Source organism: Pinus tabuliformis, chromosome 2_2 (assembly GCF_031772625.1).
Source record: "Pinus tabuliformis cultivar Carrire ecotype Pingquan chromosome 2_2, CPIR1, whole genome shotgun sequence".
Taxonomy (NCBI): domain Eukaryota; kingdom Viridiplantae; phylum Streptophyta; class Pinopsida; order Pinales; family Pinaceae; genus Pinus; species Pinus tabuliformis.
In genome coordinates this window covers 477555933-477628021 of record NC_142300.1, presented here as the reverse complement: position 1 = coordinate 477628021, position 72089 = coordinate 477555933, and positions in this window count along the sequence as shown.

The following is a 72089-nucleotide window of genomic DNA, read 5'->3' as shown; positions in this document are numbered from 1 at the left end:
TAGGGCTTATCGATGTACTTCTTTATTAGTCTTTCAGAACCTCCGTGAAGGTCTGTGATCGTCCTTCGTGTAACCCTAACAAGCAATCTCGACACTTACACGCCTCTGTAACTAGTTTTTTGTATAGTTTCCCGAATTATCTTACATGTTTGCCAATTCCATTATGAAATTAAGATTGTCTTCGTGTAAACATATATCTCTACTTGTGTTCATATAACAGAGGAAAACATATATATTCACGCATCAAATTAGAAATAAAACATAAACCCAGTGCTTAACATAACATAATCACATGCAATTGATAGAAGTAAAATGCACAATAATTTCATAATACTTCTCTTTATTGATGGTTCATATTTTCCAGTACAGACTCTAACTGCGCTGCGCACACAGCTATAGGAGTCCACACACTCAGCTGTGAACTTCTACCCTAGGCCTCTGTGCACTTAGTCGTAGAGCCTCTTCCCTATGCTAAGACTCTCATTCTTGGCTTTTCACAGACTCATTAATGACTCTATCTCTGAACTAAACTATCTTAGACTCCTCTAAGACCTCCTTTTTATACAATACCATGGATTGCAGACCAAGGGCAGATCTCATCAAGTTGACACAACCTATCTAAACTAAGGGCAGAAACCCTTTTTGACTCTTGATATCTTTGTGCTCCACGATCACAAAATGCGGAGACTTTACATTTATTTATACAAAATTTGGGCCTTCTACCCCAAAAATTAGGCTTTTAACCCCAAAATTGACCCCCAGCAGACCCATTCCCAACAAGCCCCCAACACAAACATGGTGACTTGCCCTCAAGTCACTCGGTTGGCATGGAGATCTGGTCATGAAGACCTCCCAGCTCCACTTGGATGACTGCAACTTTGGCAGTGCACTGTGTTGCTGCCTGCTTCATCTCCTTAACCAGCTGCTCCATCATTGGTCTTGTACTATCTAACTGTATCTTCTACTGAGTCACATGTAGACCGGCCCGCTTTCCTCCGATGGTGGGGGTGAGCGCATAGGCTTCATCAAGCCAAGGCCCTATTCTTGCCTTGAGGATGCTCTCTTTGCGCTGCGCTGCATCCACATGCTCCTTTAGTACCTTCGCCTCTTGCAGTTTTTCTAGCCTTTGAGTAAGGGTGACGTTGCACACCGTCGCTTTGACTTCATCATATCTCTACTGCAGTTCCTTAGCCTCTGTTTCCAACCTTTGCAAGGTTGGATCGTCCTGCAAATTGGTAACCACTTCGAGTGCCTGCTCGAAGAGTGCGATGCACTCCTTCACTACATTGTTCACTGCTGCCATGACGTCTTTCATAGTTGTCTTGCACTGCTCTTTGACTTCTGGTGGGGTTGAAGGTTGGGCCTTTAACTGTAATTCTGCAATCTTGAGGTTCAGGTCAAACTGAACCTTTGCCAACTCTATTCTTGCGTTGCGCACTCCGGCAGCGAACTTCTGAATCCGCACATCTACTGGCTCATCATCAGGAATGTCTAGCTCTGGGGCAGACTTGCATGCCACACCCACTACCTTGGTCGTGTGCTCATTTTTGTCTATGATATCTTTGATGAGGTTAACAACGGAATCTCTTTGTACAATCATCTGAGCGTTGTTGACTTTTTGTTCACTGATTAACTATAACGCGCGTTGTTTGTGGGCTCAAAGTTCCGCGATCATGCCATCCTACAAATTGTGAAGCTCCTCAGTGGGAAGCATGGTCAAATTGAGGCCAACTCCTTTGAGGGTGCTGACAACGGGCCTGTCAACGTCAGTCTTTGTGGTTAGTGCTCCCTTTGGCAACATTATTTCCTGGGGATCCAGTGTGTGCACCATCCCTACTGCTTCCGATGTGTCGGGCGCCAAACTAGTTGACACCGCGCTGCTTCGTCCCACTTTGGTCTGGATCTGCAGCTCATGTAGACTCATCTCAATGGCACCCAAGGCTTGCTTCTGTTGTAGCTCGAACTGTTGCAGCAGTTCCGCGGTGGCATCCCTTACCGTATCACCGATATCATTTAAATCACCTTCTGTTAAGGTGATCGAGTCGAGAGAACCCTTTCTGGCCTTAGAATTCTTTCGCAACCCTACATTCTATGGATCTCTATTGTGCTTAAAGTGTAATGGAGTAGTCTCTGGGTCTGCTCCTCCCTGGTCCGATTGTTGGTCCTCCCCCTATGTCTCTGGGGAAGGCGACTTCTGATTCTTATCAGATCTACGCTCCTCTTCTTCTGCTTGTCCTCTTGTCTGCTTCACAATGGCGTGCTCTGCCTTGGCCTTGTCCTCAACCTCCTTTTTCTCTTTGTAGCCAACTGTTCCATCTTCAGATTGACCTTTTCCTTTTTCCGTTGCACTGCGGTCTTGCTAGACCCAGCTGTCAAGTCTGAGGCAGTGCGCCAATCTGTCAGCCAACATTCAAGGACCATTGTAATCACGTCGTCTGTGGCCAAGTATGGCAGGTCATACCATTTCTGCTCAGGATCCTTTTGTGCGTGTATCGAGACCCGGTGGAAGTCGGCCTTGAACTCCACATACTCTTGCAGCTTCTCAAAAATGGTTGGTGACAGCCGCGTTTGCGGTTGATGGCCATATGGATACTCATCTCCATCAAGATCCAAAATACCTTACTGTCCTTGACCCTTTGAGGGTCCTTCGTAGCCCATAGCGAAGTGAACTTCGCTGCTTCTGGTAGGTCGGGCGCGACTGGAGGAAACTGGCTATCCTCTGGTAACTCCCACGTGACCAGCACTATGGACAGCAACAACCAGGCATAGTGGAATGTTTTGTTGTGATCCTGCACCTCTCTGCAGTTTGCGAGGAACTCCCAGCAGAGGTAGCACACCCAGTTAAACTGTATGTCCTTTGTGTACTAGGCCGCTAAGGCTGCTACTAGTGCCGACAAATTCGTTTGCGTGACACTTTCACATAATCTTTCTTGCCAAGATTTGCATTGCTACTTTGACCGCGAGGTCAGTTATACTTGTGATGGCATAGCTGCACGGCTTCTTAGCGAGTTTGAATTTGTCCTTCATTGCTTCAACGAGGTCGCACTCGCCTGTCTTTCCGCCAAATTCCATGGCCGGATTTTCTCCTGAGTGCGGCAGCCGAGTGATCCTATGGATCAGCATGTCAGTGATGGGTATCGGCTCTTCTAGCCATAGACACCCATCGTGCACCAAGCACAACAGTTGCTTGATCACTACCATGGTTATGGGTGTGCGGTTGTAATGCGGTACCCACAACATGTTTAATAGACCCGCCTTATCCACCCCTTTTACCCACTTCCTTGGCTCTAACGTGGTCACACCAGAGTCTTTGTAGAAGACACGGTGCATGAGTTGGTTTGTCGCTAAATGGGGAAAGCGTTCTGCATCAGCGAAATCCCAGTCCTCCAATTTTAAAATGCGGATGCGCCCCAGGCACTGTCCTTCAACTCCACGGTGACCTTCAGTCTTCAAGATATTAATCTTTCTCAGGTATTCATCTTCTTCTTCAGCTGTTACATTGTAACACTCCAACGCGTGGCTCAACTGGGTAGTCTAATCAGATTGAATCAAGTCTAGAGGATCTTGCAGTATCCTAAATATGGTTGTCTTAACCTCCTGCAATGCTTCATCGATAGATTCAAATCCATCCTCAAAATTGAATGTCATCAGAAATCCTTGGTGTAAAACATCCCATTCTTCGGTGCCATGACGAAGTTCTGTCTCCAAGTACCAATTCATTGGTATAACATCCAAGGTATGACAAAATAGATGGACCCACTCCGGCTGAGGCTTCGCTCCATATACTTCAGTCCATTTGGCCAAATGATCGTGCGAATCATTCCTCTCATCATACTTTTCTGTTAGTCGTACCTTCGGGTGGCCAAAGCGTATCCTCATCATCCTTCTATATTCATGCCAATCCTCAAAACTGTCCTTGTGTGTACCCCACCATCTTGCGGGTGTAGCGTGCAATGCCCAATCTAATTCCTGGAGGTGATGATTCTCAGGCACTTCCCTTTCGAATGCATCCAAAAAGTTCTCAATGTGAGTTAACTCGTCATAGTGAGGCAGATTTCTTACCTCCAATGATATGCAGTGCAATGATTTGGTCATCATATTACAACACAATGTAGATACTTCATGCATCTGTTCTACTAGTGCTCCAATTCTTCATCTGAATCTGATGTGCAGGAGCTCTCACGGTCCCATGCAATACGTCCATCTGCTGTCAGATTCACCCAATCCTAGTCTCGCGTCGTTATCTTGTAAATCTGGTACAAATTGTCATCACTTCCATAATTGCGAACCGGTTTTGTATAGCACGGTCCTTCTGTAGGATCCAACGACACCACTACGTAGAGCGATTTCTTCTCAAATATCATCTTTCACTTCTTCAGGTTGATTACCCCATTCATTTCAGTGACCCAATTGATCCCAAGGAGCGCGGGGTAGGGATTGCTATCATCCACAATCTCTATTACTTCAAAATCCGCCAGCATGCTTGCAGCTTCGATGTCAATTGTTAACCCCTGTAACCTCCCCATTGGGATGATTTTCTGTTGATTCACTATCCTTAATTGGATCGGAGACCACTATAGCGCAAGTCTCCCCATTCTTTCCCATGTCTGTTTCGTCAAAACATTCGCGTCGGACCCTAGATCCAAGATAACTTGGTCCATTTTGTATTCTCCTATCTGCGTGGTGAGTCTCATCTCACGCCCAATACTTGCCTTATGCTTACCAAGCTTTATGATTATGCACAGTTCGGTAGTAGCATTTTCCTTTCTAGTGCACCGATTGATAAATTCTTGCAGTCCCTTCACAGCCTTACTATCGTGGAGCAGGTTCATGTAGGTCTCTAAGAACGTGGTAATCATGGATGGGTCCATTTCTTCAACCGGTTTCTCCTGACTTCCTGAGGTAGAGGCCTCAGCAAAACTTTTCTTCGCTTCCATAAATTTTTCTTTTGCGGGTTCCATATCAAACCCGATCTCCTTTTCTAATGCTTTGCGGACCCACTCGCCCTCTGCAGGCTGATTCCCCTTATCCTCACTAGTCGTTGTTCCACTTTGCAGCATAATGTTTACCTTAGGGTCTTCCTCATGAGGCTCAGCCCTCATCATCTATAGGTTCTGAGTCAGATGCGGAGGTTGTGCCCCCTTTACGCGAATATTGGCCAATAATATAGGGCAATCCTCAGTCGCATGGTCAAACTGAGTACAATAGCGGCATGACAGTTGCGTCGTATTCGGGCAGTCTCTTGCGTAGTGTCCTGGTCCTCCACAATTGTAACAAATAAGATGCCCTTGACCTTTACTAGGTCCTCCTCCACCTCGGCCTCAGCCACGCCCATGATACTCACCTTGCACTCCTCCAATGCCTTGGTCTAGAGGCTGCATTTATTCCTGCACCTCGTATGCAGGTGTCTTGTCCATCATTAATTCATAACTACGATGATTACGCTCGTCATGACCTATTGATTAACATAAATTGTAGAAGAGCTGTTGTGGCGTCTGTACGAATTTCCACATCAAATGGAAATTTTCGGTCACATGTTTCCCAGCTACATGGCAGATAACACACCATAGCACAGGCCCTGTACTTGGCCCTGCTGCAGCCTCTAGCCTCAGAGGCATTAGTCCCCCTGCTGCAACATAATTCGCAAAGACTGGACAATGATCCTTGTCATGCCCTTGACCTTTGCATTTCAGGCACCAGACTTCTTTGCGCACCTCTGGCCGAGCTGTTCTATCTTTCTTCAGGCTTTGCATTTCGAGGCAAAGGTTCTGCAACTGCACGTGAATCTGCTAAACCCCCAGATTAGCATCCTGCATTGGTGTCTCGTGCAGTCTCATCGCGATTTCTAGAGCTTCCGCCTGGGTCCCTTTCTTCTGTTGTGATAGCACAACCCTTAGGTGAGGCAAGAGTGAGGCCAAAAACCATTCGTGGTGCTTCCCATATGTTATATTCATGTTGGCTTAACGGATCATACACTTCAATCTTTGATCCAAATCCGAGGGCATCTCTCCAGGCTTCATCAGGATCTCCTTGAATCCCACAATGGATTGTGCTTGAGACTTAGGTCTACTGAGTTCCCTATTCAGCGCAGTTTGTATATCTGCCAACGCGGACATCGGGTTATTAGTACTGTACTTAATGTACCACATTAGTGCACAGTCTTGCAAAGCAATAACCAACATTTCTTTCTTCATTTGATCTTCCGTGATACCCTAAGCTTCCCATACAACCTTCACAATGAACCAAAACTGGTCCGGATCTTCATTTCCTATGCCCTTGAACACAAGTAGCTTTACAAAGTTCACCATGTTGAATGGTGGTGGAGGTGGCGGTGGTGTGGGTGAGGGGGTAAGCGGTGGAGGTGAGGATGGAAGTGGTGTGGATGGATGAGATGAGGATGGAGGTAGTGTGGGTATTCATGGGAAACCTTGTCTTATCAACTGAATAGCGCTCAACGGAGAAGCCTGTGCTGCTCCTTCGTTGTCACTCAGAGGGGGTTCAATCAGTGGGCTATATTCATGACCTTTTCTTCCTCCATCCCTGAAATACCTTCCACTTCGTGTAGCCCCAAACATCAAGGTAACTACATGATCTGCTTTTAACACAAGAGCATATTAATCCAACTATTTAATGATTTCAAATACTTACCTCACGGCCCCTTGAAAAAGCGACGCTCTTCTTCATTGTAACTGACTGAAGTATCGACAACGAACTCTGTCACAAACCCTCCTATGATACAGTCGAGCCAATGATCGACAACATGTGTGATCTTATCTTCAGAGGCTTCCAATTTCCACACTAACTCTAGGGTCTAGACAATTGGACCGTCAAGCCTCCACCTTCCTTGGCAGTCTGCCACCTTTGCGATCTACTCCTATAATTCAACTGGGAAGGAATAGAAGAAGATTTCGTGAATTTCTCTATATAGATATCTATCCAACCACTGTTCTTTCGTCAATCGTGGATTCCTATTTTCTTGTGCCGCGAATTCGTGGATCTTCCTATCCAACCAGACTTCAATCTCCTTCTTAGTTGGATTCCAATGATGCAACATCACACATCTCGTTATGCAGATCTCGGCCCCGGAAACAAAACCATTTGTTGGCTTGATGGGCCCTGACCCAGGTTCAACGTTAGTCAGCCAAACAAATCCCTACACTACTGGCCCTTTCGGCATCAGCCCGCAGAGCACGAACTAAAGTCTCACCCGAAGCAGTATGGGGGGATGCAGGAACCAAGTTTCTGCACCCTGAGATGGTTGTGATGTCGATTTTACACTTTAGCTTCGCCTTTGTGTAGATAGATAAGTCTTTAGGGCTTATCGATGTACTTCTTTATTAGTCTTTCAGAACTTTTGCAAAGGTCTGCGATCGTCCTTCGCATAACCCTAATAAGAAATCTCAGCACTTACGTGCCTCTGTAACTACTTTGCTTTATAATTTCCCGAATTATCTTACATGTTCGCCAATTCTATTATGTAATTAAGATTGTCTTCGCGTAAACATATATTTCTACTTGCATTCATATAACAAAGGAAAACATATATATTCGTGCATCAAATTAGCAATGAAACATAAACCCATTGCTTAACATAAAATAATCGCATGCAATTGACAGAAGTAAAATGCACAGTAATTTCAGAATACTTCTCTTTATTGATAGTTCAGATTTTCCAGTACAGATTCTAACTGCCCTACGCACATAGCTACAGGGTTCTGCACACTCAGCTGCGGACTTCTACCCTAAGCCTCTGCGTACTCAGCTGCAGAGCCTCTTCCCTACGCTAAGACTCTCATTCTTAGCTTTTCACAGACTCATTAATGAATCTATCTCTGAACTGAACTAACTTAGACTCCTCTAAGACCTCCTTTTTATACAATCCCATGGTCCGCGGACCAAGGGCGGATCTCATCAAGTCGAGACAACCTATCTAAACTAAGGGCGGAAACCCTTTTTGACTCTTGATATCTTCAAGCTCCACGATCACAAAATGTGGAGACTTTACATTTCTTTATACAAAATTCAGGCCTTCTGCCCCAAAACTTTGGCTTTTAACCCCAAAATTGACCCCCAAGAGACCCATTCCCAACAATAGTTTTCAAATGAGTTTCAATCTTTAAAAAAAGTAGTAAATGTCAGGGATACCACATGGCCAATTTTCACTGGGAGGGTAGAGGCTAAACTTTGGTTGGGTGGAAAAATAGGAGGAAATTGCGGAATATTTTGGTGAAATTCCTTAGTAAGTGAATAAACAGAAATCCATGTATTGAAGACAAGGAATTATAGTCTGGTAATGAAGGGAAGAGTGGCCAGACAGGAAACTTATACCATCAATTATTTCCTCCAAGAGCATGATTCACAGGTTCTAACCAGGAAACAAATTATCTTCCAAGTGAAATCCATGTGAGAATCATGATTTCCAATGACTTCCCAGAGTTGTAAAGCATTTGAAAGAGGCTAATTTCCATCTCATCTCATTCACCCTTTACCAAAGTCATATCTAATACATTGGGTTCTGTGAGTTGTCTCCTCTCCTTCCATAAAGTCATATCTAATAGATTGGGTTCTGTGAGTGGTCTCCTCTCCTTCCATGTCATATCTAATTTATTAGGTATTGTGAGTTTGAAAATCCTTCCCTTTGCGGGGGAATTCATCATTTTAGCCAATAAGGCAATGAAAGACCTGGTGGAAAGTCAATTTTCCATTTTTTTAAAATAATAAATAAAGGGATTTGAGAGATTGTTTTTCATTGGTTATCAATATCGATGTTGTCACTTGTATTGAATGTTGCATGGATGGTGGGTTGGATGGAAAACAACTCACAATTTAAAAATTATATATCATCTTACACAACATAGTGGGAAAATTTATCATAATTCATTTGTCAAGTCAAACTAACATAGGGATGGTCATCATTGGCTGCTATTCAATAATTCAAGTTCATTCATTACTATTATTCAAAGAAAGTCGCCACACTGAGATTACTCCATTGATAGTCCATACGGGGACAAACTTTCCATCCTGCGAGATGCCTCAATCCTATTTAGCATAGTAAATATTCATAAATTTTTTAAATTTAAATTAATTATTTTATTTTATTTAATTAAATTTATTGTAATAAAAAATGATTCTTTAAATAACATAAATTGATTTTTTAATATATATATATATTATATATATATATATATATATATATATATATATATTAAATAATTCAAATTTAATAATATATACACCATCTCAAAATATTAATACTATTTAACAACAAAAATATTTTTAACTCATTTCATTTAATCATTTTTTAAGGTCAATCTGGTAGCTCAATTCGTGATTCTTGTGTTATGAAGAGTTGTGTAAACATTTATCTATTTATTTATTTTAACCATGGTGGATCGGTAGCAAATTGGAGTGATCTAGGCTAGGCCCAAGATCAAACCTTTTTGCTGCAACTATACGACCAAGAGTATATCCTAATGACTTAGCGAGAATCGATATGTTCCATTTTGACTATGAATGAAGTAACTCCCCAGGGCTCCCTATTCCTCTAGCCTCATCACAACATGCTTAACATGTCATTTTTGAGGATTCAAACTCGGGTGGAGAGGGAGTTAATGACCCATCTTAACCACTCTATTGGCCCTTACTCGACAGTTATGTAAACATTGAGATTCAAAGTTCAAATTCTTGTGGGTCAAGCCATATATATATATATATATATATATATATAACCCACAGGACATAGAGCAGATGGTGACAATTTGTTTTGTTAAGGCACTCTGTGGTGAAAAGGTCGTCGGTTCGAATCTCCATGGGAAAAAAATTCAGTCATGCTAAGGGCTAGTGTGGCCTAGGATGGGTGCAATCCTTGTAGAGTTGATGGTGACAAGGTGTTCTATTAAGGAACTCTATGGTGGAAAGGTCACCGGTTCAAAAATCCGTGAGAAAAAATTTAGCCATGCTAAGGGCTAGTGTGGTTGAGGCCAACTGCGATCTTCGAGTGCTTTTATGGTTTAGATGTCCTTGGGTCTTGTCTACTCAAGCCACATGTTAGGCATGCCAATCATCTCAAGACTCACATAACCTAACAAAAAAAACTCATTTTTTAAATTACATATTAATAAATTTTTGTAAAGAGACACTCTCCAACCTAGTGTGGAAGAGATGTTGTAGATATTGTAATGTCTTGTAAACATTTTGACTTGTCAAATTACATAAAAATAAAAATAAAATTTAAGTTAAATTTAAATAATAATAATAATAATAATAAAAATAAGATTGATCCTGGGTTAAGATGGATTTAGGCTAGTACTTAATTAAATTAGTAATAATAATAATAATCCAATTTTAAAGGTTACAACTAAGCCAAACACCAAATTGGTATATGAGACCCCCTTGTTTGTAGGACAATGGGACCCACCTCAACATAGTGATTTGACTACTAAGTCTACAAAGACATATATACTCTACCCATGTTTTAACTTTTTAGAAAGAAATAAATACTCTTAAAGATTAAACCCATCTCAATAAAAAAATTGATCTCAACTCCTTTTAAGAAACTTGAAATATCCTTCTCCAAATTAATAACTCTATATTTTAAAAGATGCGTCTCCTCAGACCTTAATATCTTTTATATAAAATAATTTATTTATTTGTCAAACCTTTGTCTCGTCAACCCTTAATATCTTCTGTATAAAATAATATATTAAAATAAATAAATACCTGAAAAAATTAACCATTAAAATAAAATCGTGTTTATGTTTTATTGGCTAGGCCAATACAAATATTATGGAACTCTATTCATTTAGGTGGACACTTTTTTTTTTTTAAATATTAATAAATATGCCCGAAATCTTAATAATTATTAATATATTGCAGAGATTCGTGGGCCATTTTAAAGAGACAAGGACTTTTGAGGTTGAGGAGCTTAAAATTGAAAATGATGGATAAATGTGAAAAATATTTATTTATTCAAACATTTTATTTTTCAAAATATTAATAATTATATAAATTTATATGTTAAAAATATTTATAATTATTAATATATTTTAAAATAAAAAAATTATTGATTTTAGATTTTTGTGATCTATATTGATTTTGATAATGTTTTTCGAATTAATCATATCATAAGTTGTTAGTCAATATTTAGAACCATTTAATGTGGTTTATTTTCAGGACAAAAGTGAATAAAACAATCAATCAAAATATTTAAATAATAGAGTTGCATCCGGTTCTAGAGTTAGCCGTTAAAAAATAATGGTTAGAAATTAACCATTAAAAAATAGTTAAATAAATTTATATATTTATTATAATTTTGTTTTGTTTTGTTTTGTTTTTATTTTTAGTTAAAATAATATTGAATTCAAATTAGTTAAATCCAATTAATAATAATAGAATAAATAGTTAAATAAATTTATATATTTATTATAATTTTGTTTTGTTTTTATTTTTAGTTAAAATAATATTGAATTCAAATTAGTTAAATCCAATTAATAATAATAGAATATTATGTCGTTTCGAACCAACCAGTGTGGTTTATCAGCAGCAATCGTTAAAAAATAGTTAAGTAAATTTATATATTTATTATAATTTTGTTTTGTTTTGTTTTATTTTTATTTTTACTTAAAATAATATTGAATTCAAATTAGTTAAATCCAATTAATAATAATAGAATATTATGTCATTTCGAACCAACCAGTGTGGTTTATCACCAGTACAAGATGCAGAGTCAGATCTTGGCAACCGAATAAATAGTGATAGTGATGGATAGAGTGGATAATTCGACCATTAGAATATAACGACTAGCTTTTACCTACAATATAAAATTTTAATTAAGGAGGAGGACTCTAACTAATTTATAACTAAATTTATATAAAAATATATTTATTAAATCAAATAAATTTAATAAGTAGAAATCAAAAGTTTAGGGAAGCTATAGAAATAGAAAGGAAGCCTAGTAATTTGAACTGAAATAATGGTTGAAAAATTAATAGTTGTTGGGTCCCTTGTCCTCTGAGTTTTATTCCTTTTATTTAAATGCCTCTCTTTCCATTTATTTATCTATTTTTTTGTTTATTTATTAAGTATTATTATTATTATCATTTATATTTATTGACATTATTAGTAGCTTTATAAAATTCTAATTTTGATTTAGTTCTAATTTTTAATCTCTTTACTTAATTTTTTTAGAATGTTTTCCATTTATTTATTTATTTATTAAGTATTATTAATATTATCATTTTTATTTATTAATATTATTAGTAGCTTTTTTATTTTTTAAATTTGATTTAGATTTAATTTTTAATCTCTTTATCTAATTTATTTAGAATGTTTTCTAAAAAGTGACTTTGATTCTAGGTATTTATTTGTTTATTTATTTTATTATTCAAAATTGTTTTATTTGGTAAGTAACTATAAATTTAATTATTTATTAATTTATTTTGTTGGTCCTAGTATTTTAGTTAGTGACAACTTAAAATAAAATAAATAACTTAACTTTTAATTATTGGTGAGAGTCAACATATATTTTTTTGAACACGTATAGAGTAATATTTTGATTTAATAAATATATTTTTATATAAATTTAGTTATAAATTAGTTAGAGTCCTCATCCTTAATTAAAATTTTATATTGTGGGTCAAAGCTAGCTATTATATTATAATAGTCGAATTATCAACTCTATCCATCACTATCCAAGATCTGACTCTGCATCTTGTCCTTGTCCTGATGATTAACCACACTGGTTGGTTCTAAACTCTTCGACAAAACACTCTAGATGTGATTAGTACCGAAAGGTGTCCCAAAAATCATAATTATGGATCACAGAAGCCTAAATTCGGAAAATAATAGAATAAGAAATGAATATTTGTAAATGTATAAATATAATTAAAAATAATTTTAATCTACTTTTATCAAGTAGTTTTTAAATAAAATTAATAATATTCAATAATTAGATTCAAATGTTATTATATTAAAATAATGGAGAATATTGTAATAAGAAAGTAATATATATATATATATATATATATATATATATATATATATATATATATATATACACACACTAAAAATAATTAATTAATTAAATACATTTACAATGAGAGGGTAGGGATCCAACTTCTACTTAACGTCCAATCATCGTCCCTGTTAAGATTAATAGCATGATTTTAAATTTCAATGACCCCTCTTAGCTTTCTATGATGGAAGTGATCAACCCTAGCGATGACCCAAGAATCTTCAATGCAAACATGGTGTTTGGATTTTAGAACATGCAATAGATATTAAGCACAACCATTCTGGTTCCTCATCTTTAACTGAAAATGCAGTGAAATCCAAACACCATGTCTGCATTGTGGATTCTTGGGTCATCATCGCTAGGGTTGATCACTTCCATCATAGGAAGCTTAGAGAGGCCATTGAAATTGAAAAATGCATTATTAATCTTAACAGGATGATGGTTGGAAGTCAAGTAGAAGTTGGATTGCTGCCCTCTTTTCGTAAATTTATTTATTTTTTAATTAATTAATTTTTTAATTTTCATATATATATATATATATCCTTTTTTACTTTTCTATTAAAATATTCTCCATTATTTTATTATAATAACATTTGAATCTAATTATTGAATATTATTAATTTTATTTAAAAATTACTTGATAAAAATAGATTAAACTTTCGAAAGATTAGCTCTCTCCATCGTTATTTAATCTGGGGCCATGATCTGACTCTGCATGTTGTCTATGTTGTCTTGATGATGAACCATATTGGATGGTTTGAAACGTGTCGACAAAAAGCTCTTATGTGATTAATATCGAAAAATGTTCTAACATTTATAATCATGGATCACAGAAGCCTAAATTCAGAGATTAAACTTATCTCTAGTTATGATTATACATTTACAAATATTAATTTCTTATTCTATTATTATTGACTAGATTTAACTAATTTGAATTCAATATTATTTTGATTAAAAATAAAAATAAAATAAAACAAAACAAAATGATAATAAATATATAAATTTATTCAAGTAATTTTTAAGAGCTAATTCCTAATAGTTATTTCCTAACTGCTAACTTTGTAACAAGATGCATCTATTCTATTTAAACATTCCAATTGATTAATTTTTTCACCTTTGTCCTGATGATGAACTAGATTAGATTGTTTGAAATGTCTACCAACAACTTATGATGTGATTAATCTGAAAGACATTATCAAAAAATTATTATGCAACTTTTAGTGAAAACAACCAGTGTTATTTGTGAATGTAATTTGAATTATCATTAGTTTTTTGTAAATTTGGAACGAATACATCTTCATCATGTCCAATATATCACCCTCCGAAATTGAACCGGTGACTTCACATCAAGGAGTGTCTTAATAAAACACTAGATCACTGTCTATCCAAGACCCTATGGACAACTTGCATTATCACTATTATTTAAAATAATTTTGAAATAGTTTGTAAGAACACATACTTATTTATACATATAATTTAATTTTTAAGATATTTATGAATATAATTTAATATTTATGTAAAAATTAAAGTTTAATTTTAATTTATTTAATGTTTATAATTTTATATATTATAATTTTATTTCAATTATAATTTTTTTACTAAAAACTAAACAAGAGCCGAGATGTCTTATATTGATTAGGGAGAGAGAATGAAAATTCCATAAATCTATTTAATGTTTGAACCTAATCAATATAAACTAAACATATCATTTCATAAAATAAAATATAAAATAATAAAAGAGTTAACAACCCACTCAACCTCTCAATCTACCCTTTGTGCACAATCAAAACATACTTTTCACTAGTTGTTATGTAACTCATATAATGGCTATAGCCTTAAAAAAAGGTTTGTGCGGTGGTTTTGGACTTTGCACTAATGTGCAGTCATGCGCATTATTCTCTTGATATTTAACACTTCTTGCTTACACTTCGAAATTGTCCATCTTTGATTATTATAGATCCTACAATGACGGTTTTTTTGTTGGCCATTCTTAATCTGAAAATACATTTATAATTTTAGATTTTTAACTGATATATTGTTAGGAAAAGAAGTTGTGATATATTATTAGGAAAAGAAGTTGTGAATGGAGATTATGGAATATGGTGTAAGGTATGTATATTTAATATATATGTAGATAGGAGAATTATGGTTTAAGATTTAGTAAGTTTTATTTTGGTATATTTTTTAATAAATTTTGTTTAAAATCTAATATAGATTTGTTGGAATCGCAAGCTTGAGTTGTGTAGTTTGTACAACTTGAATGTTCTAGAGATTTTTCAGGGTGTTAAATTCATTTATACATTGAAAAACACCTTTTAAATAATGAGAAAATCACAATCTTGCCAAAACTTGTATGTGGAATATTTAGACTCTGTCATTTGTAATCAATGTTACAACATTCTTGGGATACCTTTAATGGTAGTCTTGACCTTTGAGAACACCATAATTATTATGGGAAGCATCAATGTTTCAATAAATAGTAACAATATTTCCTTAAGTGTCTAATTAAAGTATGCATTAAAGCTATATCATGAGGTAATTTCAACCTTAATATTAAAGTTATAGTAAATATTTTAGTCTATTGTTGTGATTATAAATGCCATGTCTATTGCGAGAAAAAATTGCTATGTTATTTTGTAAATTATTTCCCTCCACAAGTTCGTAATTTTCATTGTATATGGGAACCTTAGGAGTGACATGGTTAGCGAATACATAAAATCCTGAAGCTTCACGAAGAGTTTTTTCCTCTTCCAATTTTCCCAAAAGGCTCATATAACAATGATTTTTTAATGTGTGCTATGCATTTTTAGGAATACTTGGGTCATGTTCTCTTCTTGGTTAGAATATTTTTTTTTTGATCAAGTTTCTTAATTGTAATTTCCTATTTGGGAACAATTTCATGGCCTTCCCATAAGATTGTGACCCTTTTTGGAACACATTGCAACTTTGATAGGGGCATTTATATACCATGAGTCAAACATATTCTTCAATTCTAGGCCTTAGCATAGGGTTTGTTTCAAAGTCAATTTGTCAAAAGAATTGAAGGGACTCATCTACATAAATTTATGCCATAAATAGCACCTTCAATCCGTGCAATATATCAAATTCTCCAACACATGTTTCCACAAACAAAGCCTAGATCATCATATACAAGATCTCCCTTTAATGACCCTCATTTGCCCCAATAGAGCCCGCCCATGCAAAGCCCCCAAGTAGTTCATAGTACTAATTTTAATGCTATAGTGGGAGGATGGGCATAAGTGGTATGAATACATAAAGGTAATGGGCCTCAAAATGCTCAGGTGCATGAGATGACCATCCTAGCATACTTTTCTAGAACCTAGGATGCTTTGGCATGGAATATGCAACCATCTATAAGCTTTGGTCCTTTTGATTATGAAGAGGCTCATAGAGATTACTCCCCTTTGCTCATTCCACACATGTTTAGAGGAGGAGATGACTGACATATCATTCACAAATCCTTTGACTATTAGTATAAAATATTTCTACTCAAAGAGACATTGGTTATGAGTTCAAGCTCCTTTGAATCTCTACTTGGTCTTAGTGATAATGAGGAGGCTATACGTGACATTGGAACTTGATAATGATTGTTGTTTCTTAGAATGTATGGGACCTTGGTGATGATAGTATAAAAACATGCCATCCACCAAGTTATTTCTAATCAAGTGGTAATATTGATGTATCACATTTGAAGAAGTTAGAATCATTACGGTTTTTGTCAAGGATGACCTTTCCTAGTATATGGTTGGGGTAAAAAATTATTATGATAAATAATAGTGAAGGAAACAGATGAATTTCTATCCTCCAATCCCCCTAACTTGCAGGTTAGTAGTGGATTATATGTCATATCCCACTTAAATATTTCTTTGGTTTATTTATAAATTTGGATCACAAAATTTACTAGATAATATTGATGCTCCAAAAAACTTGAATAAGTGCATTAAGAGGTTGGAAGTGCTTGGAGGATGGGTCGCAAGACAACCTTGGGGTAGTTTTTGGGAATTCAATATAGTGGGAAATTGGGAAGATAAGGAGGATGGTTTTCTTGGTATGATCTCGTGTTGGGAAAAGAGGCATAATTCTCATTTAGATGATTTCCTATGTTTTATCACCCAAGAAAAGATAAATGTTGATGAGTTTCAAAAATGTAGCGAGATTCTTACCTTCCTTTAGCTCTCTACTTTAAATATCAACCCAAGGTTGTACAAATTTGCAAGATGTTGTCACTATATTTACAAGCCAGATTATTTTTTCTTCTCTCATTATACTATATATACGTGATTTAGGCTATATCTGGTGAAGGTTTATATGACACCCTAATTCTTACTCTGCATGCTCAACAAAGGGGAAAATTGTTGAATGAAAATAATATTAATGCTAAAAAAGTTGTAATTTTACTAATGTACTAATTGTAGAAAATCAAAGAAATTCCTAAAAATGAAACCCATTGATCTATATTGAATCATTGTATTACTTTTCATCTATATTGATGCTTTCAAAGTGGGAAAAGTGGAGAAATTAGCTCACAGGACTATTTTTACCAGCAACTCCCAATTCAGAAAATTAGTGTTTGAAATCTTCCGAAAGTAGTTTGAGGCATCAAATGGTGTTTCTTTTGGGGTAAAGGGATTGTTTTTACTAGCAACACCCAATTTGAAAAATTAGTGTTTGAAATATTCCAAAAGTAGTTTGGGGTATCAAATGGTGTTTCTTTTGGGGTAAAGGTTTGTTTCTTAAGTGCCTGTTAGGTCCCTATAATACTAGTGATTACCCCATTAATTTTGTCATTGTATCCCTTATTGTCATTGTTGTGACCCTATTGTCCCCATATTGTTATTATTGTGCACCCCAAAAGCCCACTATTGTTATTTATGTGGCCTTATATTATTATGGTTAGGTTGCTTTGGGTTATATTGCGACCCCTTAGACTCCTATATATAGAAAGGAGGTTTTGCCATTTGAATCATCCAAGAATTATTCATTTGTGTAATGTAAAGGAGGTTGCCCCCTCGAAGAGACTTATTTCTAAGGCGTTCAGCTATCTTTTCTATTTTTTTGTGAGTTGGTTTCATAACATTTGGTATCAAAGCTTTGGATTCTAGGGTTTCGCTGCTCCAAACAAGTCATCGTGGAATTTTCGCTATAACTTTTTTTTGCGACGTTTCAGAATCTAAAAAAAAACCCATTTCAGAAGACATCGCGCTTAACCTTGAGTCCAAATTTCAGATCTTGTCTCGCTATATTTTCGGATATATAATCTGAGGAAGTTAGGGTTTCTGCAGGCTCCTGAATTACATCCCAAATAGGTGACCTTGGGAAAATCGTCATAAATTTCTCTCTAAGCATCAGATTGCAATTTCGTAAGAAGTTACAGAAAGAGGATGACCTGTAGTTTTCTGTGTATATTTTTCAGGTCCTAAGGTCAAAACAGGGATACCTGGCACTTCGTACAAGTTCGCTCTTGTGAAAAGGTATATAATCAGGTCATCTTGGGAGATTGTGCATAACATTTTCTTCAAGAATCCAATTTTGATCAGACTGGTGGCATTGGAAAGAGGACACAGAGAGCTACCACAGGTCCGAATTTCAGAACTGGAAGATCAGAAATTACAGAGATATATCAGATTCAATATCGAGCACCTACAAAGTGAAAAAAGGTGTGTATTTTTTTAAATATTTGCATAAGCTTGGTTTGAAAAATTAGTTTGAAGGAATTCAAAGGGCATAGGGAAGCATTATTATCGGTAATTGATGCCCCGAAGAAAGAAAATGGAAACACCTAGTAAACAACCTGAAAGCTCTAGCATGACTCATGAAGAAGAGGAAGAAATGCTACATGATATATCAAAATTACGAGACCAAGTGCAACAAATGTCACTCTCACAAAAGCTAACAGAAGCTAAGATAAATGGTGTGGAATCTAAGATAAATGGCGTGGAAGCTAAGATGAATGGCATGGAAACTAAGATGGATAGCATGGAAGCTAAGATGGATGGCATGGAAGCTAAGATGGATGGTATGAAAACATTGCTACTAGAAAGGCTTCCTAATGGAAAAAAGGTAGGAGAGGAAACTCATAATGAGAACAAAAGGAATGTTAATCATGATTTGAAGAATGGCAACATGGAATATTTGACGAAAGACATTGAAGGAAGGTTTGACAAAGTTGCTACAAGAAAGGCTTCTTAATAGCGAAAATGTTGTAGAGGAAACTCATGATGAGAACAAAAGAAATGTTAATCATGATTTCATAGACTCTAACATTAGAACAAAGACCCACCATGTTCCAAAGATAAATATGAGGAAGTTTGATCGCAAGGATCCCGTAACATGGATACTATAGATGGAGCAATTTTTCGATCTCCATAATGTGCAAAACACACAATTGCAACTTTATATTTGGAACCAAACCAGTTTGTATGGTCTCAATGGCTTTTCTCTCGTAAACAAATTGTGACTTGGGAAATTTTTACGGAAGAAATGACAACACATTATGAGGATACGAAAAACAACACTTTTTTTAGCCAATTGATAAACCTCAAACAAAAGGGTCCAATGAGGGAGCACATTGAGGACTTCCAAAAATTGAATATAAGGGTAAAGGATATTCCAGAGGAGCATAGGATTGATATGTTCATAGGGACTTTAAAGGATAACATCCAACATGAGGTTCGCCCTTGGGAACCTGACTCATTGGAGAAGGCATTCAGGTTGGCAAGAAAAATGGAAAGAAAAATTATGGCAACAAGGAAGCCTACCACTCACAACTATAAGGAGGGAAGTGTTGTTTCCACTAGCCATCCACAACCTACAAGGTTGACACCCCAACAATTGGAAGAAAAAAAAGAAGCAAAACGGCTTTGTTATAGTTGTGATAGTAAATACACTAAAGGTCATAAGTGTGCTGAGAAGGAATTATTTTACATAGATTGTGAAGAGGAGGAAGAAAAGGAACAAGAAACACCAAAAGAAGAGGATATACACCAGGTACAAACCCTAGAGAAAGAAGAAATGAATCCAACCATATCTTGTAATGCATTGGCTGGAATTACCACTCCTCAGACTATCAAGATAGAAGGACATATCAAGAAGAAAAAGGTAATAGTGTTGATTGATTCGGAAAGTAACCATAATTTTATTCATTTTAAGATAGCCAAGGAATTGAATTGCTTCTTATATCCAACACCAGAGTGTCAAGTGATGGTTGCAAGTGGAGGAACCATAAATTGCTCTGGAAAGTGCCATAATATCAAGCTATCCATGGGAGAATATGTATTGAATAACCCAATGCTTTCCATTCCAATGGGTGGTGCTGATGTTGTACTAGTAGTCCAATGGCTACAATCATTGGGTACAATAGCTTTTAATTTTCAAGGACTTTTCATGAAATTTTCTTCGGAAGGAAAGGAAGTTGAATTAAGAGGTATCGCAAGGAAACCAGGAAAGATAATCAGCTCTAATGGAATGACAAAGCTTCTAAGGAAAGAACAATGGGGCATAATTGCACAATTATGTTCGCTAGAGGTTCCCACATCAAAATCATCTATTTCTCCAGATCTCCAAAAAGTCTTGGAAATCATTCTAAGGTATTTGAGACTCCCAAAAGTCTCCCACCTATTCATGATCATGATTATGCTATTCATTTGATTCCATGAAGTGTTCCTCCGAACATTAGGCCTTATAGATATCCCTATGCTCAAAAAAGTGAAATTGAACGTATGGTTGCAGAAATACTAGAGGCTGGTATAATTCAACCTAGTCAAAGTTCTTTCTCTGCTCCAGTAGTATTAGTTCACAAGAAGGATGGATCATGGCGCATGTGTCCGGATTATAGGGATCTCAACAATCTCACTATTAAAAATAAATTTCCCATTCCTGTCATTGATGAACTATTGGATGAATTGCATGGATTGATTTACTTCACCAAGTTAGATCTTCATTCAAGATATCATCAAATCAGAATGAAGACTGAAGACATTCCGAAAACAGCGTTTAGAACTCATGAGGGTCATTATGAATTTTTGGTCATGCCTTTTGGCCTTACCAATGCACCTTCTACATTTCAAGGTTTGATGAATTCCATTTTCAAACTCTTCCTTAGAAAATTTGTGTTAGTATTTTTTGATGATATACTAATCTATAGCAAGTCTTGGAAGGATCATGTTCAACACGTTGACAGGGTGCTCAACCTATTGAAGGAGAAACAATTATATGCAAAAAGTTCCAAATGTTTCTTTGGAGTACAAGAGGTGGAATATTTGGGTCATATTGTATCTCATGAAGGTGTTAAGGTAGACCCCAGCAAAATTAAAGCCATTAAGGAATGGAAAATCCCCACATCCATAAAGCATCTACGAGGATTTCTCGGGTTGACAGGGTATTACCGCAAGTTTGTTAAGAATTATGGGAGAATAGCAACACCTCTAACAATATTATTGAAGAAAGATTCATTTTTATGGACTCCAGAAGCAACAAAGGCCTTTGAACATCTTAAAGAGGCAATGTGCCAAGCACCGGTCTTAGCTACACCGGACTTCACAAAAACCTTTATTGTGGAATGTGATGCCTTAGGAAATGGAATTGGTGCTGTTTTAATGCAAGAAGAAAGACCCATTGCTTTCAAAAGTCGTCCAATCAAAGGAAAGTATTTACACAAAGCTATTTATGAGAAGGAAATGTTGGCAATACTACATGCACTTAAGAAATGGCGACCATACCTAATGGGAAGACACTTCAAGGTAAAAACGGATCATGATAGTCTTAAACACTTTTCAGAACAAAGATTATCTTCAGAAGAACAACAAAAATGGGTCACAAAGATGTTGGGTTATGACTTTGAAATCATCTACAAAAAAGGGAAGCAAAATGTTGTGGCAGATGCACTCTCAAGAAAGGATGAGGATGTGGAAGCATTGCTTTGTGCCATATCTATTATCCAACCGGATTGGATAAACGAGGCAAGGGATGAATGGAAGAATGATGAAGAAGTGGGGGCACTCATTCAAAAGCTACAACAAGATCCCAGTGCATCTGATACATTTAGTTGGAAAAATGATTCATTATGGTACAAAGAACGGTTATACCTATGTAAGAATTCCCAACTCAAACAAAAGATTCTTATGGAATTGCACGCCTCTCCCTTAGGAGGGCACTCAGGATTTTTAAAGACTTACCACAAGGTTAAGAAGGAATTTTTTTGGGATGGCCTTAAATCTGATATTCAAAAGTTTGTGGCGGAATGTTTGGTTTGCCAACAAAATAAAGTTGAAACAATTAAGACCCCAGGTCTACTACAACCTTTATCCATTCCAAGTCAATGTTGGGAGGAGGTTTCAATGGATTTTATCACAGGTTTATCCGAAGGGAAGAGTGTCATCATGGTGGTAGTTAACAGACTTACCAAGTATGCACACTTTTGTGCATTATCTCATCCATTTAAAGCCAGTACAGTTTCTACTGCATTTATGGAAACAATTCAAAAGCTACATGGAAACCCAAAGATTATTGTAAGCGACAGAGATCCCATCTTCACTGGAAATTTTTGGACAAAATTATTTTCTTGTCTTGGTACTCAGTTAGCTCATAGTTCATCTTATCATCCTCAATATGATGGGCAAACTGAGATAGTAAACAATGTTTGGAAGGATATCTTCGTTGCTTTGCATCTGATAAACATACACATTGGGTCAAATGGTTGCCTCTCGCTGAATGGTGGTATAACACTTCCTTCCATACTTCAACAAAAATGACCCCATTTATGGCACTTTATGGATATCACCCACCATCCATCACATCGTATTTAAAAGGAAATTCTAAGGTTCAAGCAGTGGAAGATCACATCGAGAATCAACAACAAGTTCTCCAACTCTTAGAGGATAACCTCACCTTGGCGCAGAATAGAATGAAATAGCAGGCAGATCAACATCGCAAGAAAATAAGTTTTGATGTAGGTGATTGGGTACTCCTACGGCTACAACCATATAAACAAATGTCCCTCAAGCAAGCTAAGAAGGATAATAAATTATCACCAAAGTATTATGGTCCATATAAGGTGTTGCAAAAGATAGGTATAATGGCATACAAATTGGAGCTTCTTGCAGCTTCCCGAGTGCACCCAGTTTCCATGTTTCATGCTTAAAGAAGGTTATAGGTGACAAGCTCCCAGTTCAAACAATATTCCTGGAACTTGATGAGGAAGGAAAGATCATATTGGAACCTGAAGAAGTTAAAGAAACAAGAACTCAACAGCTACGAAATCGATCAATTTCGGAGTATCTCATCAAGTGGAAGAACTTACCTGTTGAAGATTCCACATGGGAGGATGAGAAATTTTTACAAAAGCATCCAAAACTACTTAAGCGTTGAGGACAACACTTTTTTGAAGGAGAGGGGCATGTTAGGTCCCTATAATACTAGCGATTACCCCATTACTTTTGTCATTGTATCCCTTATTGTCATTGTTGTGACCCTATTGTCCCCATATTGTTATTATTGTGCACCCCAGAAGCCCAATATTGTTATTTATGTGGCCTTATATTATTATGGTTAGGTCAGCTTGGGTTATATTATGACCCCTTAGACTCCTATATATAGAAAGGAGGTTTTGTCATTTGAATCATCCAAGAATTATTCATTTTTGTAATGTAAAGGAGGTTGCCCCCTCGAAGAGGCTTATTTCTAAGGCGTTCATCTATCTTTTCTATCTTTTTGTGAGTTGGTTTCATAATAGTGCCCCACCCCCTATTTCTGTTATACACACTGTTGGAAACTTAACTAAACTAAGAGGTTTGGGGGGGGGGGGGTGAATTAGTTTAATGGATTCATGAATATCAATTTTTTTTGTTTAATTTTATTTTAAATATTTGTCTAAAATATTAAATGAGTAGCATAACACCTTATGAACAACAAATTTAAAATATTAAAAAACATGTAACATGTAAACCACAGTATAAAAATCAACACACAAAAGAAACACATATGGACACCAGATATAAGTGGAAACCCATAAAGGGAGAAAACCACGAATTCGTTATTGTTTTGATGCAAAGGCAAGCTCCTACTTCCTCTATTACATCAAATTTTTTGGAGGCTCTAACCTCTCTGCTATTCTGCAATTTACAACTTGTTGGGAAACTCCTACACCCACTTACATAAAAATTTTTGCAAGCTACAACCCATAAGAGGCTCCTACCTCAACATGTGATATGAACTTAATCTTGGATCTTTTAAAGTGACTTGGCTTGTAAAAATGTTCAAGCATGAAAGATAAAACTTAAACCAACAATTAAATTAACTCAAGCATGAAATACTTTAATGGAGCTACAATTTAAAATGAATTGTAAAATATTGAGACATGAATAAAATAGATACAAAACCAATTGTTAACAGAGTTCATCCATTGTGGATTAAGTCTGCAGGTCCTCACTCCAAGGGAGTGGCCTCTTTATTATTCTCCCCAAAATCACAATTACAAAAGCCAAAATGCCTCCAAAGGTCTACTACAAAACTGATCTCTTTGCTACGAAAAAGTGGCCTCCAAAATGCCACCAAAACCCTCCTTTGGTTGCTAAAAAAACAAAGTACAAAAACCCCACTTACATAAAAAATTACATAGGCTCAAATATGAGCTTAAGCATCCTCGACACTATAACCTTCACAACCCAAAACACATATGGCTCAATGGCTAATGGCTAATGGCTAAAACCCCGTCGATTATTTAACATTGGCCTATTAGAAAAATAATTCGTATTTATGGTTCTTGTTACAACCATATTACAATATATGGCATATTGTTTTAATAACCCGACCATATGTTACAACCGACACCTATATAAAAACTTTGTTAAACACTATATGTTATAATTTAGTGGTAATGTAATAATATTCGTATGATAAATATGGCGTATGGTTGAATTTTTTTATAAAAAACAAACAAACAAAAAATATATATATATATATATATATATATATATATATATATATATATATATAATCTTTGTTATAACCGTGTATACCATAACTCGGTGGAGATTATAATGACCATACTATATATATGGCATATTGACAAACATATATAATATAATCACCAACCATAAAATGGGGCTTGGCATACATCATTGTTCATGGGATATAATAAAACCCTTGATGTGTATAACATAACCAACATATATTCCATCCATGGTTTGTCCAATCACCTCGGTCCATATGTCTACTATTGTCAACAACTTTCGGGTACAAACAACAAAGTTGTTGATAGTTACACGAGGCCAAGCCGAGACCTTCCCTTTTTGGTCATAAAATTATACACTATATTAAATACAATGTAATCTACGGGTTATTCCAACTTTCATGCATTGCTAATTGGCGGAGGGTTTTGCTACTGTGCTAGAGGTTATGGATTTCAAATCCCATTGGGTGCGCTCATAATTTGACCAAAATTTTTAACACTGCACTAGGGCCACATGGTGCCCATTCATTGGTCCACATGGATCCCATTCATTGGAGCATGTGTAACCCATCTAGTGGACCACATGGTGAGCCTTCAACTTGTGAAGTGTTAGCGTGTCATTGTGCCATGTGTCAGCTCCAAGACGTGACACTTGTCACCTAAACTTCAAATTGAAATAACTTTCACATACAGACTCAATTTGACATGATTCAAATTGTGTTGGAATCATATCATCGAGCTCTTTGAAATGAAGCTATTCACATAAAATTTCTGAGACTTTTCAATTTAGGCCTTTTAGGATCCTCCTAGATCAATAGGCTCCATCTTGTTCTTTTTCAAGCTACAACTTGAAAGGAGAATGCAATCCCCTGATACATAAAAATTATAATGTGTTGGTTTAACTAGACAATAATTGTGAATACCTCCTTATTTGTCTCAACTTCTTCTCCTCTTCCAAATATACTTCAAATATGCTTCACATGTAGTAGGTAACTCACAAAAAGCAACTCAACTCTTCCACATACTCTTTAACATTTCAACTTTACAAAATCACATATTTTATAAATAAATTGTGTTGGTTGTTAGTATTCCACATAAGAATATGAAATGAACAATATTGCCTCCTTGAATTCCAAGGTTATCTCTTCATTTCCAAACTCATTCAACTTTTGAAATATAAAAATACATAAGATAAATTTCGAAATATTCAATTAATATGCATTAATATAAACCACTTGAATGATTACACAATGAAGTCCTCTTGCATCACAAAATTTTAAACACCTATAATTAACCTTTAATCAACTTTACACATAAATCTGACATTGCCTTGCATCACAACTTCTTCATGCCACCTCTATTATGTTGTCAAGTTAATCACACCTCTTTTGCATTCACATTTCAACATACCTCTTACTGTTCTACAACATACATCAACAATCACTGCAACATAGCATAAAAACATCACATTTGCCATAAAAACATCCACATACCTTCAACACTGACCTCTGCAACATTTGCAACATACCTTCGCATCAAATAAGCATAATGATAATAACATCACAACATTGTTGAAAATGCAACAAGAAAATCCTAATTTAATTTTCCCTTGAATTAAATTAGGAGAAAAATTGTAATTCCACATCACAAGACAACTTCTACAAGTTAACTAAGTTAATTTGACTTAGTTGGCTAGTAAATTCGAGTTGAGGGTCTAACTAGAGTCATGTAGAGTGTCTCCTACTTTATAGGAGCCCTGGTTGAGTTTATTTTGAGTTGTAATTAACTAATTTAGTTTGACTGAGTTAAAGTCAGTTAAACTAGTTCCAACTAATGGAGGAACTATTAGGAGGTCAGACAATGGGGTTCTTCTTCATGTGTTCAACCAGTTAGCTAATGATTCATTCATAAATAACTCATGCATGTCATATCTGAGAGTTACCTAGTTGATATTGGAGTTCAAGGGTAGTGTACTATTAGTTATATAATTATCTAAATTGTACAGATGGTGGATGCAGTCAGAGGAAGAGCCTAAAGGAATTACACAATCCAATGGAGGAAAATTCCTATTAAATAGCGGCCTAATTCCTCATTGAACAATTCAAGGAAATAGGGACTTAGGTAAGTAGAAAATTGGTTAAGTATTGACCAGAGCTTGTTTAGGAAGCAATGTGATGGATAGAGATAGTGCAGAGGTTGCTTGGGCTTGAGAAAAGCATCGTAATCTTCTCATATTTTCTGACTAATTCAATATACAGATAGAAGGGGTTTTTAGTTGTGGCTTTCCCCAAGGAATCATTGTGTAATCTGTTGATTGAATTCTTTCTCTTGTATGCTTCATGATTTCTCAATTGTTAAATTATTTCTGCTGATGAGTAGAGTAGATTCAAGTCTTTTGTTTTAGAAAATTACATAAGAAGTTTGAATATACAAGGAATTTCTACATGGTATCAGAGCATAAATCAGTCTAGAAGAGAAGAATACGAGTTTGTCTTTGCATGTGAAATCAAATTTCTAGGATCAATCTTCAGATCCAACAGCATGTCGTTCTATGGATTGAGACTCAAATATTTCCTTGAGGGTAGTTTGAATTATATTTCTTGGAAGGACGTGATGTAGACAGTGTTGGAAGACAACGAGTTGAAGGAATTCATAGACAATGATATTCTTAAGCCTCCAACAACAAATGATCAAGATTTGGCAGAGTGGAAGAAATGTGTTGCAAAGGTGAGGAGGATCATACTAGAAGGATTTAGATATCATATTGTCTCAAACCTACATGGAAGGATACACCGTATGCAATGTGGAAAGCCTTGATCGACTTGTATCAGAACAAAAATGACCATAGGAAGATGGTACTGAAGGAAAAACTTCAGAATATCAAGATGGAGAAGGGTGACACAATACCACAGTACTTGAGCAGGTTTGCCCAATGCTGGGATGAGCTTGGGAGCATTTGTATTACAGTTTCTGAAGATGATCTAGTCATCTTAGCACTTCTAGGCCTTCCCAAGAGCTGGCACAACTACCAGGATTCAGTAAATGGGAGGGAGCATCTACCAAAGTGGGAGTGTTTGTGGTTCGACTTGATGCAAGAAGAGATAAGGTGGGACAATTGAGATGGGACCTCATCCAAAGAAGTGGAAGAGCAATTTGCATTAGTCAGCAAAGGAAATAAATCCAAGGTAAAGAAGTCCCAAGGTGAGGAGGGCAAGTAGAAGTACTTGTACAACATCAAGTGCTTTCACTATCATGAATTCAGGCACTATGCCATGAAATGTCCACAGAAGAAGGCAAACAAGAAGGATCCTGCAGTTGCAGTAGCAGGAGAAGCTCTAGCTTCATAATTTGAGCTTGATTTTACTATCATTCATGCATGGAAATCATAATTATGGGAAACATGTGGTATCTTGACAACGGTCACTCGTTCCATATGATGGGAATAGAGATTTCTTGAGTGACTTGTCGGAGAAAGACCTCAACGAGAATATTGAGTTTGGAGATGATGGAAGGTATAACATGACCGACATTAGTACCATTAATTTTCATAGGGCATTTGGATCCCCTCTTAGGCTCAAGGATGTGATGTATATACTGGGTCTAAAGAAGAATCTTGTTTCCATCGCAGTATTGGAATACAGTGGCTATAATGTGATATTTAGCAAAGGGAAGGTTTTCCTTAGACACGTCGCAATGGAACAAGTGAAGCAGAGCAATATGTGAATCAAGAACTTGTATGTACTTGAGGTCAAATATGCATGAAAAGCCTTGAGGATCAAGGAAAAGGTTAGAGACTTGGTGGTTGAGAGGGAGTATAATTTACCTCTCAAAATGGAGCCTTAGAGGAAACCTAAACAAGTTGTGGAGAAGCCACAATTGGAGAATCAAAGACGAGACAAAGTGGAACCATCCACTAAAGTAGAGACCTCCAATAGGGAGAAATTTTGAGCCAAGAGGGCAGAGAGAGCACATGCATACATAGCTCCAGGTGTGAGGTGGGGCGATGTGAAGCAATAGTCCGAAGAGTTGCAAAAATTTAGGTAGGGTCCATTGAGGTGTTTTTTATCTCATGGATCATTACCTTGCTACAGGGGGCCACATTATTCACTAGCACGAGGATCAATGTCAGTCAGATACTGAGGAGTGAAGAGAAGTGTTGACAATATAGCAGGAGGCTCAGTAACAGAGTCAACATCAATATAGTTTTCCCAGTCGACAGTTGTAGATTGATTCAGTGATTATTTTTATTTTTATTTTTTATTCTCAGTTGTAGATGTTGCAGTGCAACACCAACAGTGAGAGGTGTTGCATGCAATACATTCCAAAGGTGTTGGATCGAGGTAGATGTGAATCCATTTCTTTTTGAGAGGGAGTGTTGAAAATGCAACAAGAAAAATATTGATTTAATTTTCCCTTGAATTAAATCTAGAGAAAAATTGTAATTCCACATCACAAGACAACTTTTATGAGTTAACTAAGTTAATTTGAATTAGTTGGATTAGTTAATTTGAGTTGAGGGTGTAACTAGAGTCATCTAGAGTGTCTCCTACTTTATAGGAGCCCTGGTTGAGTTTATTTTGAGTTGTAATTAATTAATTCAGTTTAATTGAGTTAAACTCTATTAAACTAGTTCCAACTAATGGAGGAAATTGTAGGAGGTCAAACAATGGGGTGTTGCTTCATGTGTTCAACCATTTAATTGATGATTCACTTATAAATAACTCATGCATGTCATATCTGAGAGTTACCCAATTGAGATTGGAGTTCACGGGCAACGTACTATTAGTTATATAATTATCTGAATTGTACATATGGTGCATGCAGTCAGAGGAAGACCCTAAAGGACTTGCCGAATACAATGGAGGAAAATTCCTATTAAATAGGGGCATAATTCCTTATTGAACAACGCAAGGAAATAGGGACTTGGGTAAGCAGTGAGATAGCTAGAGATAGTGCAGAGGTTGCTTGGGCTTGAGAAAAATGATGTAATCTTCTCATATTTTTTTACTAATGCAAATATAGATATCAGGGATTTTTAGTTGTGGCTTTCCCCAGGAAATCATTGTGTAATGTATTGATTGAATTCTTTCTCTTATGTGCTTTGTGATTTCTCAATTGTTTAATTGTTTCCGCTGATGAGTAGAGTAGATTCAAGTCTTTTGTTTTAAAAAATTACATAAGAAGTTTGAATCTACAAGGAATTTATACAAACATCATACCATATGCAACATACGCAAGAAATTCAACAACAAGCAACATCACAACAAATGCAAGCAACCTCTAAGATACTCAACTCTTGATCAACAACATTTTGACACCGTTTTCACCATACCTTGCTTCGCCTTTTCCATCACCCTTTTCCATCAATGACAATTCTTCCAACAAACACATATACTTTTCAAATGGCACAATCATTGTCTCAATCAAAGCCCATATGCAAAAGTTATGACACCTAGAAGTTGACCTTCTTGTTTTCACCACCATGATTCAAGAGAATGCCATGTCAATGCCCATTTTTCATGGAAAATGGGCTAACCACGGGATCATGATAAAGAAGACTCTAGAAGAGTCAATATTGTAACTCTAGTTAAGACTTGGATTTAAACTCAACCACTAGTAGGCTATTGGGACGTTATGTTATAATCAAGCCATTAGGAGTAAAAGGGGTTCCATTTTATTTGAGTACATTTTACTCCATAGATGAGCACAATAACCAAGAATGGTGTGATATTTGCCTACTTGAAGCTTTTATGTAATTAATTATGTATTTGTTGTTTCATTTTTAAATATTTAAGTCTATAATACATTTGAGAATTTAATTATCAACAATTTATTATTGATAATAACTGATTGTAAATCTATCATTATGTTATTTATTTTTTTCGTACAAAAAATTATCTGGAAAATTAGTTTTCGAGTATAGATGATTGAAAGAGACAAGGCCGCAAATTATTTCGGAATAATTATTACCCATCAATAATTCCTAGATGGAATCTAATTTGAATGATTATATTTATTAAGGAATTATGATATTGGCCTATTATTTGTTTCCTAGAAGACAGAGTTGTCTTTAGGAGTGATGAAAAGAGATCTTGGGGTATTGCCAAAATCCCCTTTCATATATAAATCTCAAACCTGGCCTGTGGGTTATGGCCCACGATCTGAACTAAAAAGTTCACTACGCAACAATAAAATTGTTTTAAGAGGTTCAAACCATATATTCCACAACAAATCAATACGAGGTCTGCGCAACACCATTTGTTTCACGTCGAACTAATATCAATGCCCTTGCACACAAACGTCCATTATGGCAATCGATTCACATAAAACTCAAACTTAGTTTAAAAGCTGAATGCCGCAAAATTAACATTCTTCCACACAATTTCAACAGCCCTCCTCTGCGCTATGAATCGACCATCGACTGGATTAAACCCCTGCACCGTTTCAAGGTCCATTTATAATTATAATGATAACAACTCGACTTAAAATTATTTCAGTCGAACCCATCAACGCACAACTTCAGTTTAAGAACTAACATACGCGTATACATAATAAAAGAAACTCATAACCACAAACCACACGATTTATATTATTTCTGAATTCAGATTACAATACGTTTCTATGAGCCAGGTTGCCTTGGCAGCACTAGATATACCTGCGTCTGGCTACCCCTACGAATGCACGAAGACTAGTTTATAAGAATGGAGGAAAATAGATTGGATCATTCCAGATCCGCTATTCCTTCATAAGATCCCTAAACTCACTCAACCGAGTCACAACAAACGCTATTAATAATATGAAGGTAACGAAAATATGGTTTTTGTAGCCACGTCAACTTCTGGAAGGCATGAAAAATAAATTTGATTTCCGCGGGTTGATGCTCCTGCATCAGACTCCCGAGTACAAAAATTTATGACCTCCTGGTCATATGCTTTTCCTTGTCTTTAGCAATTCTACTCACTGCATTTCTTCAGTGGAACTGCCTTCATGATCTTCGGTGAGCTGCAACCAACCTCTGTAGTAACAGTCTCCTCTGTTACACGATACCTCACCAAGCCCTCCGCACTCGGTCTTTTGGCATCCTTCTGGTTCTCTTCTCTGGAACCAATTGAGCACACCTTGCTCTAGGTTGCTACAAATCTTCTCACCTTCCGCTGCCGCTTTCCGCATGACAGTAAGACCATAAACTCTCCAGTCTTCAACAACTGTATCTCTACTCCTTCTGTTTGCACTCTTCTCCCTTCTCGCAGGAAATTCTTTTCCCGCTCTGATACCACTTTGATGAAAAGAGATCTTGGGGTATTGCCAAAATCCCCTTTCATATATAAATCTCGAACCTGGCCTGTGGGTTATGGCCCACGATCTGAACTAAAAAGTTCACTACGCAGCAATAAAATCGTTTTAAGAGGTTCAAACCATATATTCCACAAAAAATCAATATGAGGTCTGCGCAACACCATTTGTTTCACGTCGAACTAATATCAATGCCCTTGCACACAAACTTCCATTATGGCAATCGATTCACATAAAACTCAGACTTAGTTTAAAAGCTGAATGCCGCAAAATTAACATTCTTCCACACAATTTCAACAGCGCTCCTCTGCGCTATGAATCGACCATCGACTGGATTAAACCCCTGCACCGTTTCAAGGTCCATCTGTAATTATAATGATAACAAACTCGACTTAAAATTATTTCAGTCGAACCCGTCAACGCACAGCTTCAATTTAAGAACTAACATACGCGTATACATAATAAAAGAAACTCATAACCACAAACCACACGATTTATATTATTTCTGAATTCAGATTACAATACGTTTCTATGAGCCAGGTTGCCTTGGCAGCACTGGATATACCTGCGTCTGGCTACCCCTACGAATGCAGGAAGACTAGTTTATAAGAATGGAGGAAAATAGATTGGATCATTCTAGATCCGCTATTCCTTCATAAGATCCCTAAATTCACTCAACCGAGTCACAACAAACGCTATTAATAATATGAAGGTAACGAAAATATGGTTTTTGTAGCCACGTCAACTTTTGGAAGGCATGAAAAATAAATTTGATTTCCGCGGGTTGATGCTCCTGCATCAAGGAGTGAGAAACAAAAGCTCATTAATGAGTTGACAACTAGTTGTCACCTGTTGGTGAGGTGGACGCAGTTACTAACCATTAAAAGAGTGGTAGATGGGATTGGGGTAAAAATATTTTTTGCTACTTATTTTTTTTATAATTCTAAGAAGAGAAGAAACTGAAGAGAAGCAAGAAAATAGATACATAAAGAAATTTGCAAACCTTTTATGCTTGGGGGGATACTGGTTTTTTTGCAGTATCATAGTTGGGATAAGACAAGTACTCAATTAATAATTTTCTCAGACTATTAATTTCCAAGTGAGTGTTCTAAACTATTGTGTTCTTTCTTTGAAAAGGAAAATAACTATGTTTTTTTTGGTAAACTATGTGTAGCAAGTGAGAAAATAATCATTGAGTTACCATTTGGAAATTCAGTTCTGTGAAAGAAAAAGAAAGTTATTGTGTTTTTGTTTACAGGGTTTTATGCATTGGAAAGAAGGAAAAAGTCTTTATGTTTTTTAGTTATTACCCTTGAGTAATACAAGAACTATAAATATTTTATTTAATTAGTTTTCATAATATGATTAAGCAGACTAAGAACTGAAGTAATAACATACATCATGGAATGACTATTATTTAAATAAATTTTTGAAAAGAGAGATGAATGAAATATATATATATATATATATATATGAGATTTTCCCCTTAACAACCTCATAACGAACAATAGAGCCTTTGCTAAACTCTCTTTCTGCGAAAGTAAATTGTAAAAGTTCTCTGTTGTGAGTGCGACTACAATACAAAAGTATTTATGGAAGCAATTTTAATATAGTTCATGCAAAGAACTCACAATGAGATGTATATGAAATAATATAAACACAAAAGACAAATAAAATATGAACATTTAAGAGAAATTAATTGTCATGACAAAATAAGTTATGAACGATGTATTTGTCATTTTATATAGTAAAAAAAATTACATATAGTTACGCTTGAAAATATTTAGATAGGAACTGGATGAAAAGAAAACAAGGCCAGAATGATGACCTTATAGGAAATTATATTTATGATAAATTTATAAAAGTGTACATATAGGCGTGAGGCCTTGAATTTCCAAAGAAATTGGAAGTAAAATGAGAGAATTCATTGAGAATTATTTAACATATATATAAAAATAAGTTGTGTTAACAAAGTCACAGACTTAGAAACCGAGTACAGGAGCATTCGACCTAGTAGAAGAAATTAATTATCTTGGTGAGTCGAAATTGAATCAAGCTTGAACATGGAAATATTGAAGGAAAGGATATACTGTCTGGAGATAGTATTGTTACCTGGATGATACAAACATAGTAAACATTATTAAAAAAAAACAAATTATAAGATAAAAGTTGCAAACAAAGAATTAGCAATAGGTAAGTAAGTAAGGTAGGAGGTTCTGATATATAACCTAGAAAATGAATATTGGTCCTATGGTAGTCTCCACCTGCAAAAAGAGATAAATAAATTGAAAGTTGATAGAATGATGATAAAAAAAATACTAATTAAATGACAGGTATAATTATACATGGTATTTAAATGTAACATGAAAGGCATTGTATATTTTGTAGCCTCAGGACCACAAACATTGACTAGTAAAAGAGATGAAAATATGTATACATACGAAATATAAAGGCATTAAGATATGAGCAAAGAATTACTACTTAAATATGGTTAAAGGGGAAACCCTTTCAACCTTTCTTTAATCATTACACTAGTCTAAACGAAAATTCCAATAGTCAAATTTTTCAATGTCAGAGTTTCCATCTACAAATATAGCCTAGATATAGCCCAGAGGGTACAAACCCTGATCAAAACTTTTAATGTGAAGATATAATTACTACAAATATACAAACCTCAGCATAGGTAAACGAACTATATATATATATATATATATAAGAATTTGAAAACTTTAAACACTAACCCAAATAAAGATTAATAATCCAAACAACCCTTATTGCATTAAACAGCAATAAAAACTCTAAAAGGGGTTTTATAAGAATATAATAAATAGTGTTGGGTAACCACATAGATAGACTAGAAGTCTATATAGAAATCTACTATAGTGAGGGATGATTATTTAGTTACCCGGAGAATAATTCGTTGAAACAAGGTCAAAGAAATTTGGTAAATTCCACATTTCGATTAAAAAGAACTTGCAAAGAATCTGGAAATTTTATTAGTTGTAAAACCCCAAAGAATTTCTAGTAGAGAAATGTATAAATATATATAGGTAAACTATATTGGTTTAGGTAAACTGAAATAAGGGCTTAGTTAAAACATTATCAACATCAAAAAAATATAATATATCTACACACAGTTACACTCATTAAGCAAAGGTAGAATCCTTAAGTAATTTAGTACCGGAGATGGAGTCGTAAATTTTTTAGAGAAGCTACTTGCAAAAAAAAGATGTTTTATATCAATCAATTCAAACAATTTCAATGGTCTACAAATTTCATCACAGAACAAATTTAAAGCAAGAAAGAGAAATTGAGAAACAATAATAGAAATTACCTCTGGTAGAAACAAGGAGAAACTTCGAATACAACGAACCATTGAAAACCAGAAGATTTATTAATGCAATATATGGTGGAACAGATCTCAAACTCTACCCAAACCACAGAATAAGCAATACAAATGAATTTGTAGTGAAAACAATTCTCTGAGCACTGCAAGGAAAATGAACGAAGCAACCCTCTATCGGAATAGTCTTTGAAGGACAAAAGAAACCCTAAGATCATGAACACCGTCGATTCAAAGAGATCAATTAACATCTGTCAATTTGGTAGAACAACAATACATACCATGGAAATCTCTTAGTCCAACGCATGTTCATGTAGAAATATCTAGAGAGTGTGTTGTAAAGGAAGTCTTATCATCCAAAAATATAACAAAATATCGATGCTAGAAATCATATAAGCTATATACCAGATCTATACAACGAACAAGGGAGATTTGTATTAATATGGGTTTGGTATTGTATCATTGTACTAAGAGATATGCATATGTGTAATATCTATAACTAGGATATATGCCCAGCATTGGTTATACAATAATCTTCGATTTGAGAATTAAAACATTAATGCATAAATAAAATTCAAAAAAGAGTTAGACAACTAGATAAACTATAGATTGTAAACCTTAGTATTGATATAAAACATAGTAAAGGATCTATGTAACTAAGGTATAAGTTTAAGATCAAAGTGCAACACTTGACTTTGTGTATATAAACCAATCATTTTATTTAAAGGAAATGTGGCATATTCCTTTGGTAGAATCCACCAATTCTTTATAAGTGGCATCTTATGTCTTCAAGGGTTTAAGAATCCATGAAATCCGAGTTTAAATATAATAGTATGAAGGAAGGAAAAATATTATGGTGAAGTCATGATGTGTAAAAAATAAAAAATTAGTTAATGGGTGGAATTAGAAACAACTACAAGATTATGGAATTCAAATTTGTAGCATTATAACATCAAATCAAATTTTATTGTCGAAAATATATAAGTTATATAAACCTTCAAATAATTACAAGATAAAGAAAGGTACCGATATAAAAATTACAAGTGGTATTAGAGCCAGGTTAGAACATTGGGCCTTTTATGGGTCCTAAAATGAATATTCTTATCTGTGAAACATATAAATAATAATATGAAGAATGGATTAAGTAACAAAGGATAGACATCTATAGGATCACCTAAGAAGGGTAAGAAGCAGTGTGTAAGATAGAGAAACTCATAGGAAGAGAATTAGAAATAAATCCACTAATAGAACTAGTTCTACAATTTCTAGTGAAAATAAAACATATGTGGTTGACAAAAGGAAGGAACAGTAATTGCTCGTAGTACTAAATCGGAGATTCCATGATATAATTTCAAAGCATTCAAATATGAGAGATTACGAAAAACATGGGAATGAGATTGGTATGTATATGATGAGGATTTTTGGTGAGCTTGGTATTTATTCACATGGTGTTCGAATTGGTAAGGGACAAAGCAATGAATTTGGTATTTGATTGTGAGGCTATTCCATTTAAATATAGTGGGAATATAAGTTCTCAAAATATCTTTTAAATCATTGTTAATGATGACTGAGAACCATAGAATTTAAGGTATTGAATCCTAGTGTTAGGCAGAGTAATCCCTCTGGCAGACAAGGCGGATCTCCATAGACCTCAAAGAAATCTAGTAACAAAAAAGAAATAAATGCTACCTTTCCTTAGCTTACGATTTATTGAAACAAACAATATGAGAGAGATCACTTACCGTTTAATCGAAATGCCTGTCAAAGTCCCTTTTAGTGCCTTTGACAGTTAGCTTCTCCTTGATGCTTTAGAAACCATTCCAGCGCTTTCCACGTGATGCTTCGAAGGAGATCCGCATAGACAGAAACACACAAAAGATCAAAGCATCTAGTAGATAGAATGAAAGATAAATGAACTAATTAACTCAACATGTATCATAAATTGAATAAATAAGAAATCATAACCTATGTGAGTGATCAAGGACTCCTACAAATGATATCAGATAAGACATAATTAGGAAAGAATAGTTGCCTTTATATTAATAAAATGGGGAACAAACTTACAACCTAAAAACCTTGATGTTACAAGCCTCTTCTCACAATCTCCAACCCTCTCCTTGAATGAATAGACTCCTAGCCTTATTTCTGCAGCATCAACCTACCATCCATAGTCCTCCTCAATCCTCAAGTCTGTGTTAGCTTCATAGGTCAAGAGGGGGAAGTTTTGGATCCATTTCCCAAGGGATTAGATCCAAAAATGGTGGGATAGGGGTTCCACAAAGAGAAGGACGTAGCTCCATGATGGGAGGGATCAGGGCTGAATAGGAATCCATTTGAAGCTTGTTAGTTGGGAAATATTCAACTAATAACGCTTCTAGACATTAATTTTTATTTTTACTTGCATTAAATCATGTACGCGGGCCATAGTTTCAGACAAAGCGCACTTATGCATAGTTTCTAATGAAATTTTCTGCGTATGTGCAGAAATGGACTAGGGAACTGTGTAAGAAACCAAAAATAGGTTTTTGAGCCTTGGGATCCAGGAATTTCATTATCTTTGGGATAGTTTGGATTCTACCCTTGAAACACATTGATGGACGCAAAAAATCCAAATCGATGGTCATTTACCTAATGCAAAAAAATGATGTGTAACAAATTGCGCCCTAAATTCCAAAGTCAGAAGAGATGTTTGATGACTGAAGCACTTTATCATGCCAAGATTTGGGTTAGATACTGAAGTCAGAGACCTGAAACAATCAATCAAATGTTACAATGCAATATATAATCCTTGCTGAGGTAGGAATTCCCATACTCAGAGCATAAATATCTTAAAGAACCAATACAGAAATACATCTAAAGATCCATGTCAATAGATGACATAGTATTGATGCAACCATCAATAGATCTACATTTAGAATCATGAATATTTAATAAATCCACGTAGCTTGGATGGATGAAACTAGATCCAGGATATTGATCTCCATCTCTTGATTTGTAGTACGAATCTAGCCATGCGAGTGAATGTCTCGTAGTTGAACATGGTAGAAACCACTTGATTACCAGTCATTGATGTGAATCGTTAACAAACATGAGAGAAACCACCAATAATGAAAATGGCTCTCAAGGTACTTCCAATACAATTTATGAAGTGTGAATAGATGTGTTGATGTCGAACACTCATAAAATCATTCGATCGAAGGCCAATGATGAGAACCTGTCATCGAATGCGAGAAACCTTCCATTAAGGCATGCAGGCTCCAAGATACTGAAGGTTTCTAGATAAACTTCCTAGATAGTGAGCTGAAGTCGATAGGAATTGACCCATCACAGGAGGGCCTACGACACGAAACTCATGTCAAGTTTTGAATAACAGTAGTTTGGAGTAATCCAGGATTGGCTTAGGGATGGTCAACATGATTGAAGGCTATGAATGACAAAGTAATTTGACTGAGGTTGGACTTCTCTTGAACATATCAGTGACATGACATTCTGACTTGGCAACATTTGACTCAAAAAATAATACCCAAACCAACTGAAGACTTTCAATGAGGTATGGTCAACTGAGAGGCAAATAGATTTCCCAACCCAGACACAGAAAGTGATGGAGTGACATTTTCAAGAGTGACATATTTCCTTTTGCAATACAAAAAAAAGGTGCATTCCCACTTTTCCCCCACCATTACTGGCAAGTACCTCTTTATTTTTGGAAATCTTGAGCATGATAACATATACTTGTCCTGTAAGCTCATCCTTTGGATGAGTCCTTCGAAGTATTTTTAACGAACCCTTGGAAGGAGTAGTTCAGTCTCGTCATGCTTAATGAGTCTTGCACTCTTTAAGTTTTACGAGTCGAGTAAAGGGATAAGTCGATGTCATTTTCACGTTTAAAGAGTTTGAAAATACACAAAAATAAAACTTGTTCATTTCTTTCAACGTAAACTTTAACGAGCCCGAAGAAAGTAAAGCTCGATGTTTTTCAATTTTAGGGAGTCAGGAGAAAAACATAAGTAAACTCCACAGTGTCCTTTTTCATAAATTGAGTCCATCAAGCCCAAAAAGGGGGTAAAATAATGGAGAGAACTCTATTGACCATGATTAGTCAACATTTACCTTTTTCGTAAATAGTCTAGTTCAGTCCGTAAAAGGGGTAAACTTATACTGAATAGATGACTGTTCATTTACTTTTATGAGTTCGAATAGTCAAGTACTCGACAATCTTTTCATGTTTAGGGAATCTAAAAAGGGTGTAAAGAGAACTCCTTGTTTCACTTTTTCGTAAGTTTTAACGAGTTCAAAAAAGTGATAAAAATATACTCAATGCCAAAATGATTCATTTTTGTAAATAACCTGTGATATGCACACTTAAACTCAAAAATTATCATCACTACTAAAAAATATAGTAAAAAACATTATAAATTTGGATTTCAGAGGCTAATAGGCAAAAAATAATATTTTAATAGGCCTAAAAACTTATAAAAACCCAAAAAAGTAAAAACTTTTTACCATTTGAGAGTGATAGAGTGCATTTTTCACCAAGAACTTTAGAGGTAGATTCTGGGCAAACCGTTGGACCAAATCGCGAGCCGTCTTCCCCAGGCAAACCATCTCTTCGATATCTTCATTTTCATTGTTTTTATTTTTCATTTGACCATGTATTTTGGTTTTTTGGGGAGGGTTTTCAAATGAAAAATCACCCTTGGTGTGTGCAGTTCACCCTTTTTGGGCCTCTGCACATCAACTGAGTTTTTTACACTGAAAAACAAGATGTGCGCATTTTCTAGGCCTAGAGTTGCACATATCTGTATTGATTTCCTCATGCAACCGTGCAGAGCACCGAGGGCATTAAAAATTTAACTGTAAATGCCCAATTGTTTGGCAAAAAATTACCACAATTTCTTCTAATGATTCTCCATGTTTGTTTGCAGGGTTTTGAGCTACAAAAATGGAGTGGGGAGGGCATGAACATTAAAAACAAGATATAGTTGCTTTGAATCATCTACAGACAATACATAAATTGACAAACTTTGGCCTATATAAAATTTTCACTATTCCAGACATGAAGGCCCAACTAGACTTGCTGGAATGGATAGTGAGAAAGTGGAATGTACAAGAAGAATTATTCATGATCGGAGACCATAGGCTCACTATCGATGTCGATGAAATTTACTTCTTATCTGGGCTCCCATGCTATGGGGTGGACATTTCTCTGTATGGACATAGACGAGGTGGTGAAACAAATGCCACCTATCTAGTGCAACATTGCTTTCGAGGAGTTGCTCTCAAGGATGGGAGAATTGATATCAAAACTATAGAGAGGCTTCCTTTGAGAGCTATTGGGTTCATTGTTGCATGACTATGTGGAATTGCAACTCTTCACTTACTTACAAAGGTTTAGATGCAAATTGTCGATGAGTGCATGAAACCTACAATATTGAACTGGTGCGAAGGGGTAGTTTCCAATCTAAAAGGGCAACTAACTAGAGTCAAAACTAGAAAACTTGAGAATTTTTTGTATGATGCCTTTGTCATCTCATTTTCTATAGAGAGGATCCCCCTTCTCACTCCACAGGTAGCCAAAGAGAGAGGAGGACCTCGAGATCCTTTCATGCCGAGTGGGTCACACTGATGGCATGCCACAGAGGTGGTGAAGGCCCAACGATCTGGTATACTCATGATTTATTTGGATGGTTGGAAAAATAAAATCATCATGACTGAAGATTTTCCATATGCGGGAATGGATCACACAGGTGATCCAGATATGCCACTTCCATCTGGGATGCAGTGGGGTGACCTAGGTAAGAACTTCACATTTTGGTTTTTTTTTTTATTTTTTTTTTGTTTTTTGGCATCCAAAACTAATTTTCAGAAATGATCATGCAGATGTGGGCCTAGTGAGGCCAGCAGGTCTACACAGATTTGATAAGCGCAGTGAGCATCCAGTAGCTCTTGTAGTGTAGAACTAGAATGCAATAGAGGCATTGACTGAGCTGGAGCACAACCTTGAGAGGTTGACCCTAGACATCCCAGATGTTGAGATTGATGACTTGCCTCTCCACTATCAGAGGCACATCATGGGGGTTCCTGGACCTATTAGTCACTTGCTACGATGAGTAGCACGTGCTATTGTCTGCTACCATGATCATCATGCGTAGCTGCTAGTCTTAGGGCTAGTTTTTGTTTTTTGATGATGTATCGACATGTTCGGATAATAAAGGCCATGGGGCCTCATGTCTTTGGATGACATTTTTGTAAAAACCACACTTTTTACAGACATTTGACTAATGAAAACTACTACTTCTATTTCAGTCTATCTTGTACAATATATGGATGAATATTGCTTTTTATTTCTTACATATGTTTTACAAATTCCAATTTAACACATAATTAGCCAATGCATCAGTTAATGTGTTTAAACTTCTTGGAATGTGTTGATATTCAATGTAATCAAACTCTCTCTCCAAGAGACAAACCCGCAAAAACATTCTTAACATTGAAGCACTTCTTACTAAATAAACATCGTTTAAATGTAATACTATGAGTTGAGAATCTAACCTAATGATCAATCGACGAATACCAAATGAAATGGTGTCAGATAATAGCTCAATAATTGCACTATACTCTGTGATGTTATTTGTTGTTCAACCAAGGCATATCCCATGAATAGAAACTAACTCATCTGTGGGTGAATAAATGACCCAGGCTACAGAAGACAAATTCCAAGTACTACGACTAGCGCCATCAAAAAAGCTAATGTAAGTTTGAGGGAGCGTCGACATCTTCAAATCAAGTGTAAAATAAGGTAAGCATGAGAAGTAGCAAAAAATCGTAAAAAGCTGCTAAAAATTTCCACATAAAATATGATACAACAATATACAAATTCTTCATTTAACTATTTAAGCATAATATTTCTTCAGATAAACACCATTTATGGGCTTTCCTAAAGGAATGTCATCATAATAAACTAGCTCATAGGCCCCTTTTTCCAGCACATGTTTTACAATATAAGGGCCATGCCACATGGGATCGAATTTACCAGCACCTAATTTATCATGCTCTTGATCATAGACCAAGACTAGATCTCCTTCTGAATATGAACGAGGTTTTACATTTTGATCATACTGTGCCTTATCTTGTTTCTTTTGAGCCTCACTAGCTAAATAAGCATCACAGCGAGTCTCATCTAGTCATGCTAAGTATAGAAAACGTTCCTCCTCTACAGAAGTGGATGGTAAAAATTCGATTTCTAGTTTCAAAGATGGTATTTCACATTCAATAGGCAAAACTGTTTGCACAGCGTAAACCAGTTGGAAGGGAGTAAAACTAGTCGAAGTTTTTGCAGAGGTGCGATATGTCCACAAGGATGGAAAAAGAATCAGATGCCAATTTCGTTTATGAATCCTGATAATTTGTTTAATCATGGTGGTAAAAACCTTGTTAATGACTTCTATGCAGGCATAGCTTCGTAGTAAGATTGGTCATCATAAAGTTTTGAAAATGGCTACCATGATCCGTGACGATGGTTTGGAACCCCGAACCTAGCAAGCACATGATTGAATATGAAAATGGTTGTTGTTTTGCCATCATCCTTATATGCAGGCATCGCCTCAGCTCATTTCATAAAATAATCTACCGCAAGGATAATGTACCCATGCCCCCCAGTTGAGTGAGGGTTACATGTAAGGAAATCGATGTCCCATTTAGCAAAATGACTGACAACAATGATTGGGTGAAGAGGAGTTGGGTGTGCATGCATTTTTCGATCATAGATCTGACAATTGTGGCATTTATGGACCATAGTTATGCAATATTTGAACATCGAATGCCAAAAATACCCAGCTCATAGGATCTTTTGAGAAGTGGTAAACCCTAACATATGACCTCCACAAGCTTCAGAATGGCAGTCATTCAATGCCTTTTTAGTTTCCTTGTGAGTCAAACATCGTCTGAAGATGGAATCAGCACCATGATGATAAAGTGTATCGCCAACAATAGTGTATTGTTTTGATTGGTACCAAATATGACAATGATCAATTCAACTCAATTCTAGTCGAAATGCCTGTGTTTGATGATAAATGTTGATATCTCCATAACAGGGGTCTAAAGTACTGATAAGAAAGAGAGATTCATCTGGAAGAGAATCCTCTGCCATGATTTTCATCTCAGTATAGGGAAAGTCACACAATAATTGAACAAACACTAGCGATTTCTTAGATTTAGATTTTATGAATTCCAAATCGAATTCTTGCAGGATAAATATCCATTTAGAATACTTCCCCCTAGAAATTTTCTCATAAGAATGTAAATCATAGGGTTGCAATCGGAAATCATTTTTGTTTTGCGCAATAGAATGTAGTGAAAAAAATGTTGGACAACTTGAACGGCTCCCAAGGTCAATTTCTCCACATGTGCATATTTTTCTTCAGTTTTGGTAAGATTTATGCTCAAGTAATATATCATATACTCATCATTCAATTCGTCTCCCTGAACTAAAACCATGCCAATGGTGACATTGGATGTAGCTAAATATAAAAAGTAGTCTCGATGATAATAGGGAGGATTCAACAATGATTTATGGGTCAACACATGTTTAAGTGCATCAAAGAATTTTTGAGTCACTTCATCCCAGGTAAATGAGATGCCCTTTTTCAAAAGTCGAGTAAAACCTTTAGTTAGTTCAGTGTAGTTCTAGATGAATCGACATGGAAATTTTTCTTTCCCTTGCAAACTTTGGAGTTGGCGGAGATTGGAAGGAGGCAAATTCATAATAGCCTCTACCTTGAGCGGATCGACACAAATACCATATTTTGAAATGACAAATCCTAGCAATCGATCAGATTACACACAAAAAACACATTTGTGAGGGTTCAAACGTATATTGTAGTGACGACACCTGATAAAGATATCTCTCAAATGTGTTGGATTATCTTACCATTTCAGAGAATGAGATGGTAAGTCATCCAAATAAGGTTGCAAAGTATGCTTGATATCGTGAAATGTGTAAGACATATCCCGCTGGAAGGTTACATTGGAATTCTTCAATCTGAATGGGAGTTTTCGATAAGAAAAATTCCCCCATGGAAAGATGAATGCGCTTTTATGCTGATCATCTAGGAGTATGTTGATTTGGTTGTAGCTAGAAAATCTGTCCATGAATGAAAAGATTTCGTTTCTGACATAATCGTCTATGATTTGATCGATATAGGGGGTAGGATAGTTGTCATTTGGAAAAGCCTTATTGATATCCATATAATTGATGAATATTCTAATGGTCCTCTGATTTTTATTTGCAAGAACAATATTAGAAACCCAATCTGTCAAGGGAACCGGGTAGATAAAACCTTCTTTGAGCAGTTTCTCAACCTCAGCTTTAATAGCAACAACCTTTCTTAGTTGCATTGGATGTAATCGTTGTCTAATAGGTTTTGCATCCGGGTAAATATTAATATTGTGTACAACAATGCTTGGGTCAATTCCTGGTATTTCCTCATATGACCATGCAAAAATGTCACAAAATTCTTGAAATAATGCTTTGTACGTTTGAATTTCTTCAAGGGAGCACGAAGCACCTATGTGAATATTCTCAATAATCCCAGTTTTGACTAAGATATCAATGGAAATAATTATAGATATGTTTCCCAAATTCTTTTTAGATTCAGATTAAAAAATAGACATGGGCCATTCAGGACTATCTACTATCTCAAGTGAAAACATAGTTGAAAAATCATTCTCGATTTTATCAGGGTTAGGGAGAAAAGATGAACAATGATGATAATCATCCCATGGCATTTCATCTCAATTCATGACTTCCATAATACTTTCATCCGTCGGAAACATATTGTTGAAAGTATTAGGAAGTGAAATTGATTCTAACCAAGGTAAAGGAGAATAATCATCATTGATCACACTCACTCGATCAATCTCAAAAGTTGGGGGTCAGAAAATAATTGAATTGTCTGATAAGCCAATTCAAGCAAGGTCAAAGGAATCTCACATCCATAGGAGGTCAATTCATCTTCTGAAGGCACTATCCATGGATCAAAATATTCCACAGTGCTTGATGTAATCATGTTAACCTAGGCAAAATTATAAGGAAAGTTTGGTGGAGGGAGTGCAAAGGTTCCCATCAGTGATGAGTCTTTGAGAAAACCAACACTAATATCCTAATAAGGAGTACTTGTTTTTCCAATAAAAGGTACGCTACCTGTAGAGTTAGGGTCAGAAGTGTAGTAAGATAACTGGTCTACTTTAACAATTTTCCATCGATGAGGAAATTGTATCATACAGAAAAGTGATGAGACCACTTCCGACATAGCATAGGTCCAACTTTGACCAAGCCGCAAAAGGTTATAATCAAGCTGAGCATCAGCATATTCTACTTCAATCGTTACCTTTTTACCTTCTATCTCTATGGGTAGAAAAAATCTTCCATCAAAGGCTTTCAGAGTGGTAGGTGACTGATTGATAGTTGGAGAACCTAAATCTTTCCAAAAAGAAATAGATATTATACATGTAGAAGCTCCTTCATTAATAACTGTGTGAAACACTTGTATGGTTTTGACAAAAACTAGAATCTGTAATGTTAGTTGATGTGGGAGTTTAGGTATATGAATTTAAAGATAAAAGATAATAACATTAGAATCCTGTGGATTGATCGCTTCAATAGTTAACAATAGTAACTTTATTTGTGTTGGACATGTTTGCAGCACTTCAAGAGCTAACATTGTTGAAGGAGACATAGCTAGGTCTTCAACAATGTTGTAATTCTGAGCAGCTCTAGCATGTGGGTTGAAAGATGATTTTAGAAGCATACCCTTGGGAGGTGGTCGAATCATATATGGTTTCATACTTTAACAAAACATTTGCCAAGAATTCACAATGTTTTATTATTCAGTGAAAGATTTTCCATGATCTTACAAGATTTTATAATTCAGTGAAATATTCGCCATGAATTTACAAGATAATATAATCCGGTGAGAGATTCACCAAAAAAATTATATATACATATTATATTATTGATAAAATCGCCTCCCATTTTTCCTAAGTATCATGGGGATTCGCCTATTTATTATACATATAAATTTAGGTTGGTTCTTAAAATTTTCCCTACGAACGATCATAAGATCCATAGTAGGCTCCAAAATTCAAGTGCAAGAAAAATTTTAGAGGGTGTTTGTTGCAGTGACAACAGGTACCAAATTTTAAAACAACAAAAACCCATGCATAATTTTTGAGGTGTAAATTGTTGACGAAATCATTGACATATGTTTGAGTCTCGAGGCAATTAAAGCTTGCACACATTTCACTAAAGGCGTGAAAGAGAATTTCACAACAAAAATGAACCTTGAATGTGGTTTTTAATATCTAATTTTGATTTACAACAATAAACTTCACAGAATTTTGCACTTTTTGTGTTTAATTGGTTTGACACGTAGAAATCTTGGCACAAAATTCAAAATGTTGAATAACAAATTTTGCATGAGTTATTAGGCACAAGTATGAACACAATGTAGGGTACAATTAAAGTTCTTAGAGAATGTTAGAAATAACACAATGAAAGAAAGAATCTACAGTAGTAGAGACTTTTTAGCAATAAAATTTGAATATATCGTGGTAGAATATTTTTAGCAATATAATTTGGTTATGTGTCATGAGGGAGGAGATTTTGAGTGGCAAAATTTGGGAATTTGCCATGAAGTAGAAGATTTAACATCATAGCATATATGTCAATTTCAAGGCAACAAATTCTCCATGATAGAATTTTTGTGCATCTTGAGGCAACAAATTATCAATTAGGTATAATTAAGGTATCAAATTAACAACTTAACTTAGTATGTTTTCTAGTTCTATAAACATGTTGGAAAATAAATGGAAATCAAAGCAACAAATTATAGTATAAATCTCAAACATGAGTCACAAAAGAAATCCAATGTATATAAATTCTTCACCCAAGGACATGAATAAAAAATTATCTTATTGTATCTATCTTATATTTTTGGTGAGGATTTTGATATTGATCTAATTTTTTTTAATTTTAATACAATTTGTGTTTGAAAAGAGTGAAATTATTTATGGCAACTCAATTTTGGATTGAGCTATTGGGTTGATACCGGGGAAGATAAAAGACTTGTTCAAGTAGAAAGTCAGAAATAAATTACGTTATCCTTTGTCAAACTATATGCAAATGCAAGTTCTTTCATTCCCTGAATTACTGAAATGGTTGAATTCAAAAAAAAAACTTAGGTCAAAGTTACTGAAGGCTGAATTCAGATAATTCATTATAAAATTGATGACAATTTAAGTGAGTAGTCGTGACCAAAGTTTTAATTATTTTATAAAATATAAGAATTGAGGATCACAACTGAGTCAAAATAAATAAGGACTTTGGAATTGTTGTAAATGATATGATTCTTGATCCAAAGGGCTACAATGTCTAACATGAACATTTAACTATATAAGAATGTTATGTTAGACTGCGACAAGAACAATGCAAGAATGAACTATCAATAAATGAATGTCTAGATAATAATAGTAACCAAAGGTGTAAGACTAAAAGAAATTAGGATTCTAAGGACTAAGTTAAGAGTCTGAAAGAAAGTGTAAGCCATGAAAACTATAGGCGAAGACTATGTGTCTCAAAAATTAGGTGTGTATGACCAAAAGAGGATACTACCAGAAAGTAGGAATAGGGAGCAAAACCAAGTTAGCAAAAATTGTATTGTTTGAAAAGAGAGGTAAGGATTTTTTCAAATTGAAAGATTCAGAGGATCACTTGTGCTTCTTTTTCTATTCAGAAGATGAAGATAAATTTCGAACAACTCTAAATTCAACATACAAATTCTCTGAGGCCTTTCCACTAAGTCCTAGGGAACCTTCTAGGCCACCGTTTGTAAATCAATATTTTCATGAAGTCATTACCCTAGAGCTACCCTAGAAAAGGACACCTTAGTTCTTTTAGAAAATATTGGTGTGGGTTTTGTAAGATATTCAAGTTGGTTGTTTGGGAAATAAACTACTATATTGAATAATCTAGAAATCCAATGTATGTTAAAAGAAAACAAATAGAAGTTGCACCAAATTCAAGTGTTCAGGATATGTCTTATTTGACATTACAAATAAATAGAGTTCTACTAGAATGACCTTGATTGATATATAATCAACATAAAAGTTAAACATACCAAAATGATGATGCAAATCTCATGTTTAGAGAGTGAATGAAAGCACATACTTGTCTCCAACATGCATATCTCTAGGTCATCTAGGACACTTTCACGAAGTGTTGATGAGGGCACAAATCTTAAGGAAAAGTGTGCATGCATACATGCCATAGTTATATTTCAATGGAGGTAAAATTAGAGAGAGAGTGTTTCTGATAGAACCTCGCGTATTGTGGATTGGAGGAAAGTCATGCTCCGGAATAGAATTATGATCCAAGTTAGAAATCAGTAAAACTAATTCAACCTGGAAAATGTAATTTGGAAATCAGAAAGTGCCTTAAGGGAAAACATATCCATTTTTAAGTGCTATTAAAAAAAAATGATTCCTAGGAAACCAATTGGTGAATCTTGAGTTTTGGTTCTGATAACAACTGAAAACTATTTTGGGTGTATGTTTAGAAGGTGCATGATAATCCTAAGACAACATGATTGTTGGGTTGGCCAAAACTGACACGGGAACGATGTCAAATTCAAGCGGGGGAGGATGTGATATCACTTTACTCGAAGATTTTATGTAATTAATTGTGTATATGTTGTTTCCTTTTTAAATGTTTAAGTCTGGAAGACATTTGAATAATTTAATTATCACCAATTTATTGCTGATAATAATCGATTGTAAGTCTGTAATTATGTAATTTTATTTTTGTAAATAAAAAAAAAATCTAGAAAATTAGTTTTTGAGTACATATGGTTGAAAGATATGAGGCTGCAAATTATTGTTGAATAATTATTACCCATCAATAAGTCCTACGTATCAAATCTGGATGATTAGATTTATTAAGTAAATATGATATTAATCAAATAATTGTTTCCTGGAAGACAAGGAGTTGTATTCAGGAGGGGGAAACAAAATCTCATTATCTGGATGATTAGATTTATTAAGTAAATATGATATTAATCAAGTAATTGTTTCCTAGAAGACAAGGAGTTGTATTCAGGAGGGGGAAACAAAATCTCATTAATGAGTTAATAACTACCTACCACCTGTTACCGAGGTGGAGGTAATTATTAACCACCAAAAAAGAGTGGTAGATGGGATTGGGAATAAAAATAAATGCCTACTTTCTTTTTTTTTATTCTGATTCTGAGAAGAGATTCAAGAGAAGCAAGAAAACAAAGACAAAAAGAAATTTGCAGACCTATTATGCTCGGGGGCATACTGGTTGTTTTATAGTATCATGGTTGGGAGGAGCCAAGTACTAAATTAATATTTTTCCCAGACTATTAATTTCAAAGTTGGTGTTCTAACCTATTGTGTTCTTTCTTTGAAAAGGAAAATATTTATGTTTTGTTTTATTAGTAAACTATGTGTAGAAAATGAGAAAGGAACAATTTAGTTATCATTTATAAATTTAGTTCCATGAAAGAAAAATAGAGTTATTGTGTATTTATTTATAGGTTTCTATGCATTGGAAAGAAGGAAATAGTTATTATGTTTTTTTATTTATTACCCTTGAGTAGTACAAGAACGGTAAATATTTTATTTAATTAGTTTGCATTATATTACTAAACAGACCGAGAACTGAAATAATATTTAGAATGGAATGACTATTATTTAAATAAATTTCTGAACATATAGATGAATGAAATTATATATATACCAGATACTGGTCGTATATAGAGTAAATTTATGTTTGAGTAAAGAGAGTAGATAGAAACAACAAACCATAAATATATAAACATAAATGATTAAGTGTGGGAAAATTCTAATTAATATAAGATTTTCCCCTTACAAATTTCATAATGAATAGTACAACCTCTGCTAAACTCTCTTCTAGGAAAGTAAATGGTAAAAGTTCTCTATCACGAGTGCAGCTACAATACAAAATATTTATGGAAGCAATTTTAATATAGTTAATGCAAAGAACTCTCAACGCGATGTATATGAAATAATATAAACATAGAAGACAAACATAATATGAACATTTAAGAGAAATTAATTATCATGACAAATTAAGGTATTAACTATGTATTTTTCATTTATTAAAAAAAAAAATTACGTATAGTTACGCTATAAAATATTTGGGAACTGGCTAAAAAGAAAACAAGGCTGAAATAATGACCTTGTAGGAAGTTATATTTATGATAAATTTATAAAAGTGTTCATATATGCGTGAGGCCTTGAATTTATTACAATCTTCTAAACAAATTGGAAGTAAAAAGGGAGAATTCATGGATAATTATTTAAACATATATATACAAGAGAAGTTATGTCAACAAAGTCATGGACTTAGAAACCAGGTATAGGAGCATGTCACTTGGTAGAAAAAATTAATTATCTTGGTGAGTCGAAACTAAATTAACCTTGAACTTGGAAATATCGAAGAAAATGATATACTTTCTGGAGACAATATTGTTACTTGGAAGATACAAACACAGTAATAGTTATTAAAAAAAACCAAATTATAAGATAAAAGTTGCAAAAAAAATTATCAATAGGAAGGTAAGGTAGGAGGTTCTGATATATAACCTTGAAAAGTAGTACTCTTCCTATGGTAGTCTCCACCTGCAAAAAGGAAAATACATTGGAAGTTGATAGAAATATGATAAAAAAACCACTAATAAAATGGCGTCTCCACCTGCAAAAAGGCAAATACATTGGAAGTTAATAGAAATATGATAAAAAAACCACTAATAAAATGGAAGGGATAATTATACATGGTATTTAAATGTAACATGAGAGGCATTAAGATATGAGTAGATAATTAATAATTAATGACTTAAATCCAGGGGAAACCCTTTCAACCTTTCTTTAATCATTACACCAAAAACGAAAAATCCAACAGTCATTTTTTTCAATGTCAGAGTTTCCATCTACAAATATAGTCGAGAGGGTACAAACCCTGATCAAAATTTTTAATGTGAAGCCAGGATGACTACAAACATACAACCTCTGTACAGTTAAGCGAACTTAAAAAAAAATTATACTATAAGAGTATGAAAATTTTAAACCCTAACCCTAGTCCAACACGTGTTCATGTAGAAAGATCTAGAGATTGTGTTGTAAAGGAAGTCTTATCATCCAAAAATATAATGGAATATCGATGCTAGAAATCATATAAACTATATGCCACATCCGTACAATGAACAAGGGAGATTTGTATTTATCATAGTAATGTATCATAGTACCAAGAGACATGTGTAATATCTATAACTAGGATATATGCCAAGCTTTGGTTATACGATAATCTTTGATGTGAGAATTAAAACATTATTGCATATATAGACTTTGAAAAGAATTAGACAACTAAATAAATATTTATATGTTTTGTAAACCTTAGTATTGATATAAAACATAGTAAAGGATCTATGTAACTAAGGTATAAGTTTAATATCATAGAGCGACACTTGACATCACTTGACATTGTGTATATAAACCAATAATTGAAAGGAGATGTGGCGTATTCCTTTAGTAGAATCGACCAATTCTTTATAAGAGACATATTTTGTCTTCAAGAGTTCAAGAATCCATGAAAGTTGATTTTAAATATAATAGTATGAAGGAATGAAAAATATTATGGTGAAGTAATGAAGTATAAAAAAGAAAATTAGTTAATGGGTGGAATTAGAAACAACTACAAGATTGTGGACTACAGATTGGTAGAATTATAACATCAAATAAAATTTTATTGTGGAAAATATACAAGTTATTTAAACCTTGAAATAATTACAAAAAAAATACAAATATAGAAATATATAATAATAATAAAAAAATTGGGGTTAAAGGAGGTATATTACAAATGGATAGGGAGAGAAAAAACAGAGAGGGATTATGCATTGTAGCAGCCCACGAACCATGTATTTCACTTCTTTGTACTTGCATTTATTTCCATTCAAAGAAAGAGAGGGTGAAAAATCCTCACCTTCCAACTGGGTTTTCTCTTGAAAGGGTTTCCCAGGTCATATATTGTATTATTATGTTTTGTAAGTAATTCTTCTATTTGTTCTCAATTTTCTGCATAATTATAATTTTCTTGCATATGCAATAAACAATAATTAACAAATCCATAAATCTAAGGAGAATTTAACCCTCATAGTATAGATTTCATATTTTTCTAATATATTTTAGTAGATCTATTGTGACAAACTATCAAGTGGCATGTCCACAATGGTTTACAGATCATATTAATATTAGAGAAATTTTCTTTGGGTATATTTTGGGGAGTTGCAAGGGATCCAAATCGACTAAGATGAAAGTCATAAAACCCAACCATGATCGATGAATCTATCAATCACCCTCAAAATTCAGCAAATAAAGGGTTGGTGCAGCTAGAATCACAATGTCGTAGAGATAAATCGTAATGTGCACCTTCTCATTGTAGCCTTGACTAATAAACTTGGTTATTTTGTGAAGATAAAGGTTCTAACACGGAGGTTGGATAAGAGGGTAAATTAGTAGACGAGGAAGAACTAGAGAGAGATTCCAAGAAAGAACCCAAAAAGGATCAACCCTGTTCAAGTGTCATGAACCATTCACATTCCCTATTCAAAATGGAAGTGAAGGTCGACATCAAGTCATATTAAGGTGATATTGACGCTCTAAATTTAAATCACTCGTTGCAAAAATTAGAAGTTTTCTTTAGTGTTCATCATATAGAAGAAAAATATTTTTTTTTTTGCTTAGGTGTAGAGGGCCATGCCATGACCTAGTGGGAAATCAACATAAAGAACTTGAGGTAGGAGGGAGATCCTATAGTGACCGTGTGGGAGGATTTCAAAACCCTCATAAAGTCACAAGTTAACCCTATTAGGTATGTAGAGTACCAATGGATCTAGTGAGCCGCTACTTTAGGAAGATACAAGGGCATAGTGTATAGGAGTACAAAACAAAATTTAGAAAAATGGGCATATTGCTGGGTATCTCCCCAAAGAACTTAGACGTTCTTCTCAAGTATTTGGTGGGTCTACATAGCCATCTGTGAAAGCAAGTGATGTTTTTTAAGCCCATATCAATGGATGAGGCTTGTGTATAGGCATAATACTTAGAGAACATAGGATAAAAGAAAGGGAAATCAAGTATTGGGTCAAAGGAAAAAGAGCACCAAGACGGTTTCAAGGAGGGGAAGGGAAATGGAAATGGGGAAGGAAAAAAGGACAATAGCCACAACACACCATTTCAAATCTCCTAGAAACCACTGCAACCACTATAACATTGATAATCATACAGAGGAGAAGTGTTAGAAGTTGCATTTAGAGCTCAATCTGAAGAACAAAAGGAAAGATACTAAGAAGAAAAATCTCATGCCATGGATTCAATTAATTAGGTGGAAAGAAACATTTACATGGATGAGAAGATTAGTCATACATCAATGTAAAAGGGGCTGAATCTAAGTGGTCTTCGACAATAGGAAGAGAATGAAAAGACTAGACTCTTCCGTATAAAGATATAAGTCAAGAAAACAAATATTGATGCTCTGTTTGATTCAATATCATAGGAAAATATCATTACAATGGAGTTAGTCAACAAATTAGGATTGGAAGTTTGTGATCATCGAAGCCCATATCCATTGGGATGGGTAAATAAGGATGTGAAAGGTAAGCAAAAAATGTAAAATCATATTTTCTATGAGTGTTTATTTTATTGATAAAGTAGAATTATAAGTAGCCCCCCTTGATGTATGTGGAGTAGTGTTGAGAAGTCCCTATATGTACATGCATGATGAAATATTCATGTGGAGAGCCAACTAGTACTTCCTCATCATGGATGGAAAATCCTTCCCCATCAACGCACACAAGGGAAAGCCCAAAATTTCACTAGTAAGTGCCAACCAAGCTAAGAAACTAATTAGTTCAAGCAAGAAAGATGTTTATTGTTTTTAGGAGAAAACTAGTCTATAAAAGAGTAAGTGAGAGAAAAATCATCTTTGGAGGTTTGTACTAAGGAACAAAAAAATTAATTGGAAGAGATAATACATGCATATAGGGGTTTTTTCTAAGATCCTAAAGGGCTATTGCCCATGAAGGAAGTGGAGCACAAGATCCAACTATTGTTGGACTCCCTATTGCCAAAAAATGGGCTATACAAGTAGCCCATTATACAAGAAAGTGAGGTGAAGAAGCAATTGTAGCAACTACTAGAATGGGGTGTCATTCGACTAAGTACCTCATCATGTGGGTTTCCCACCATCATTGTGCCAAAGAAGGATTGGAATTAGGGAATGCGTTTTTATTATAGGGTGTTAAACGAAATTACACTTGAGAACATGTACCCCCTTCCTAGGAGAGATGATATGTTGGATTAGTTGCAACAAGCCAAGCACTTCACCAAACTAGACTTAAAGTTAGGATATCACTAGGTTTGGGTCAAGAGAGAAAAAGATACATGAGAGGTCACCTTCAAGACTAGGTAAGGATTATATGAGTAGTTAGTCATGTCGTTTGGCCTATGCAATGAACCAACTACGTTTATGAGGTAAATGAATGATATATTGTACCCTTTTATAGATTCATTTGTTATTTCCTATTTGGATGATATACTAGTATATAGTGCTACTTGGGAGGATCACATCTCACATTTGATATAAGAGTTATAGGCATTAAAGAAGCACCATATCTCAAGAAATGTGAGTTTGCAGCACAACAATATTTGGTGTAGGGTATGTGATAGGTGGAGAAGAGATAAAGTGTAACATACCCCATACTAACCCCAGTCCTAACTAAAGTTAGAAGGAGGAAGTTACTATGTTGACCCAATCTCCATGGACCAGTTATGGAAATGGGGTCCATTTTTTTTTTTTCTTTCTATTACTCTCAAGAAACTCAAAACGAATGATACCATCATGTTTATCTTGTCAAGACGATTTTGATGGTATAAATTTTTCTCTGATCTGAGTCCCAGATCCAAAGGCATGGATATCCACATATTATCCATTCAATTAGTGCCACCTCACTCACCTGCCCATGTGGCAATCCTAGTTGGCCCCACTCTGCCACATGGCAGTGTCACCCAAGCTGCTAACTCGTTAGTCACATAATAACCACTATAACTCATACTTGACCTAACTCATAAAACATACATTCTATATGAAAAGTATTATTGGTGTGGGCTACTTGAAGACCACATCACCCTGGAACCACTCTCCCCGAAATGAATTCTTTTCTCCCCTGATTGTTCCTTCCAGGAGTACCTGGAAAACTACAAACATGACCACCAATTTGGCCCAATGATTATGGTGTTCTCAACTCCACATCACCCCCATCAACTCTCATTTCGATGCATGCAATGTCGTAGGGTTTCTCTGGCCTCCATTCATCCTCTAAAGTTGCATGGACATGCAACACGACACCTTTCCCCTGCTCTATTGTGGCATAAATACTGGCCCACTACATTATGTTTGTACAGGTATAAAATTTCCAGGACATTGGTACCCAATTATGCGGAATATTGTCAAGGAAATATTTTTAGGTTAACATGTACTGCCTCGGCCCCCGAGTCCTCGCTTGGGCCTACGACACATGATGTAACTTCATCCCCATGTTATAATGGTTTGGGAGTTTTCCACTGTGCCAACATGCCAACACTTCATATTAGGCCCGCTGTGCGAAGTCTCCCCTAGTAATAAATCCTTATGATTCCATCATTCCCTTCATCATAATATTCCAACTACGTGTGTAGTGATGAGCTCTCCATTATCAACAAACAAAATTTATCTTGTTCCGCCTATGGTCGTTGTGCCTGGTCACTTGGCTTATGTGATTCAATTCCCTTGGCTTCTCTGGACCTTGACTCCAACCCGTGACCATATGTGAAAATATAAATGGTTTGGGGTTATTCCCCACCCTCAAGCTCAATCATGAAGGTTCTATAGCACCTGGGTCTGTTGATACTTAGTTCTTGGCACTTAAGATATTGTGGCTCAACCCCACTTGATCCCTATGCACTATAACTTGAATATGATGGTTTTCAATGGACCTTCCCCTTAGTGTATGTTATATATATATATATATATATATATATATATATATCTATATATAACCAACATTGTCCCTCCTAAGATTATGGAAAAAATCCTTCCCAATACCCAAGAAATTTATAAAGCATATATTCATATGACCAACAAGGATTGATCTATCTTTTCATACACAGACCACTTATACCAATTTGTAGACTTAGATAATTACAAGAATTAAACCATTCCTTAGAAAATATTCATCGAACACTTCCGCATAGGAAATCACTTTCCTTATTATCAACATGTGCCAGTTAGAATCATAGAGACCAAATATACCATCAGGTCTACAAAAATAAATTACCCATTTGCATATATTTCAATCCCTTTATGCATAGGAAGTCTTAAGTTATTTCAAAGATTAGCATATCCAAGAGTAATTGACCATATCATAGTATCTAATTTACACAATTATTTACATTCTTAATTTATGCAATAACAACACGCCACGACATTAGCATAACATTATTTCCATGAAATTAACAAAGACATAATTAAAAACTCAATCACAAACATTAGAGTGAACTTATCTTATAAGAGACCTAGCAACTGAGAGTGGGAATCTAACTCTCCACCCAACCATTGACAAGTTGCAACCATAGTTACTTGTAGTTGTCACCCTTGAGCTAGATTCCAATGCTTGAGGTAGAGTGCTTTTGAGGAATTTCAACCAACAGAATAACTGAAACATGATACCACATGGCCTCACTGCCTTCATCCATCTGCTACACACGTTATGGTTCAATATTTTCAGGCATAATCACCTCCATGCTAGGATACAATAGTGTAGATAATTTTTAGCTCGTAATCAGGAGAAGAGAGACCGCATCAAGGAATATTCTTTAGTGGATAAGTTATTGTTGGAGTGTAGAAGCCACTTTTACAAGGTAATTCATCAGTGTTGTCAACACCTGGTGGTTCATCATCTCCCCAAGAACCCAGGTGCTTCTCTCCTAACTAGTGGTTCATCAATCCACAAACTTCTAGTGGTTCTTCAACCTTCAAGTAAGCCACTTCTATCCATAGTGATTTTCACCCAACAAGCCTATTTGAAGGTTCCTCAACTGGTTTAATTTCTCCAGAGCACGATCACCATGTGCTTTGATTGTTTCTCTTCTAGTTCTCTTACTTTGCATATGCATGAGAATGAGTTCTTTGTCCCTTCCTTCTACATAGATGTGAATGAGTTCTTATCCCTAGTAGACTCAATGTTTTCATGCCTTCCCATAAACCCACTATCTGTCACTTTCCAATGCTCCACGTAGTCAAAAAAACCTTGGAGATCACAATGCATGTTACCTTTAATATTTTGTGAGGAGAAAACCCATAAAAGAATGAGCTTTTGGGAAAAGTACCCAAATTTTGGCGTTTTGACCCAAAGGAGTGAGCTTGAAACCCAAGAAAATGAATTTAATTTAATTTTTGAGTCATGTAGGCTTAGGTCAGCTAACAAGGCCAAGATACATGACCCTTGGGGTTTCACACCCCTTAATCAAATATAAATATAGGCCAAAGGATAGGTCAAGACACAAGGGTGAAGGGACTTCATTTGTGCAAGGAATCAAGCCTAAAGGAGCCACAATTGTTTAAGAGAAGCTAAGTTCAGGATTCTATTCATACGGTTGAGTTAATTATCTATCCAACAAAATTAAGCCAAGGTTTATTGCAGTAAGTTAGAAGGTCTTGATAGTGCCAAAAAGGAGTAGCTGAGCTGGAAAATGTTTGACCGTAGAGCTTTTGTAGCATAGCGTTGGTCGTAGACGTAAAGTAGGGTGACTGAGGCTACTAAGAGGAAGGTTGAGGTTAGGCCACATTTGGGTTACAATAAGGAAACCTAGGGATGCAGGAAGAAGGAATAAGGTTGTAGAAAGGAGGTCGCAGGCCTGTGTAACAGGCTGAAGTAGGTAAAACTTGAAGAGGATTAGCATGGCATTAAAACAAGGCTAGGGTTGCTAAGGAGAGCTAAAACAAAATTTTTATAGTTTAGTGGGAAAAAAGAGGAGTCTACTGGTGGAAAATAGGTTGGACAAAGGTCTAAAAGAGTTGGTCTCTATGGACATAAGTGGACTGTGATCCTAAAGAGAATTGGTTGGGTACTTTTGGTGGCAAAGGATAACAAGGATCAAGGACAAAGAGGATTGAAAGGGTTGATTGCTAGGGATTGAAAACAACAAGTAACTTGAGTTGTTTGATCTTTGTTTTATGGGTAGATGTGTCAACCTTAGCTATAACACTCAAAGGACAAACTTGTATTTTGTTGTATTATAACATTGTATCAGGGTTTTTAAATGGCCATGATCCCTAGTGTTGTTGCACTAAGATGTCTTTTTACAGGCAATCTTAATTCCTTCATTAATTTTCAACCCGAGGAAAGTCTTTTTATTTCAAGAGTGTCAGCACTATATATGCAGTGAATTCAGAGGTTAACTAATAACAAATTGTTGCAATTGCTAATGACTATCTTCTTCAAACTCAATCCAATCAACTCTAAAAGAAGTAATTCTGAAAGAAATTCATAACGCACTCTGCAATTCTACTTAACCTATCATGGAAGCAAATAGATCTAAATACAACTTGTAAAGAATCATGCTTGGTAGTCTTAACTAGAATTGAAGCTAACTCACTCACTCATGAAAAAGAACTGTAACAATTAACAACAATGGTAATTGAACAACAAATCCTAATTAAACAACAAATCCTAATTAAGTAGCAATTCCGAATTGAACAGCAAATCTGAATTGAACAACAATTCCGAATTGAACAACAAATCTGAATTGAATAGCAATTCCGAATTGAACAACAAATCTGAATTGAACAGCAATTCCGAATTGAACAACAAATCTGAATTAAACAACAAATGATACAAGAATAACAAACGTATCTAAATAGAAAATGACTATAGAAGCATAAATCGATTAATTCTATCTCTGAAATCTATGATAACATTATTTGAAAGGAACAACGATCTGAGCTAGAACTATCATAACCAATTCAATCAAAAGTATTATTCTCATATAACACGTGGATCACTCTAAATCTCAAATGAACAGCAAACGTAAACTAAATCGACAATCCTTACAATAATCAAAAGTAATATTGACTTAACATTAACAAGCAATCAAAAATGAAATAGAAAATATTATGACACAGGTGATGCAGTAGATCTTCTCTTGATTGGGCCCAAAGTCGCCAGAAGTCTCCACTAAAAGATACTCAGAATATAAGTATGATTTAAACGCAGTCTTTCTTCATTAATATAAGTAACCAAGTTACAACATCCAAAATAACAGTATTATATGTCAAAAAGAATAATTACAAACTGTGAAATTCTGAACTTCGTGCAGTTTTGCCTTTCGGCCTTATATATTACATTTAGAAAGTAAATAGATAAAATTGAATCCTCAGGATCAGGGGATCTTGAGGATTTCTCTATACTCTATCTGATTCTGTCATAAAATAGTCATTGGTTTGCCTGGTCTTCCATTATCCTGCCTTGCCTCTGACGCTGTTGCTTTCCCTTATGAGCTGATGGCGTTCTGTCTATTGGGAAGCTATCGCTCAACTCGTGACTTTTGCACATAAAGATAGTAAAAATCAGTTTTCTGCTTAGATTCGTCTAATTTGTTACTAATTACTTTTACTCGACTTTAGCTATTATTTCCTCTACTTTTATTCATAAACAGAGATAATCATGTGAGGATGAGTGCTAAATAAAGTGATTACCAAGGAGAAAAAATACCTTTTTCTTGACCCAACATACTCCCCAGCTTACCTTGTTGCATGACCTCATGCAATTAAATAGTTGAGGTGTAGCTGAGTTAGGGAATAGGCAGGATATACCTCCTCCTTATAATTTCTGAAGCCATTTTTCTTCTTAAGTATAGCAAAATCCTGGTTAACGTCTTGATCCCTCAAGGTGTAGTCACAATGATACTTATCTGGAGGATACCATATGATTGGAGTTCTATACCAACATCCTATCCATTCAGGCCCCATGGTTAAGACCACATTATTGTACTTATGGAAACGAGAGGAGGTAGCTTTAAAGTTCTAGTATCCAAATGGTTCTCGACTTCCCACCTTTTCCTGGCTGCAGACAAGGCTTCCTCCTTAATCTCTTGGAAGTACTCCTTTCCAACTTGTATAATATCTGTGTGAAATTGTCCCAATTGGCCCACAACACCATCTCGCTTCATGAATTTCTTGTGTCTGACCAAGAGATGCAGGGGTTTGGTAGGTTCCCCTCTCACCCATAGGTCGATTCCTTCTTCACGCTTTCTAAAAGTATTGTGAGCCTTGGCCCACTTGAGTTGATTAGTAGCAAAAGAGAGAAATGCCTGGAATTGTACATCCCCTATAAAGGGGTCGGGTTGTTGTCTCTGTCATCTTCCAGAAAGAAATTGTGCATATAAATTTCATAGAGGAGGCATTGTACCTACTCATTTTGTTCTCTGAAGAACTTGACAAAGTCTGGGGTAGTTTTGATTTCCATAGACTTCCCAGCCTTAACAGCTTTGACTTTCAACAAGAGGTATCTTTCCAGGAGGAATAGGGCATAATTTGTAGCAGGGGCTCTGCATGACAGGGTGTTTGAATAAAGAGAGCAGACAGTTTCCAACTGCTCTTTGTAATTTGTCTCGTTCTTTCTCAACCTTTTTCTGTTCAGCCTTGTACTGAGCAAAGGTCTCATCCTTAGTCGCTGTGAGTGCCTCAAACTTTTTCTTTAATTCTTGATGTATCCATAGGGGCACTACCTCCTCCTTGTGCTGGGTTAATTCCTATTGAACCTTTAGTAGTTCATTCTGCAGTCTCCTAATAAATGCCTCCCTTACTAAGGGAATATAAGCAGGTGTCTCCTCTATTTGGGCATCATTATCTTGTGTCTCCATAGGCTCAGTTTGGACAGCAGCCTCAACTGCTTCTTGAGTTATGCAATAATCAATTGGGATGCTTTCTTCAGCATCAGTCTGAACGACAACGTTCACAGTAGGGTAGTCCGTTTGGGTCTCCTGTGTACAAACATAGGGGTCTTCAGTCTGCATTTCAGTGTCCTCTACAAGACATGGCTCTGTCTGAGTTTCCTTTGAACAGACCAAAAGAACCTCAGTTTGGGTTTCAACATCCTTTCCAGAACAATGTTTTGTCTGTGTTCCTGTGGTCTCTTTTTCTACTTTCAATTTCCTAGCTCTGATGGCCTCTTTTAACCACTGTCTTAGCTGCCCAATTATTCGCTTCTGTTTTCTATATTTTTTTAGCATTTTTCTGAGCCTGTCCTTGTAGGACTTCTTTATTCTAGGACTTCCAACCGGCAGTGGTGCAGCTACATTTTCCTCAGGTTCATGCTTGGGTGGCATTGTGTCAGCATTAGGGAGGGTTTCAACTGGAACTATATCTCCTAATGGAGCTTCACCTTCTAATTATTTTTCAACATGAATTTTTCTCTCAGGAGACCCCAATACAATGGTGTCTCCTGAGCAGTTATCATTCCATGGGTTTCTTCTAGGTAGGCCTCGTCCTCAAGGGAATTAGAAAAAATAGTATTGCCTGGTTGATTTTCATCTCCCAAGGTCTCATCTGCAGGATTTTCTTTAGCTGGGGGGTCCACTGGACCGATATCTGCTGTCTGATTTTCTTCTCTAATAGCTTCCTCTTCATGCATCTCAGCTTCAAGGGGTTTTTCCACAAAAGGGACTGGTTCCCTCTGTTCTTCCAAGAAATTAGTAAATGGCAGGGTTTGATCACAACCAGGGCTATCAGCAGAGGCAGACTGGTTGGGGGTACAATTCTGTCCTTCAACATTCTCATATTGTTCTCTTCCCTCACCAAACATCCCCATGTTTTCCAATACCCTGGCCACCTCTTCTTCATAGTCTTGCAAAGGGGTATTTTGCGGACTTGGAGGTGGTGTGAGTGATGGGCCGACCTCATTTGTCTGAATTGGGGTATGCCACTGGGACTTCACCCACACATAGCGTCTGCATTTTTCTGGGTTCAAAGGCACAGAGGAATTTTTCCTCTTTAGTGTCCTTCTCGGACCTGGGGTTCTAGGCCTTGCTATTTTGTTACTAGGTTTTCTGGAGGTCGGCCTAGATTAGGATTTACAATATTGTCCTAGGTTAACTGCTGTTGGGCTAGTCCGTCTATGATAAGAAATTTAATCAGTCCATGATGACTGATGACGGTGCGTGGGTCCTTAGCTTTCCTAACTCGTCGAGCGACATCATGCAATAGAGAATTCAAATAAAACGACAAATTAACTAAAATTTTCTATTTTAGGATGGCTAACAATTTGAGTTGACAGGGCTTTACCACATCCTAGAAACCATCACATGTGATGTACCATTGCACGATGACTGCCAACTCCTTCCAAGGCTATCTTAACGCTGAAGGGTGAATCCCTTTCCCTGTTCGCACTAATTGCTCATCCGGGTCCTGGAACACTGCAACCGCATTGTGCAGAAGGACGTGCTTGTCTGTCCATTTTGTTCCCTCAGCTAGAAGTCCAATGACTTCGGCTATGACCGCTTCAGAGACTGTTATATCCTTCCCTCTTACTGTGGTGCTGCCATTCTGCAAATTTTAGGAGAATTCGAGTGTCATTTCTTCATGAAATCCCTGCAATTTATTTAGATATTGCAGCCATCCTGCGCGCTCGAGAATTGCACGAGCCTGGTCTGATACTATGAGTACTGTGGGCTCATTTTGGATAGCTCTACCTCCCATGGCTGTTATGTTCCTGTGACTAGTTCTCCTGCATGGACTTCTCCTACTCTTTCGCAAATTAGAACAACAACAAAGATCGTTAAAGCAATTAACAGGAAAAATGACGTTGATTTGGGAATTAACAACATATATAGTCAAGTCATTTGTCTCATCAACCATTTTTTACGTAGGCCCATAATTAATTTGCATGCCATCCATAATGGTCATCGTCGTTTCTCCAATCGAAAATACCTTGCTAATTATTACGCATATCCAATCATCATGCAACCTTTACCCGAAAATCAATTTAATAATTAGCATTCAATTATCTATAACTGTCTCACACGCTGTTCACACGGAGACCATCCCCCTTCCAATGGGAAAAAGGACATCCACATCCGCCAAGCATGTGAAAAGCAAGCGCATGAATTGAGGATTCATAAATGAAGACAACCAATCTAGAAAAGCAGTGCAATTTATGACAAAGAAATTAAAGCCATACACGTATCAGAGGTAAAAATGGTCGAAAAAGATAAAAAAAAATATCTTCATTATTATGTGAAAAGATGTTCACCGTAAGTGGTATTAGTAATAGACGCATAATTGGTGGTAAGCAGAAATGACTGTCAGGAATTGATTGCACAATATATAATATAATGAATATATAACATAAGTTACCATGCATATTGGCTTGTAAGAGTGTTGTTCAAATGAGAAATCTTCTTAGAAATGAATCCATAGGTGGCAATAGAATAGAGAGCATTCAACAGTATAAGGTAATACTCCAACACCATAAGCAGAGCCACTGCTACTAGCAGGCGTTCATAGCCTCGACAGGGTTGCTTTTTAACCCCACAAATGAGCTAGAGTCCTCCTTTTAGTATGTAGCTGATTCTTCTTTTTCTGCCATAAAGAGACCACTATGCTAGCATGGTGACTAGATGATCATAGTGCCATTCACCAAGATATAACAAAATGATCAGGCTGGCTCGTAATGAGACCCCCTGTCCTTCTGACAGTTTGTAATCATCAAGAAGGTCATTACCTTGGTTTGGTAGCCAAAAATGGAATGTCACTTGTTACATCTTTATGATCATGGTAGGCTGGCTCATGATGAGACCCCCTATCCTCTTTAAGACAATGTTCATTGCATTTGCATATTTCTTTATTTTCATTTTTCTCATCTTTTGATGTTTTTATAAAAAGAGGGAGGCTCATTTGCTCCTTAAGAGTCAAGGATGGTGTAAGAAGTAAAAATATGCCAAGGAAAGGGTATACTTTTACCCCCATCTCATCATTTCGAAGGGATTTGTCCATTTGAAAGTGTGGTAAATAAGCCAGCATGGTTTGAAATAATGAATCATTTTATGATGTGTCCAAAAAAAGATGTCTAGCCAGTCATTATAGAGATGCACCATATCAGCTTTTGGATAAAGATAACCATCAAGAGGTTTCATAAATCATAATAGTGTTGACATTACTATTTTTCTTTATGTTAGGCACAAATCCACTCAGATGGTGTTTATTCAAAACATAAAAGAAAAAGAAGATGGCACCATGATTGGCAATGAATCAATAAAAGAAATCACAATTTGTCCTAAAATAAACACAAAAGTGTTGTTCAATTGATTGAACGGCAATCGTTCAATCATTTGAACAAAAAAATCGAAAAGAAAACAAAACTGTTGTTCAATTGATTGAACAACAATCGTTCAATCGATTGAATAACAAAATTGAAAAGAAAACAAAATTGTTGTTCAATTGATTGAACAACAATCGTTCAATCGATTGAACAGAAAAATCGAAAACAAAACAAAATTGTTGTTCAATTGATTGAACAACAATTGTTCAATTGATTTAACAGCAAAGTCGAAAGGAAAACACACAAGATTTCTATTCAAATGATTGGACAACAATCGTTCAATCGTATGACCAAAAAAAATTGAAAATAAAGACTCAAAAGTGTTGTTCAATCATTTGAACAACAATCATTCAATCGTTTGAACAACACAAGTTGAAAAATAACAAGCGCAAAAGTGTTGTTCAATTGTTTGAATAGCAATCGTTCCATCGTTTGAACAACAAATATCAGTAAAGAAAAACACAAAAGTGTTGTTCAATCGATTGAACAACAATCGTTCAATAATTTGAACAACAAAAATTAAAAAATTAAAAAACAAAAAAAGTGTTGTTCAATCGATTGAACAACAATTGTTCAATCGTTTGATCAACGAAAATGTAAAAATGAAAATGCAACAAGTGTTGTTCAATCGATTGAACAACAATCATTCAATCATTTGAACAACAAAAATTTAAAAGTGCAAAAAGTGTTGTTCAATTGATTGAACAACAATCGTTCCATCATTTGAACAATGAAAATGTAAAAACACAAAAAATGTTGTTCAATCGATTGAACAACAATCGTTTAATCGTTTGAACAAAGAAAATTTAAAAACACAAAAAGTGTTGTTCAATCGATTGAACAATAATCGTTTAATCATTTGAACAACAAATGTCAACAAGAATGTAGAAGTGTTGTTCAATCAATTGAACAACAATCGTTCAATCATTTGAACAGCAAAATCAAAATGTTGAAATGTTGTTCAATCATTTGAACAGCAAAATAAAAAATGCTGAAATGTTGTTCAATCGATTGAACAACAATTTCCACACACAAAAATAAGTGTTGTTCAATAGATTGAACAACAATTGTTCAATCGATTGAACAACGACACACACATAAACATAAGTGATGTTCAATTGATTGAACAACAATCGTTCAATCGATTGAATAACTCTTACCAAACACTTAATACAAGAAAATCCTCGTATTTACATGGTGGTAACTGACTAAATTACAAGAATATATACATTATTTACACTTAAAAAAAAATCTCAATTTTTTGAAAGAAAAGTTGTAGGGTCATCACTCTTTGTAGCTAAGATTTGCATGGAGGGGTCCTTGCGTACCTGCTGGCAGAAAGGCTCCTTAGTGAGTGGTTTTTGGTAGAGATGCACTTGATGCCCATTCACCTTAAAAGAATGGCCAGACCCATCAATGGTAGTCAAAGTAAGAGTGCCATTGTTATATACTTCTTGAATCTCATAAGGGCCAAGACATCTTGTTTGAAACTTGCCCGGAAAGTCCTGGAATCTGGAGTCGTAAAGTAGTGCCCAATCCCCTTTTTGAAATGTCTTATTTTTGATGAGGTTGTCATGCCACTTTGCCCTTTGTTGTTGAATAATTGTAGTTCATTATAAAGCTAGCAGATGAGCTTCATCTAGTTAGTTGATTTGTTGCAGTCGCTTGGTTTGGGCTTCTGTTAAATCCAACCCCACTTCTTGAGCCATTCTTAGAGTCTTTATTTCGAATTCGATCGGAAAAATAGGTTCTTTGCTGAACACGAGCTATTACAGAGAGTATCCAGTAGTATTCCTCAAAGTCGTACGATAGGCCCACAAGGCTTCTAGTAGTCTAGCAGCCCAGTCTCCCCGATTTGTTGAGACTATTTTGGTCAGAATCATTTCAATGACCTTATTGGTGCTTTTGAGTTACCCGTTCGCCTGCGGGTGATACGGGGAAGTGATCCTATGTGTAATGTGATGGTTTCTGAGAGTGGCAGTAATATTGTGTCCTATGAATTGCCCTCCCCATCTATTATCGCTTGTCGCGGTAAACCATACCGTATGAATAGCCCAAAGAGGAAGTTAATCACGGCTTCCTTTGTGGCTCTTGGTAAATCTACTGTTTCCACCCATTTCGTCACATAATCTGTGGCAACCAATATGTAGGCTTTCTAATCCGACGACGAATGGAATGGGCTAACAAAGTCCAACACCCATCTTTCGAAGGGTTCTATGACTAGTTGGGGTTGCAACGACATTTCATCAGCTTGGCTAGGTCGGCCCATCCTTTGGTAGCTATCACAAGCCTGAGCATATTTCTTAGTGTCTTTAAAAATAGTGGGCCAATAATAGCCCATTTGTAGTAGCTTATGCCTTGGCCTTTGATCTACGAAGTGTCCTCTGCAGGGCTTGTCATGGCAAGCTTTTAGGATGTCATAAATCTCATCCTTGTGAATGCATCTGCATATACACATGTCGGACCTTGTGTGAAAAAGATATCCGCCAATCCAAGAGAATCGGGCGTTGCGTTGAACACTCTGCTTCCTCTCCCTCACTGTCAAATTCCTAGGCAGCTTCCCTACTGCCAGATAATTTGCCACATCTGCATACCATGGCATCTTGATTGTCACGGCAAACAAATGTTCATCTGGGAATTGGTCATCCACTACCAGTGGATCATTTACCTTTGGGATTCGAGACAGAAAATCAACAACTGGGTTTTCCTTCCCTGGACGATCCTTAATAGTAATGTCAAATTCTTGCAAAATCAATAGCCAACGAGTCACTCGACCATTTGTGATAGGTTTGTTAGCTAAATACCGAATGGAAGAGTGATCAGTATACAGAAAAACTTGGTAGCCAGTTATGTAATGTCTAAATTTTTTTATTGCATAAATAACAACTAAGAATTCTTTTTCTGTTACTGTATAATTAAGTTCTGCAGGAGTAAGATTTTTGCTAATATAATATATAGGATAAGGATTCCTATGCTATTCATAACTGAGGACAACGCCTATAACTACATCTGATGCGTTTGTGGATATGTGAAAAGGCAGCTCCTAGTTTGGTCCACGTAATACTGGTGTCATCGAGACTAGCTTCTTTAAACTTGTAAAAGTTGTGTCACATTTGTCAGACCATTTGAAATCAACATTTCTAGTTAAAGCATATAAAGGTGTAGCAATTTGTGAAAAGTTTTTAATAAACCTATGATAATAGCTTGCATATCCCAGGAAACTACGTACCTCTGTCTGAGTACAGGGAGTAGGCAGTAAAAGAATTACCTGAATTTTTGTTGGGTCTACCTGTATCCCTGCTGCAGAAATATAATGTCCCAAGATTACACCTTCGGTCATCATCATGTGACACTTGACATTGCTTAAACATAACCTGGTAGCAATGCATCATTCTAAAACCTTTTCTAATGTTTGCAGTGCTTGATCAAAGTCATCCCCATATGGAGTAAAGTCATCCATATATACCTCAAGTCCTTCGTTTATCAAGTCAGCAAAAATGCTAAGTATAGCTCTTTGAAACATGGCTAGGGCATTGCAGAAGCCGAAAGATAATACTTTGTAAGCAAATGTACCCCAGGGATAGGTGAAGGTTGTTTTATCTTGGTCTTCAGGGGCAATCTGAATCTGATTGTAGCCACTGAAGCCGTCTAGGAAGGAAAATAATTGCTTCCCTGCCAAGGTATCTAGGACTTGATCGATAAATGGGAGAGGGAAATGATATTTCTGTGTTGCCTTGTTCAGTTCCTAGTAATCTACACAGATATGCCATTTCCCATTTTTCTTGGGGACAACCACCAATGGAGAAACCCATTTTCTATCCAAAATAGGATAAATGAAATTCACATCCAACATCTTCTATAATTCTTCTTTCACAATATCCTTAATGTGCAGATTCAATCTCCACTGAGGCTGTTGAATAAGTCGAGCATGCTTTTCGGTATAGATGTGATGAGTACATAGTTGTGGGTCTATACCATTCATATTGGGATAATCCAAGGCAAAATCCCCTTTATATTTTTGCAGGATCTGAATGAGATTTTGCTGCTGATCATTGTCCAAGATATCATTAATGTTTAAAACTTGGCTTGGTTCAATTTCCACCAACTTGCTGTTATGAACAACAGTTGTCTAGATGTGTTGATCATCAGTATCCTTCAAGGGATCTTCCGATGCTTCGTTATCAAGGATTGCTTTCAGCATTTGACACTTTATGTTGCTCACATCAACTAGCTGATTGATGAAATTGTTGATAACGTCATCTTCAGTCTGATCTTTGAATTCTAGTGCCTCTGCTACTGTGAGTGGTGAACAGATGCTTTCTTCTAGGTATGCTGGTGGTTGTTTACATATTTTTACAATGGGCAGACTTGGTCTGGCAGGGGGATATAAAACAAGATTTTTTACAGCATCCCCCTTTGCAATAGTCATGCTTCCCTTCCGGTAGCCTATATATGCATCAGCTGTCACCAGCCAAGGTCGGCCCAATATTAGAGGGTGCCCATCCAATCAACTCTTCAAGTTTATAACAAGAAAATATACTGGATATTCCCATGAATCAACAGAGACCGTGATATCTTGTAGAGTTCCTTCTGGCCTTACCACCGAATGATCAACAAGTTCTAGTAAGGTGGTGATTGGTTCCAAGGCTGTAATACCAAGTGCTTGACAAGTTTCTGTTGTTAGAATATTAATGGTTGCACCCCAGATCAACTAGTGTATTGGGAAAAGAACGACCATATATCTGCACTATCACTATGGGATTCCTAGGATCTTCATATTTTACTCGAGTTTCCCCTCCCAAGAGTAAATCAGATAAGGTTCCTACAACATGAATGGTGGGTGAAGTTTTTGTTTCCTCACAGGTTCTTTACACATAATTCTTTAATTGTTTTAGCATAGATGGGAATGTCTTGAATGGCCTGGAGGAGAGGAATTTTTATACAAATATTTTTTAGTTCCCTTACAAGATCAAAATCTAGGTAAACAATCGGCTTAGGTATCGTTAACCTTTCAGGGAACAGGGGAGAAGTGACTATGAGCTCCTCTGGATATTTTTGTTGATCTGTCTCTTCTCCTCTTTTCATTTCAGTAGAAATTATAGGTGGTGGTATATGTACAGGTGGTGGCATATGTACATGTGATGTTTCGATCTCAATTGATGGTTGATCCCTATTTTCCTTAGGGGTGATGATACGTCCTGACCTCAATCTAATTTCATTACATTATTTTTTCTCAATCTCATAGTCTGATCTTTCTACAATTTGCACCAGCTGGACCGGTTTGTTATTGGGATTTGGATTCGATTGGGCTGGCAGTTAAGGGCACAGAAGAGGCTGAGGATTTTGTTGTAATGGATAAGGAGATGACAATGCGGGTTGAGGTTGAGGACCTATCCCCATAGGAGTGTTGGATATTCCCAAAGGTCGCTGCCAATTTGTAGACCAATTCGGGTTTTGAGAAGTGGAGGCAGGCCACTGGGATTGATAGGGATTGCCTTGCCAAACATGAGTAAAAGGAGAATTTCGCCAACCATTACTCGGAAAGGATTGAGTTGACCATGGTGTCATAGGGAATGGTTGAGGTTTCCAATTCGAGTAGGGTGATTGGCCTCACCATGCTGCCCCAGGGTTCTGTTGTTGATTAAACTATGAAGAAGGAAAGAATTGGGATGCATCTTGTGACATACCTAGAGGTTTGGCCTACCACTGTCGACACTGGTTCATTAGATATACTGGCTCTGTCTCTTCTTCTACTTCCTTGAACACTGCTTTCAACCCCGGGAGTGATGGACATTGTTCAGTGGCATGATCCTTGGTACAGATAGCGCATGTCTGAACCATGTCTAATGGACACTCCCGTTGGCTGTGCTTCTTCTGACAGCGTGGACAGAAAATGGCCAAGTTTTGTTCTTCTAAAGCTTGTTTTTGTTTAGCCTATAGGATGTCTAGCTGTGTTGTGAGGGTGCCTAGGATGTTCATTTTGAAATCTTCTAGGAGGTTACCAATTTCCATTTATGTTACTCCTCCACTGTGTGGCTTGCTTCCCCCGCTCATGGGATCTCGACTTGCTGCTCCAGTGCGTGAGCTTCCTCGCAAACACCTGATACACAAGCGAACAATTTCATCATAATATTCCTGAGAAATATCTCATTTCCCCATTAAATTTAGAGTTTCTAACCATTCCTCTTTCATTCCTTTAATTAAGATAGCTCTTAGGACTTATTTTGGTAAAGTGGTGTGTCGATATCTCCGCAAGTTATAATGAAATCGTTCGATGTATTCTTCTAGAGTTTCATTGTCCTTTGCAACCATCTTAAAGATTTCATCCTTTAGCTCCCTAGTCTTGCAAAAGTCCTGGTATCTGGTGAGGAAGGAAGTTTTCATATTGTCCCAAGAATTAATAGTACGTCCACCCAGACCCATGAACCATCTTAAATCTGCTCCTTTCAAAGTAGAAGGGAATAGTTTTAGCTTTTGGGGGTCAGTGGTGTAGTCATACCCTCTGCAGAGGATGTCAAATTCGAACAGGAAGGCATCAGGGTCCTCTGTGATCATCCCATGAAAAGTTGGGATGCTCTATAGAGGAATAGCCTTCATGGGGGCATTGGCCACTTGGTCAACTATGGGGTATTCCAATGTCGAGGTTTGACCTTGATGTGGTTGGTTTTCCATTTGGTCAAAGATGTGCCAATACTCTTCAGGGATTTCAGGGGGTTTTTTTCGAGTAAGCGGAGGATTAACAACCCAAGATGGCTTTGCAGCACTGCCTAGATCTGGGATCACAGGAGACCCTTGTTCAGACAGTTGAGGTCTTGCCTTAGCAGTTCCACTGGTTTCTCCTTCTTCTCTTAAGTTAGACAATTTTCCCTCTTGTAGAGGATCAGAATGTAAGATTACTGTAGCTTGAAGACTCTATTCAGATCCTCCAATTTGGCTTTGAATCTCAGCGTGAGCTGTAGATGGTGA